This window comes from Solea senegalensis, linkage group LG2 (genome assembly GCF_019176455.1).
Source record: "Solea senegalensis isolate Sse05_10M linkage group LG2, IFAPA_SoseM_1, whole genome shotgun sequence".
NCBI lineage: Eukaryota > Metazoa > Chordata > Actinopteri > Pleuronectiformes > Soleidae > Solea > Solea senegalensis.
Genome location: NC_058022.1, coordinates 4,016,466 through 4,088,027, shown reverse-complemented (window position 1 = coordinate 4,088,027; position 71,562 = coordinate 4,016,466). Strand labels below are relative to the sequence as shown.

Here is a 71,562-nt window from a genome sequence, read left to right as displayed (position 1 = left end):
CATAGACAAAATCCTCTATATGACAGTGCCCCAAAGGGTGTCCTTAGATGAAATGAGGGCTGTAAATGATGTCCCTGTATACCTCAATAATTCAATTCAATTCAATTTTATTTGTATAGCGCCAAATCATAACATACATTATCTCAAGGCACTGTACATAGACAACATCAAAGAGAGCAGAGAACCCCAACAGTTCACACAATGAGCAAGCACTAGGCATCACTGGAGAGAAAAAACTCCCTCTTAACAGGAAGAAATCTCTGACAGAACCAGGCTCAGAGATGTGCGGTCATCTGCCTCGACCGGTTGGGGTGAAAGGAAAAATGGGGGACAGTGGAGAGGTGGGGGACAGAAAATGGGGGGAGAGAAAGGACAAGAGGGAGATGAGGTAGAGACAGAAGAGAGAGAGGGAGACCAGCAGCAGATACACAACAACTGTATCGGGTTACAGGTTTATACAGTTACTGATAATGACTTTTTACTTCTAACATAATAATAATAGTGATGATAAGCGTAGCCTCGAAAACTGGATCTTGATCCTGCAACCTGCATGATGAGAATACAGAGAGAGAGAGAGGGAAGGAAGGAAAGACACAAACTAGGGAGAGAAAGAGACAAGGTTAATGACATATAAAAAGTCATAGTCATATCCTGAGTGTGAGAGAGTGAATATGCGTGTACCACAGGAAAATCCCCCAGCAGTTTAGTTCTATAGCAGCATAACTAAGAGATGGTCCAGGTTTCCCTGAACCAGCTCTAACTATAAGCTTTATCAAAAAGGAAAGTTTTAAGTTTAACTTTAAATACAGAGAGAGTGTCCGCCTCCCGAACTATCATTAGAAGCTGGTTCCACAGGAGAGGAGCCTGGTAACTAAAGGCTCTGCCTCCCATTCTACTTTTACAGACTCTGGGAACCACAAGTAAACCTGTATTTTGTGACCTAAGTGGTCTATTAGGGTGATAGGGTAAGACTAGGTCTTTCAGGTATGAAGGGGCCTGACCATTAAGTGCTTTGTACGTGAGGAGGAGGATTTTAAATTTAATTCTAAACTGTACGGGACTGAACTGTCATCTAAAGTGACAATGTGATGGGAAAGTTTTTCTCTGAGGTGTTTAGGGCCAAATATAATGACCTCAGTTTTTTCTGAGTTAAAAAGTAGAAAGTTACAGGTCATCCAGGACTTAATGTCTGTGAGACATTCCTGGAGTTGAACAACCTGATTTATTTCATCCGGCCTCATTGATAAATATAGCTGTGTGTCATCTCCATAACAATGAAAGTGTATGTTATGCTTTCTAATAATGTTCCCTAGAGGAAGCATATATAAGGTAAAAAGTATAGGCCCAAGCACTGAGCCTTGTGGAACTCCACAATTAACTTTTGTTTGTAGTGAGGCTTTATCATTAACGTGAACAAACTGGAATCTATCAGTATGATTTAAACCAGCAGAGGGAAGCACCTGTGATACCAAGAGTCTGCTCCAATCTCTGCAGTAGAATATCATGATCAATGGTGTCAAAAACATACCAAGGCTTTCTTGCACATCTTCAAAGACACAGCACTTTAAAAGGTGACACACAGTGTGACAAAACACAACTTGATCATGCTCAATTAAGCAATAATATGTTGAAATTGAATTTCAATTCAGTCCCCAGTGTCGGGCTGCCTTTGGACCCCAGGTTGCATTTTGGACATGCCTGCCTTAAAGGTACTAGTAACGCCTACCCCACCAGTGGGAACTAGGTGCCCTTTTCATTTTTGCACCTGCCCTTCCAAATGTCTCTGCACGCCACTGCATTTCATCTCTTTTACAATGATGATGAGGTGGAATTTGCATGAGGAAGAATGAGATAAATTAACTGCATGATGAAGACGTTGGATCAGAAAGCTGCCGGAGCTCTTGGCAGCATCTCCTGTCTCTCTCTGAATATGGAGGCTCCAGAGGAAGCTGAACTCTGCTTTCCCCACATCAACACCTCCTGCAGGAGGACGATGGGTCCTTACGTGGAGACCATGCTCACTTACACTGTGCTGTCCTGCATCATTGTGCTCACTGTGATTCTTAACCTGCTGGTCATCATCTCTATCTCCCACTTCAGGCAGAGTCAAAACTTTTTCACATGGCTACTTTTTTATGGCATAGGTGGCTGTTAATGCAACTTGATGTTTTTCTAGTCCTCCGTTATACTAGTATTATAACTGTTTGTAACACAATTTCTACATACAACATGAATGGTTTCAGTGTTGATTTTCTCTGATTTCAGGCAGCTCCACACCACCACCAACCTCCTCCTCCTCTCTCTGGCTGTCGCTGACTTCCTCGTGGGTCTTCTGCAGATGCCACTCTTTCTCCTCCAAAACCAAGGCTGCTGGTTCTTGGGCGACATCATGTGTGTCGTGCATTATTTCTTGGCTGCCCTCCTTGTTAACGTTTCAGTGGGATGCATGGTGCTAATATCACTTGACCGCTATATAGCAATTTGTAACCCCATGTTTTACACCACCAGAGTCACTCTGACCAGAGTAAAACTCTGTATTTGTCTGTGTTGGACATATCCCGGTGTGCATGGCAGTTGGATATTCAGGGATGTCTTAAAACAGCCTGGCATGTATATCACCTGCTATGGAAGTTGTGTAGTTGTGGTCGGTTATGCTGAAGGACTTGTTTCTATGATTACCACGTTTTTAGGCCCCATTTTAATCATAGTAGTTCTGTATTCGAGAGTGTTTGTGGTGGCTGTTTCTCAGGCTCGGGCCATGCGCTCTCACGTTGCAGTTGTCACAGTGGAGCGTTCCCAGACTGTAAAAGCAATGAAATCTGAGATTAAAGCAGCCAGGACTCTCGGTATTGTAATTATTGTGTTTCTCCTCTGCTCATGTCCATATTATTGTTTTGCTGTTGCAGCTGGGACTACCTCGATTGGGGCATCATCTTCGGTCATTGTGATTTGGTTATTTTACTTAAACTCAACCTTTAACCCTGTGATTTATGTCTTCTTCTACCCATGGGTCAGAAAAACCATTAAACACATTTTTACTCTTCAGATTCTGCAGCCTGGCTCACGTGAAGTGACTGTGATGTAGAAGGAGAGAGACTCTGAAGAAAATATTAAATTCAAATGTGTGAGAGCCTTCTGATGACTGTGTCAACCATGTCTGTTTACTGGATGCAAAGATCTTTGTGTTTCAATCCTATGAATTTTAAAAAGAAAATTAATGGCCACAAATTGTTAGGTAAATTCTTCCTAAAATCAAAGTCACTGGCACTGATGTCACCAGTAGTTCAGTGTAGTATTGCAATTACACAAAGTACATGAGTGATGAGCAATAACACAAATAATTATGAATTAACATTATTATTAAATGTTTTATAGGGGATGTGTATGGACATACATTACAACACTGCATGAACACACAAAATGAGGAATTGCATTAGAGCCACACACAAAGAAGAGTGGCATACAATAAAAATACTGTTATTTTGTTAACTGTCCTTGATTCTAATATTACATAGTTATGTTACAGTATGTATATGTGTATGGATATATATGTTAAGAAATCTGACCACAGTTCTGTGCATTGCTTTTTGAATTTGAACCCATTTTGCTCAAATACAGTACTGTGCAAAAGCCTTAGGCCGCCATTAGTTATAGCAATGCTTTAATGACCATGCAGTATCATTATGTCTCAATCACATTAATTCAATTCAATTCAATTCAATTTTATTTGTATAGCGCCAAATCATAACATACATTATCTCAAGGCACTGTACATAGACAACGTCAAAGAGAGCAGAGAACCCCAACAGTTCACACAATGAGCAAGCACTAGGCATCAGTGGAGAGAAAAAACTCCCTCTTAGCAGGAAGAAATCTCTGACAGAACCAGGCTCAGAGATGTGCGGTCATCTGCCTGGACCGGTTGGGGTGAAAGGAAAAATGGGGGACAGTGGAGAGGTGGGGGACAGAAAATGGGGGGAGAGAAAGGACAAGAGGGAGATGAGGGAGAGACAGAAGAGAGAGAGACATTATTGGAACACATTCAGAAACATGTATGGAGTTTAAGAATAACACACTTTTCAGAAAAAATTACTGAGATGTCAAGTATTTTGAGTGACCTGCCCTTACATTTGAACAATAACACGACTCTGACTCTATATCTGTTATGACAAATGTCTGTTACATCAGGTTTATTTAAGACATGCTTGTGCTTTAGAGTTTATTCAAGACTCATCAATACATGAGATCAACTTTCAGTCAATATTCAAATCCAAAGGCCACTGATTACAGAATTTTTGTACTGCATCCTCCTCCTGAGTCGCCAGATCATTGACCAGAACCTACTCAAAGCCGTCCGGAAATCGTTTTCCATGGTCTCACAAAACTCCTCCACCAAGTTTGCCTTAGGGACAGCCAAAGCTACATCCTGCTTGGCCTGGAGTCCACCCGTTGGACTCCAGTGACAAGGGAGTTTACTGTCACAACAGGCACTGACCACCTTACGGCTACAGCTCAGGTCAGCAGCCTGAAATTTTTAGGCGCAAAAAATGGCCCGTTCGGACTAAATGTCTCCCGCCTCCCTCAGGACGTGGTCGAAGTTCTGCCGGAGGTGAGAGTTGAAACTCTTTCTGACAGGGGACTCCGCCAGATGTTCCCAACAGACCCTCACAACATGATTAGGTCTACCAGGCTGCTTAGATTTTCTGATCAGTCTGACAAACATTTAATGACAGAACACTGGACTTGGACAACTTGGACAAGTAAATAAAAGGGATACTTCAGGTTTTGACACATTATGACTGAAGTGTGCAGTTTGATTGATGCATTCTGATCCAATTAATTTGTTCAGGCCGTTCCATATGATTGGATTGTGTTTTTACAGACCTGTCCCTCCCACGGCTGACTGATATTTTTCATTTTTGTGACAATGCATTAATTCATTGTTTACAATCGGGGTGTGAAGAGGATTTTAAGTAATACAGTATACAATGCTCACGGAAGTGATCTCCCACCCTACCTTGAAATGTGTCATTAGACAGTATTTGCACAAATCCCATAGTCAAAATCCCCGGTATGACAGTGTCCCAGAGGGTGTCCTTAGATGAAATAAGAGCTGTAAATGATGTCCTTGTATACCTCAATAACATACCAAGAATTTCTTGCATATCTCCAAACACAGAGCACTTAAAAAGTTGACAAACATTCCACAAAACGCAACGTGAACTTGCTTAATTAAGCAATAATATGTTGATTCTCAATTCCAATTCAGTCCCCAGTGCTGGGCTGCCTTTAGCCCCAGGCTGCATTTTGGACATGCCTGCCTCAAGCGTACAAGTAACGCCTGCCCCACCAGTGTGCACTAGGTGCCCTTTTCATTTTTGCCCCTGCCCTTCCAAATGTCTCTGCACGCCACTGCATCTCATCTGTTTTAGAATTGAGGTTGCACATTCAGTAAGATGAGGAAGGAAAGAGATAAATTAACTGTATGATGAAGATGTTGGATCAGAAAGCTGTCAGAGCTCTCAGCAGCATCTGCTCGCTCTCTCTCTGTCTCTCTCTGAGCATGGTGGCTCCGGAGGAAGCTGAACTCTGCTTTCCCCACATCAACACCTCCTGTAGGAGGACGACGGCTCCTTACGTGGAGACCATGCTCACTTACATTGTGCTGTCCTGCATCACGATACTCACCGTGATCCTAAACCTGCTGGTCATCATCTCTATCTCACACTTCAAGTAGAGTCACAATTTCTCCACGTGGTTCTTGCATACAATGACATTTAGGTTTCTCATGCAACCAAGATTTGCTATACTGTAGCTATAGATGCACTTAGCTGCTTTTGTAGTTCTCCTAGTATTATATATTGTGGGTTGTAGATAGAACATCAGTGTTGTCAGTGTTGATTTTCTCTGATTTCAGGCAGCTCCACACCACCACCAACCTCCTCCTCCTCTCTCTGGCTGTCGCTGACTTCCTCGTGGGTCTCCTGCAGATGCCACTTGTTCTCCTCCAAAACCAAGGCTGCTGGTTCTTGGGCGACATCATGTGTGTCGTGCATTATTTTCTCGCTGCCCTCGTTGTCAGCGTTTCAGTGGGAAGCATGGTGCTCATATCAGTCGACCGCTATATAGCGATTTGTAACCCCATGTTTTACACCACCAGAGTCACTCTGACCAGAGTTAAACTCTCTGTTTGTCTGTGTTGGATATGTTCCGGTGTGCGTGGCAGTTGGATGTTCAGGGACGTCTTAAAACAGCCTGACATGTATATCACCTGCTATGGAAGTTGTGTAGTTGTGGTCGGTTTCGCTGAAGGACTTGTTGATATGTTTGCCATGTTTTTAGGCCCCATTTTAGTTATTGCAGTTTTGTATTTGAGAGTGTTTGTGGTGGCTGTGTCTCAGGCTCGGGCCATGCGCTCTAACATCGCAGTCGTCACAGTGGAGTGTTCCCAGACTGTAAAAGCAATGAAATCTGAGATTAAAGCTGCCAGGACTCTCGGTATTGTATTGGTAGTTTTTCTTCTCTGCACATGTCCATATTATTGTTTTGCTGCAGCAGCTGAGACTACCTCGCTTGGGGCGTCATCTTCGGTCATTATGATTTGGTTAATCTACTTAAACTCAACCTTTAACCCTGTGATTTATGTCTTTTTCTACCCGTGGGTCAGAAAAACCATTAAACACATTTTTACTCTTCAGATTCTGCAGCCTGGCTCACGTGAAGTGAGTGTGATGTAGAAGGAAAGAGTCTGAAGAAAATATTAAATTGAAATGTGTGAAAGCCTTCTGTTGATTGTGTCAAGCTTTTCTGTTTACTGGATGCTAAGATCTTTATGTGTTTTAATACTTTGAAATAGAAAAAAAAAAAAAGGCCATAACACGTATCGTAAATTCTTCCTAAAATCAAAGCCACTGGCACTGATGTCACCAGTAAATCAGTGGAGTGTATTAATTACACAAAGTACATGAGCAGCCTAAACACTGCAAGAATAAAAAAAAAAAAAAATGAATTGCATTCGAGAAGAAGATTGAAAGCACAGGAGTAACAAACAATAATAATAAAACTGTTAAATATTGTTAACTGTCCCTAATTCTAACATGTTATAGTTTCATTACAGTATTTATAAGTGTATGGTCATATATTAAGACATCTGAACACATTTATGTGCTTTTATAATTTGAACCCATTTTTCTAATATATAGCCATTATTAACAATTAACCATTATTCATTAGGTCTCAACACATCCAGAAAATACAGGAAACATATTTGTAGTTTAAAACTAACAAAATTATCAGGAAAAAATATTGTTAAAGGAGTTTTTAGTGTGACCTGCTCTTACATTTGAACAATAACACAACACTGATTCTCTATATCTGCTGTGATAATGTTCTGTAACATCAGGTTTATTCAAGACATGCTTGTGCTTTACATACACATGATGTACATAAGACCAACTTTCAGTTACATCATTCCAATTCAAATGCCACTGACTACAGAATTTGACTACACAAGTACAACAAAAATGGGCATGGAGCCCTGAGAGTTTAAATGTCTATAACTGTTGATGGTTGACGGGAAACCAATTCTTTTAGTAACATGTTTGTTTCATGGTAAAAAAAATATGGATTTAAATGATTATGTAGTATTTTTTTTTAGAACATTTGAATAAACTGGCATGAACATATTACTCATATATAACAGACTTAAAAGGGTGTAGATAAGTAAACCATTGTCTAAAATGTATATTTCTTCATGTCCTAGTTGGCAGCGTTGTTTGTGAGGAAGTGGCAAAGCAGCAAAGTCAGTGATAATGTGTCAAAACCAGTGGCAAGCATTGTTGCCTCACAGCAAGAAGGGCGCCGTTTCAGATCCTGCATTCCACAGAGGGTCTTTCTCATTGGAGTTTGCATTTTCTCCACATGTATCCAGGTTTTCTAGTTTCCTCCTACAGTCCAAAAACATGCAGATTTGTAGAAGTAAATTGGACACTCTAAATTGATCCTATGTGAAAGAGTGAATGATTGTTTGTCTCAATGTGTCCCTGTGATGGACTGGCAATCTATCCAGGGTGTACCCCGCCTTTCACCCTATGTCAGCTGAGATTGGCACAGCTCCCCCCATGACCCTCATGTGGAGGATAAAGTGGTAGAGGATGTGCAAAGAGTGCATGGGCCTGTGGCAACACATGCTCTAACTGAATGTCCACCGCACCAGTAGTTAGAGTATTATGCCCCGCTGACCAAGCAGAAAAAAAACATTTCGACAACAGAAGAAGTTGTTGCAAAGAATAGTTATCTGAGCCTCTGCCTTGTAACCCTCAAACCAGCTGACACCCTGACTCCCCTGCCCGACTGGCCTTTCAACTGTCAGACGCTCAAAACAGACATGTCTGTGGGACCTGTCGGATTGTTCTCTTTTACTTTGGTAGGAATGCGTCCTATTCCTTGCACCCGGACTTATACTGCCACCCGATGGTGAAGGGAGATACTACAGAACTCTGACATGCTAGCATACCAGGGTCTACAATATGGGACACACAATTTGGTGCATGTGACGTGTACACTCAAGTATAACAGGTCCTTAAGTGGACAAATCAGTTATTCCCACCAATGCGACTCGTATAGCTTTAAAAACATAACTGTAGTGACAAGGGCATGAACCATGACCACGTAATGCCTTTTGACCTGTGTCCCTTCAAGGAAGTGAACTCAAGCCAAGTTGTCATATATTTTATGCCTTTGGGGTGTGGAATTGGAATTTAAAATCTCCAAATAATTTTTAGGTCAGTAGCTTATCCTACCCAAGTGTTAACCAGTGTCAAAGCAGATTTCACATATGAGTCACTTTTGAAAGACAACGTAAGCATGTTGGATAGCACTGTTGCCTCACAGCAAGACAGATTTGAAAGCAAGTTCGACCGAGAGCCTTTCTGTGCGGAGTTTACATGCTATCCCCAAGTTTTTGTCCATTCTCCCCAGGTACTTCAGACAGTATTTTCAGGGTGGAACCTGAAGATTGTCAGTGTCAAATGGCCCACTCTCTTGCACTGAATTCCATAGACAAAATCCAGCATGTTACATGTGCAACGAGAGGTCGTAACGTGCTGGATAAGGTTTATAGCAACATCAAGGCCGCATTCAAAGTCTCCCTCCACCCACATCTTGGACTATCGGATCATCTGTCCCTGTTTCTCACCCCATCATACAGACCTCTAATCCAAAGAACAATGCCTGAGGTGAGATCCATATGGATCCATTTGGATTTGGTCCATATGGATCTCCAAATACCAGACCAAAAACCATCCCACAGCTCCAGGACTGCTTCAACACCACCAACTGGGACATTTTTGCCTAGGACAACCTCACAGACTTCTCATCCACGGTTCTGTTTTACATTAAAACGTGCACGGATAATGTCACAGAGGAAAAGCTCATCAGACATTATCCAAATAAAAAACAGTGGATGAACTGTGAGGGGAAACAGCTGCTGAGGGACAGGGACTCTGCGTTCAGGTCTGGTAACAAGGAGCTGTACAGTTCATGTAGATCCAACCTGAGGAGGGGCATTAAGCGGGCGAAAGCAGCGTACGCCAGGAAAATCGAGGGGCACTTCGCAGAGGGGAACCCCCGACGTGTTTGGCAGGGCATCCAGGACCTTGTAAACATGAACAGCTCCAGTGGTCCCACCACTAGCACCAGCACTGACCTTGCAGAGGAGCTGAATCAGTTTTTCGCAAGGTTCGAGGTCAGAGAGGAGGAGTATGCCCCCACGCTGCTGCCAGCTGACAGCCTGGCCCTCACAGTAACAACGGAGGTGGTAAGGAAGGTGCTCTGGAGTGTGAACCCATCTAAGGCTGCTGGTCCTGATGGCGTCCAGGGGAGGGTACTGAGGGGATGTGCAGACCAGCTAGCGGGGGTTTTTACCACCATTTTTAACCTCTCGCTGGCTGCTTGCACAGTCCCCAGCTGCCTGAAAACCGCCACCATTGTACCCATCGCCAAGGGGCCGTCGGTCAGTGGCCTGAATTACTACAGACCTGTGGCTCTCACTTCAACTGTGATGAAGTGCTTTGAGAGACTGGTTCTGAGGTACATAAAATCCCTGTTGCCTCCCGGCCTCGATCAGCACCAATTCGCGTACAGAACCAACAGGTCCACAGGGGACGCCATCAACACAGCCCTCCACACAGTGTGTAAACACCTTGAAGACTCTGGCAGTTACGCGAGGATGTTGTTTGTGGACTTCAGTTCTGCTTTCAACACACTTGTTCTGAGCAGAATGCTGTCCAAGCTGCACGGTCTGGGAATCGGCGAGCACATCTGCAGATGGATCAGAGACTTTCTCACTGATCGCCTGCAGTCAGTCAGGCTGGGGGACCACCAGTCCTCAATCCTGTCTGTGAGCACCGGGGCTCCCTAGGGCTGTGTGCTCATTCCAATGCTGTACACCCTGTACACCCATGACTGCGCACCAATCCACAGCAGCAACATCCTCGTGAATTTGCGGATGACATCACTGTGGTGGGGCTGATTGAAAACGGTGACGAGACAGCCTACAGGGAGGAGGTCCGGAACCTCGCTGCCTGGTGCTCCCTCAATAACCTGGCACTCAACTCCTCAAAAACAAAGGAGTTGGTGCTGGACTTCAGGAAAGGGAAGGAGGATCTTGCTCCTCTTCTCATTGAGGGAGACCTGGTGGAGAGGGTCAGTGACTTCAGGTTTCTGGGAACGTACATTTCTCAGGACCTCACATGGGGGACTAACACCAATGCCCTTGTGAAAGAGTTCTCTCTGAAGCTACGCCTCCAGGGGCACAGGAATGCACAATAAACACACCAATGTTCCAATGCAAAAACAAACCAAGGCTTTCTTGCACTTCTTCAAAGACACAGCACTTAAAAATGTGACACACATTGTGACAAAATGCAACTTTAACTTGCTTAATTAATCAATAATATGTTGATGTTCAATTCCAATTCAGTCCCCAGCGTCGGGCTGCCTTTGGCCCCAGGTTGCATTTTGGACATGCCTGCCTTAAGCGTACTAGTAAGGCCTGCCCCATCGGTGTGCACCAGGTACCCTTTTCATTTCTGCCCCTGCCCTTTCAAATGTCTCAACATGGCACTGCATTTCATGCGTTTTAGAATTGAGAATGCACATTCAGGCAGAGCAGGGGACTTTTTTTACTCTTGCCTGATGATGAGGTCGAATTTGCATATGTAAGATGAGGAAGGAAAGTGATAAATGAACTGTATGATGAAGACGTTGGATCAGAAAGCTGTCAGAGCTCTCTGCAGCATCTCCGCGCTCTCTCTCTCTCTCTCTCTCTCTCTCTCTTTCTCTCTGAACATGGAGGCTCCGGAGGAAGCTGAACTCTGCTTTCCCCACATCAACACCTCCTGCAGGAGGACGACGGGTCCTTACGTGGAGACCATGCTCACTTACACTGTGCTGTCCTGCATCACCATACTCACCGTGATCCTAAACCTGCTGGTCATCATCTCTATCTCACACTTCAAGTAGAGTCACAATTTCTCCACGTGGTTCCAGCATACGATTAATTTTAGGTCTCTCATGCAAACATATTTGAAAAATCCTTAAAGACTTGCTACTTTAGCTGTAAATGCACTTATCTGCTCTCGTAATACTCCTATATTGTTGTACATAGAACATCAGTGTTGTCAGTGTTGATTTTCTCTTATTTCAGGCAGCTCCACACCACCACCAACCTCCTCCTCCTCTCTCTGGCTGTCGCTGACTTCCTTGTGGGTCTCCTGCAGATGCCACTTCTTCTCCTCCACAACCAAGGCTGTTGGTTCTTGGGCGACATCATGTGTGTTGTGCATTATTTCTTGGCTGCCCTCGTTATCAGTGTTTCACTGGGAAGCATGGTGCTCATATCAGTCGACCGCTATATAGCAATTTGTAACCCGATGTTTTACACCACCAGAGTCACTCTGACCAGAGTTACACTCTGTGTTTGTCTGTGTTGGATATGTTCCAGTGTGCAAAGCAGTTGGATATTTAGGGATGTCTTAAAACAGCCTGACATGTATATCACCTGCTATGGAAGTTGTGTAGTTGTGGTTGGTTTCGCTGAAGGACTTATTGCTATTATTTTCTCGTTTGTAGGCCCCATTTTAGTCATATCAGTTCTGTATTTGAGAGTGTTTGTGGTGGCTGTGTCTCAGGCTCGGGCCATGCGCTCTCACATGGCAGTCGTCACAGTGGAGTGTTCACAGACTGTAAAAGCAATGAAATCTGAGATTAAAGCAGCCAGAACTCTCGGTATTGTATTGGTAGTTTTTCTTCTCTGCTCATGTCCATATTATTGTTTTTCTGCTGCAGCTGGGACTACCTCGCTTGGGGCGTCATCTTCCATAATTATGATTTGGTTAATCTACTTAAACTCAACCTTTAACCCTGTGATTTATGTCTTTTTCTACCCGTGGGTCAGAAAAACCATTAAACACATTTTTACTCTTCAGATTCTGCAGCCTGGCTCCCGTGAAGTGAGTGTGATGTAGTAAGAGAGAGAGACTCTGAAGAAAATATTAAATTCAAATGTGTGAAAGCCTTCTGTTGATTGCATCAAGCCTTTCTGTTTACTGTATATAAAGATCTTTGTGTGTTTTAATCCTGTGAATAAAAAAAAAAAGCACAGAAGTAACATACAATAAAATAAAACTATTATATACTGCTAACTATCCCTAATTGTATTATATTAAAGTTACATTATAGTATTTATATGTGTCTATGGACATACATTAAGACATCTGAACACATTTATGTGCATTTCTTTATGAATTTGAGCCCATTTTGCTCATATACAGTACCGTGCAAAAGAAATTGTTAACCATTGTTTGTTGTTTTCGCAGTGCTGTATTAACCATACAGCATAATTATGTCCCAGCACATCCAGAAAAAAACTGGAAAAATGTATGTAGTTTAAAATAACATTTTCAGAAAAAAAAAAAAAAAATTAAAATGGAGTATTTATCAATTAATCGAGAAAATAATCAACATGTTATCGTTAGTTGCAGCACAACAGAACAAAATACATGAAGGTATTACTCATATATAACAGACTTAAAAGAGTGTAGATAAGTAAACCTTTGTCCAAAAACGTGTTTTTCTTTACGTTCTGGTTGGCAGCCATGTGTTTGTGAGAGGAAGTGGCAAAGCAGCAAAGTCAGTGATAATGTGTCAAAACCTCAAACAACTACATCTAAAAAACCCTGAAATGTCCCTTTTAATAAGTTGTCCAAGTCCAGTGTTGTGTCTTTAAATGTTTATCAGACTGATCAGAAAAACTTTAAGTAGCAGTGAATTATTTCCTCCCCAAAATGGAAAAGTTTTAATCACCACAATTATCAATTTTAATGACGTGTTACGACCAGCTCAAAGGCCACAACAAAAGTGGGAGATGCACAACCAACTTTGTATAAAAAAAAAAAAAAATTATTAAATAAATGTGCAAAAATAGAAACAATAATGTGTGTAAGTCAGAATCAGTGGTGTATGAGGGTGTATGAATGCGATGAAGCATATGTTGTGCATTTTGTCAGTGTCTAACAAAGGAACAGCTAAACAAACAAATCATCGTGGTGCTGGTGAAGGGATTGCATGCTGGTCTCTGGGGAGGCGGGGTTAAATAGGCTGGGAGGCCTGGCCAGGTGTTATCAGTTACTCAATCAGCTCAGCCTGAGACTGCAGGTAAAGGAGCAGAGCACCAGTATACAAGTAACGGGTTCTGGGCAGTCACAAAAGGGACACACGGTGCTGCAGTGGCAAACAGTGTTGCCTGACAGCAAGAAGGGCCCAGTTGAGATCCTGCATTCCACAGAGGGTCTTTCTGAGTGGAGTTTGCATGTTCTCCCCATGTGTGCATGGGTTTTCCCCAGGTTCTTTAGTTTTCAACCACACTCCAAAAACATGCAGATTTGGGAATGAAGCAAATTGGACACTCTAAATTGACCGTAGGTGTGAGAGTGAATGGTTGTTTGTCTCTATGTGTCTCTGTGATGGACTGGCAGTCTGTCCAGGGTGTACTCCACCTTTCATCATACAGTCCCTGACAAAAGTCTTGTCGCCTGGGTACAAGTTGACCTTAAGTGCCCCTTAAATATATGTCTAATCAATTTTTTTTTACAAGAAATGGCTAATTTTAATCCCAACAGTTTTTGAAGTAATGTTTTGGTGCCAAATGAAACTTCTGAAAAGCATTCTAACGTTCACAGCTTGGTAAAGCCCACTGATTCAGTTTTTGCAAAGACAAAAGTCTTGTCGCCTTGTCATATGATGCACCCAATCCTAGATTACAGCCTCTCCTGTGATCAATAATTGATCAATCAATTAGCGGGTGTGTATAAAAAGAACCCCATCACACCAGACATTCACTTCAACTGCAACTTGACCTCTGACAACATGCCTAAGATTCACCCTGAGACCAAAGCGTTGATTATCAAGAGGCTGAAGACCAGATCCACTGCTGAGGTGGCTGACAACTTCAATGTGTCTCAGCATCAAATACAAAGTGTAAGAAAAAGATTAAAAAAGACTGGAGATGTTTTTGACAAGCCCAGGTCCGGCAGACCCTGCAAGACAACTGCTCGAAAATCCAAGGCCAGCCCCTTTTCCACTGCAGCAGAGCTTCACCAGGCCTGGTCACCTCAAGTCCCCATGTCAACCAGAACAGTTCGTAGAATTCTGTCTCGAAATGGCCTCTGTGCCCAGAAACCATCACTTAACAAAAGGCAATTAAAAAAATGTGTGGCATTTGCCAAGGCCCACAGCCTGCTAAAAGGATGGACGCTGGAAAAGTGGCAGAAGGTGGATTTCTCAGATGAATCTTCGGTTGAATTACATCACAGCCGCCGAATATTGCAGGAGAACTACTGGAGCCCGCATAGATCCGAGATTCACCCAGAAAACAGTTAAGTTTGGTGGTGGAAAAATCATGGTCTGGGGTTACATCCAGTAAAGGGGTGTGTGAGAGATTTGCAGGGTGGAAGGCAATATCAATAGCCTAAAATTTCAAGAAGTATTAGCTCCCTCTTACATTCCCAAACATAAAAGAAAAAATTTTGCAGCAGGATGGTGCTCCATCGCATACTTCCACCTCTACATCAAAGTTCCTCAAGGCGATGAAGATCAAGGTGCTCCAGGACTGGCCAGCCCAGTCACCAGACATGAACATCATTGAGCATGTCTGGGGTAGAATGAAAGAGGAAGCATGGAAGACAATACCAAAGAATCTTGATGAACTCTGGGAGGCATGTAAGACTGCTTTCTTTGCTATTCCTGATGACTTGTATGAATCATTATCGAACTGCATGGATGCAGTCCTGCAAGCTCATGGAAGTCATACAAGATATTAAATATGGATCTCACAGCACCACTGCTTAATTTGCTGATGTTATGCAGCATATTTTTGTATTTGAAGTAAATTATTTGTTCAATTTTCACATTACTCTCTGTAGGCGACAAAACTTTTGTCTTACCAAAATCTGACCTTTCTGTGTTCATTAAATGATCAATCTTTCTTCAGTGAAGCAAATTTATTTTAGTATATTGAACATGATTTGGGAGGGTTTTAGCTTTCATATGAGCCATTTCTAAAACCAATGGATTAATTTAAAGGTAGGTTATGAGCTGTTTTTTCTACAAAATGGATAAGTGACAAGACTTTTGTCAGGGACTGTATGTTAGCTAAGATCGGCACAGCTCCCTCCATGACCCTCATGTGGAGGATAAAGCGGTAGAGGATGTGCAAAGAATATGTTGGGTGCATGTGGACAATGCATGGGTGAACTGAATGCCCGCCACATCGGTGAGTGGAGTATTAAGCCCACTCTCCTGCATCAAATTCCATAGACAAAATCCCCCCATGACAGTGTCCCAAAAGGTGTCCCTAGAGGAAATGAGGGCTGTAAATGATGTTCCTTTATACTTCGATAACATACCAACGCTCTCTTGCATATCTTCAAAGACATAGCACTTTAAAAGGTGACAAACTTTGACAAAAAACATCTGCATCAGCCTTTTTCTTGGCAGCAGCTTTTCGCAAAAAAACGTCTGTTGTTGGTTACTTTTCTGCCATATTGTTATCTCAACTGTCTTGGTGCATGCCCATACGGGGTTGGAGTCAATGACAGTTGGAATGATGCATCACAGTCCAGTTCATTTGTCTGGGCCTTTCAATATGATTGGATGATGTTTTTACAGGCCTGTCCGTTCCACCGCTGAAATGTTTTATTTTTATGACAAACGGCCCTCTCTCCTGCACCAAATACCATAGACAAAATCCCCTATATGACTTTGTCCCAAAGGGTGTCCTTAGATGAAATGAGGGCTGCACTAGGTGGCCTTTTCATTTTTGCCCCTGCCCTTCCAAATGCACCACTGCATTTCATTTAGAATTGAGGTTGCACATTCAGGCGTAGCAGGGGACCTTTTTTTAGACTGCCCTTATGATGAGGTGGAATTTGCATATGTAAGATGAGGAAGGAAAGAGATAAAGTAACTGTATGATGAAGATGTTGGATCAGAAAGCTGTCAGATCTCTCTGCAGCATCTGCTCGCTCTCTCTCTCTCTCGCACTCTGAGCATGGAGGCTCCGGAGGAAGCCAAACTCTGCTTTCCCCACATCAACACCTCCTGTAGGAGGACGACGGCTCCTTACGTGGAGACCATGCTCACTTACACTGTACTGTCCTGCGTCACGATACTCACTGTGATCCTAAACCTGCTGGTCATCATCTCTATCTCACACTTCAAGTAGAGTCACAATTTCTCCACGTGGTTCTTGCATACAATTAAATTTAGGTCTCTAATGCAACCAAGATTTGCTATACTGTAGCTATAGATGCACTTATCTGCTTTTGTAGTTCTCCTAGTATTATATATTGTGGGTTGTACATAGAACATCAGTGTTGTCAGTGTTGATTTTCTCTTATTTCAGGCAGCTCCACACCACCACCAACCTCCTCCTCCTCTCTCTGGCTGTCGCTGACTTCCTCGTTGGTCTCCTGCAGATGCCACTTGTTCTCCTCCAAAACCAAGGCTGCTGGTTCTTGGGCGACATCATGTGTGTCGTGCATTATTTTCTCGCTGTCCTCGTTGTCAGCGTTTCAGTGGGAAGCATGGTGCTCATATCAGTCGACCGCTACATAGCAATTTGTAACCCCATGTTTTACACCACCAGAGTCACTCTGACCAGAGTAAAATTCTCTGTTTGTCTGTGTTGGATATGTTCCGGTGTGCATGGCAGTTGGATATTCAGGGACGTCTTAAAACAGCCTGACATGTATATCACCTGCTATGGAAGTTGTGTAGTTGTGGTTGGTTTCGCTGAAGGACTTGTTGATATGTTTGCCCTGTTTTTAGGCCCCATTTTAGTTATCACAGTTTTATATTTGAGAGTGTTCGTGGTGGCTGTGTCTCAGGCTCGGGCCATGAGCTCTCACATCACAGTCGTCACAGTGGAGCGTTCCCATACTGTAAAAGCAATGAAATCTGAGATTAAAGCAGCCAGAACTCTCGGTATTGTATTGCTTGTTTTTCTTTTCTGCTCATGTCCATATTATTGTTTTGCTGCAGCAGCTGAGAGTACCTCGCTTGGGGCGTCATATTCAGTCATTATGCTTTGGTTAATCTACTTAAACTCGACCTTTAACCCTGTGATTTATGTCTTTTTCTACCCGTGGGTCAGAAAAACCATTAAACACATTTTTACTCTTCAGATTCTGCAGCCTGGCTCCCGTGAAGTGAGTGTGATGTAGTAAGAGAGAGAGACTCTGAAGAAAATATTAAATTAAAATGTGTGAAAGCCTTCTGTTGATTGCCTCAAGCCTTTCTGTTTAATGTATATAAAGATATTTGTGTGTTTTAAAAAAAAAGCACAGGAGTAACATACAATAAAAATAAAACTGTTACATACTGCTAACTGTCCCTAATTCTAACATATATAAGTTACATTATAGTATCTATATGTGTGCATGGACAAATATTAAGACATCTGAACACATTTATGTGCATTGCTTTATGAATTTTAGCCCATTTTGCTCATATACAGTGCTATGCAAAAGCAATTATTAACCATGGTTTGTTGTTTTTGCAGTGCTGTATTAACCATACAGCATAATTAAGTCTCAGCACATCCAGAAAAAACTGGAAAGATGTATGTAGTTTAGAAATAACATTTTCAGAAAAAAAAAAAAAAATTAAAAAGGAGTATTTAGTGTGACCTGCCCTTACATTTGAACAATAACACCAAACGATTCATCAATTAATTGAGAAAATAATCAACATATGAGTCGTTAGTTGCAGCACAACAGAACAAAATTACATGAAGGTATTACTCATATATAACAGACTTAAAAGAGTGTAGATAAGTAAACCTTTGTCCAAAAACGTGTTTTTCTTTACGTCCTGGTTGGCAGCCATGTTGTTTGTGAGAGGAAGTGACAAAGCAGCAAGGTCACTGATAAAGTGTCAAAACCTCAAACAACTACATCTTAAAAACCCTGAAATGTCCCTTTTAATAAGTTGTCCAAGTCCAGTGTTCTGTCATTACATGTTTGTCAGACTGATCAGAAAAACTTTAAGTAGCAGTGAATTATTTCCCACCCAAAGTTGAAATGTTTTAATCACCAAAATGATCAATTTTAATGATGTGTTACGACCGGCTCAAAGGCCACAACAAAAGTGGGAGATGCACAACCAACTTTGTATAAACAAAAGTAAAATTTATTAAATAAATGTGCAAGAATAGAAACAATGATGTGTGTAAGTCAGAATCAGTGGTGTATGAGGGTGTATGAATGCGATGAAGCATATGTAGGGCATTTTGTCAGTGTCTAACAAAGGAACAGCTTAACAAACAAATCATCGTGGTGCTGGTGAAGGGATTGCATGCTGGTCTCTGGGGAGGCGGGGTTAAATAGGCTGGTAGGCCTGGCCAGGTGTTATCAGTTACTCAATCATCTCAGCCTGAGACTGCAGGTAAAGGAGCAGAGCACCAGTATACAAGTAACGGGTTCTGGGCAGTCACAAAAGGGACACATGGTGCTGCAGTGGCAAACATTGTTGCCTGACAGCAAGAAGGGCCCAGTTGAGATCCTGCATTCCACAGAGGGTCTTTCTGAGTGGAGTTTGCATGTTTTCCCCATGTGTGCATGGGTTTTCCCCAGGTTCTTTAGTTTTCTACCACACTCCAAAAACATGCAGATTTGGGAATGAAGCAAATTCGACACTCTAAATTGACCGTAGGTGTGAGAGTGAATGGTTCTTTGTCTCTATGTGTCTCTGTGATGGACTGGCAATCTGTCCAGGGTGTACTCCACCTTTCATCATATGTTAGCTAAGATTGGCACAGCTCCCTCCATGACCCTCATGTGGAGGATAAAGCGTTAGAGGATGTGCAAAGAGCATGTTGGGTCCACGTGGACAATGCATGGGCGAACTGAATGCCCGCCACATCGGTGGGTGGAGTATTAAACCCACTCTCCTGCATCAAATTCCATAAACAATATCCCCCTATGACAGTGTCCCAAAAGGTGTCCCTAGAGGAAATGAGGGCTGTAAATGATGTCCCTTTATACTTCGATAACATACCAACGCTCTCTTGCATATCTTCAAAGACATAGCACTTTAAAAGGTGACAAACTTTGACAAAAAACATCTGCATCAGCCTTTTTCTTGGCAACAGCTTTTCGCAAAAAAACGTCTGTTGTTGGTTACTTTTCTGCCATAATGTTACCTCAACTGTCTTGGTGCATGCCCATACGGGGTTGGAGTCAATGACAGTAGGAATAATGTCCAGTTCATTTGTCTGGGCCTTTCAATATGATTGGATGATGTTTTTACAGGCCTGTCCGTTCCACCGCTGAAATGTTTTATTTTTATGACAAACGGCCCTCTCTCCTGCACCAAATACCATAGACAAAATCCCCTATATGACTTTGTCCCAAAGGATGTCCTTAGATGAAATGAGGGCTGCACTAGGTGGCCTTTTCATTTTTGCCCCTGCCCTTCCAAATGCACCACTGCATTTCATTTAGAATTGAGGCTGCACATTCAGGCGTAGCAGGGGACCTTTTTTTAGACTGCCCTTATGATGAGGTGGAATTTGCATATGTAAGATGAGGAAGGAAAGAGATAAAGTAACTGTATGATGAAGATGTTGGATCAGAAAGCTGTCAGATCTCTCTGCAGCATCTGCTCGCTCTCTCTCTCTCTCGCTCTCTGAGCATGGAGGCTCTGGAGGAAGCCAAACTCTGCTTTCCCCACATCAACACCTCCTGTAGGAGGACGACGGCTCCTTACGTGGAGACCATGCTCACTTACACTGTATTGTCCTGCGTCACGATACTCACTGTGATCCTAAACCTGCTGGTCATCATCTCTATCTCACACTTCAAGTTGAGTCACAATTTCTCCATGTGGTTCTTGCATACAATTAAATTTAGGTCTCTAATGCAACCAAGATTTGCTATACTGTAGCTATAGATGCACTTATCTGCTTTTGTAGTTTTCCTAGTATTATATATTGTTGGTTGTACATAGAACATCAGTTGTCAGTGTTGATTTTCTCTTATTTCAGGCAGCTCCACACCACCACCAACCTCCTCCTCCTCTCTCTGGCTGTCGCTGACTTCCTCGTGGGTCTCCTGCAGATGCCACTTGTTCTCCTCCAAAACCAAGGCTGCTGGTTCTTGGGCGACATCATGTGTGTCGTGCATTATTTTCTCGCTGCCCTCGTTGTCAGCGTTTCAGTGGGAAGCATGGTGCTCATATCAGTCGACCGCTACATAGCAATTTGTAACCCCATGTTTTACACCACCAGAGTCACTCTGACCAGAGTAAAATTCTCTGTTTGTCTGTGTTGGATATGTTCCGGTGTGCATGGCAGTTGGATATTCAGGGACGTCTTAAAACAGCCTGACATGTATATCACCTGCTATGGAAGTTGTGTAGTTGTGGTTGGTTTCGCTGAAGGACTTGTTGATATGTTTGCCATGTTTTTAGGCCCCATTTTAGTTATCGCAGTTTTGTATTTGAGAGTGTTCGTGGTGGCTGTGTCTCAGGCTCGGGCCATGCGCTCTCACATCACAGTCGTCACAGTGGAGCGTTCCCAGACTGTAAAAGCAATGAAATCTGAGATTAAAGCAGCCAGGACTCTCGGTATTGTATTGGTAGTTTTTCTTCTCTGCACATGTCCATATTATTGTTTTGCTGCAGCAGCTGAGAGTACCTCGCTTGGGGCGTCATATTCAGTCATTATGCTTTGGTTAATCTACTTAAACTCGACCTTTAACCCTGTGATTTATGTCTTTTTCTACCCGTGGGTCAGAAAAACCATCAAACACATTTTTACTCTTCAGATTCTGCAGCCTGGCTCCCGTGAAGTGAGTGTGATGTAGTAAGAGAGACTCTGAAGAAAATATTAAATTCAAATGTATGAAAGCCTTCTGTTGATTGTGTCAACCCTTTCTGTTTACTGTATATAAAGGTCTTTGTGTGTTTTAAAAAAAAAAGCACAGAAGTAACATACAATAAAAATAAAACTTATCTACTGCTAACTGTCCCTAATTCTAACATATTAAAGTTACATTATAGTATCTATATGTGTGCATGGACAAATATTAAGACATCTGAACACATTTATGTGCATTGCTTTATGAATTTGAGCCCATTTTGCTCATATACAGTGCTATGCAAAAGCAATCATTAACCATTGTTTGTTGTTTTCGCAGTGCTGTATTAACCATACAGCATATTTAAGTCTCAGAACATCCAGAAAAAACTGCAAAGATGTATGTAGTTTAGAAATAACATTTTCAGAAAAAAAACAAATATTGAAAAGGAGTATTTAGTGTGACCTGCCCTTACATTTTAACAACAACACCAAACGATTCATCAATTAATTGAGAAAATAATCAACATATTAATCGTTAGTTGCAGCACAACAGAACAAAATTACATGAAGGTATTACTCATATATAACAGACTTAAAAGGGTGTAGATAAGTAAACCTTTGTCCAAAAATGTGTTTTTCTTTACGTCCTGGTTGGCAGCCATGTTGTTTGTGAGAGGAAGTGGCAAAGCAGCAAAGTCAGTGATAATGTGTCAAAACCTCAAACAACTACATCTAAAAAACCCTGAAATGTCCCTTTTAATAAGTTGTCCAAGTCCAGTGTTCTGTCATTACATGTTTGTCAGACTGATCAGAAAAACTTTAAGTAGCAGTGAATTATTTCCCACCCAAAGTTGAAATGTTTTAATCACCAAAATGATCAATTTTAATGATGTGTTACGACCAGCTCAAAGGCCACAACAAAAGTGGGAGATGCACAACCAACTTTGTATAAACAAAAGTAAAATTTATTAAATAAATGTGCAAGATTAGAAACAATGATGTGTGTAAGTCAGAATCAGTGGTGTAGGAGGGTGTATGAATGCAATGAAGCATATGTTGTGCATTTTGTCAGTGTCTAACAAAGGAACAGCTAAACAAACAAATCATCGTGGTGCTGGTGAAGGGATTGCATGCTGGTCTCTGGGCAGGCAGGGTTGAATAGGCTGGGAGGCCTGGCCAGGTGTTATCAGTTACTCAATGCAAGTAAAAGAGCAGAGGACCAGTATACAAGTAACGGTTCCGGGCAGTCACAAAAGGGACACATGGTGCTGCAGTGGCAAACATTATTGCCTGACAGCAAGAAGGGCCCAGTTGAGATCCTGCATTCCACAGACGGTCTTTCTGAGTGGAGTTTGCATGTTCTCCCCATGTGTGCATGGGTTTTCCCCAGGTTCTTTACTTTTCTACCACACTCCAAAAACATGCAGATTTGGGAATGAAGCAAATTCGACAATCTAAATTGACCGTAGGTGTGAGAGTGAATGGTTCTTTGTCTCTATGTGTCTCTGTGATGGACTGGCAGTCTGTCCAGGGTGTACTCCACCTTTCATCATATGTTAGCTAAGATTGGCACAGCTCCCTCCATGACCCTCATGTGGAGGATAAAGCGGTAGAGGATGTGCAAAGAGTATGTTGGGTGCATGTGGACAATGCATGGGTGAACTGAATGCCCGCCACATCGGTGAGTGGAGTATTAAGCCCACTCTCCTGCATCAAATTCCATAGACAAAATCCCCCTATGACAGTGTCCCAAAAGGTGTCCCTAGAGGAAATGAGGGCTGTAAATGATGTTCCTTTATACTTCGATAACATACCAACGCTCTCTTGCATATCTTCAAAGACATAGCACTTTAAAAGGTGACAAACTTTGACAAAAAACATCTGCATCAGCCTTTTTCTTGGCAGCAGCTTTTCGCAAAAAAACGTCTGTTGTTGGTTACTTTTCTGCCATATTGTTATCTCAACTGTCTTGGTGCATGCCCATACGGGGTTGGAGTCAATGACAGTTGGAATGATGCATCACAGTCCAGTTCATTTGTCTGGGCCTTTCAATATGATTGGATGATGTTTTTACAGGCCTGTCCGTTCCACCGCTGAAATGTTTTATTTTTATGACAAACGGCCCTCTCTCCTGCACCAAATACCATAGACAAAATCCCCTATATGACTTTGTCCCAAAGGGTGTCCTTAGATGAAATGAGGGCTGCACTAGGTGGCCTTTTCATTTTTGCCCCTGCCCTTCCAAATGCACCACTGCATTTCATTTAGAATTGAGGTTGCACATTCAGGCGTAGCAGGGGACCTTTTTTTAGACTGCCCTTATGATGAGGTGGAATTTGCATATGTAAGATGAGGAAGGAAAGAGATAAAGTAACTGTATGATGAAGATGTTGGATCAGAAAGCTGTCAGATCTCTCTGCAGCATCTGCTCGCTCTCTCTCTCTCTCGCACTCTGAGCATGGAGGCTCCGGAGGAAGCCAAACTCTGCTTTCCCCACATCAACACCTCCTGTAGGAGGACGACGGCTCCTTACGTGGAGACCATGCTCACTTACACTGTACTGTCCTGCGTCACGATACTCACTGTGATCCTAAACCTGCTGGTCATCATCTCTATCTCACACTTCAAGTAGAGTCACAATTTCTCCACGTGGTTCTTGCATACAATTAAATTTAGGTCTCTAATGCAACCAAGATTTGCTATACTGTAGCTATAGATGCACTTATCTGCTTTTGTAGTTCTCCTAGTATTATATATTGTGGGTTGTACATAGAACATCAGTGTTGTCAGTGTTGATTTTCTCTTATTTCAGGCAGCTCCACACCACCACCAACCTCCTCCTCCTCTCTCTGGCTGTCGCTGACTTCCTCGTTGGTCTCCTGCAGATGCCACTTGTTCTCCTCCAAAACCAAGGCTGCTGGTTCTTGGGCGACATCATGTGTGTCGTGCATTATTTTCTCGCTGTCCTCGTTGTCAGCGTTTCAGTGGGAAGCATGGTGCTCATATCAGTCGACCGCTACATAGCAATTTGTAACCCCATGTTTTACACCACCAGAGTCACTCTGACCAGAGTAAAATTCTCTGTTTGTCTGTGTTGGATATGTTCCGGTGTGCATGGCAGTTGGATATTCAGGGACGTCTTAAAACAGCCTGACATGTATATCACCTGCTATGGAAGTTGTGTAGTTGTGGTTGGTTTCGCTGAAGGACTTGTTGATATGTTTGCCCTGTTTTTAGGCCCCATTTTAGTTATCACAGTTTTATATTTGAGAGTGTTCGTGGTGGCTGTGTCTCAGGCTCGGGCCATGAGCTCTCACATCACAGTCGTCACAGTGGAGCGTTCCCATACTGTAAAAGCAATGAAATCTGAGATTAAAGCAGCCAGAACTCTCGGTATTGTATTGCTTGTTTTTCTTTTCTGCTCATGTCCATATTATTGTTTTGCTGCAGCAGCTGAGAGTACCTCGCTTGGGGCGTCATATTCAGTCATTATGCTTTGGTTAATCTACTTAAACTCGACCTTTAACCCTGTGATTTATGTCTTTTTCTACCCGTGGGTCAGAAAAACCATTAAACACATTTTTACTCTTCAGATTCTGCAGCCTGGCTCCCGTGAAGTGAGTGTGATGTAGTAAGAGAGAGAGACTCTGAAGAAAATATTAAATTAAAATGTGTGAAAGCCTTCTGTTGATTGCCTCAAGCCTTTCTGTTTAATGTATATAAAGATATTTGTGTGTTTTAAAAAAAAAGCACAGGAGTAACATACAATAAAAATAAAACTGTTACATACTGCTAACTGTCCCTAATTCTAACATATATAAGTTACATTATAGTATCTATATGTGTGCATGGACAAATATTAAGACATCTGAACACATTTATGTGCATTGCTTTATGAATTTTAGCCCATTTTGCTCATATACAGTGCTATGCAAAAGCAATTATTAACCATGGTTTGTTGTTTTTGCAGTGCTGTATTAACCATACAGCATAATTAAGTCTCAGCACATCCAGAAAAAACTGGAAAGATGTATGTAGTTTAGAAATAACATTTTCAGAAAAAAAAAAAAAAATTAAAAAGGAGTATTTAGTGTGACCTGCCCTTACATTTTAACAACAACACCAAACGATTCATCAATTAATTGAGAAAATAATCAACATATGAGTCGTTAGTTGCAGCACAACAGAACAAAATTACATGAAGGTATTACTCATATATAACAGACTTAAAAGAGTGTAGATAAGTAAACCTTTGTCCAAAAACGTGTTTTTCTTTACGTCCTGGTTGGCAGCCATGTTGTTTGTGAGAGGAAGTGACAAAGCAGCAAGGTCAGTGATAATGTGTCAAAACCTCAAACAACTACATCTAAAAAACCCTGAAATGTCCCTTTTAATAAGTTGTCCAAGTCCAGTGTTCTGTCATTACATGTTTGTCAGACTGATCAGAAAAACTTTAAGTAGCAGTGAATTATTTCCCACCCAAAGTTGAAATGTTTTAATCACCAAAATGATCAATTTTAATGATGTGTTACGACCAGCTCAAAGGCCACAACAAAAGTGGGAGATGCACAACCAACTTTGTATAAACAAAAGTAAAATTTATTAAATAAATGTGCAAGAATAGAAACAATGATGTGTGTAAGTCAGAATCAGTGGTGTATGAGGGTGTATGAATGCGATGAAGCATATGTAGGGCATTTTGTCAGTGTCTAACAAAGGAACAGCTAAACAAACAAATCATCGTGGTGCTGGTGAAGGGATTGCATGCTGGTCTCTGGGGAGGCGGGGTTAAATAGGCTGGGAGGCCTGGCCAGGTGTTATCAGTTACACAATCAGCTCAGCCTGAGACTGTAAGTAAAAGAGCAGAGCACCAGTTTACAAGTAACGGGTTCTGGGCAGTCACAAAAGGGACACACGGTGCTGCAGTGGCAAACATTGTTGCCTGACAGCAAGAAGGGCCCAGTTGAGATCCTGCATTCCATAGAGGGTCTTTCTGAGTGGAGTTTGCATGTTTTCCCCATGTGTGCATGGGTTTTCCCCAGGTTCTTTAGTTTTCTACCACACTCCAAAAACATGCAGATTTGGGAATGAAGCAAATTCGACACTCTAAATTGACCGTAGGTGTGAGAGTGAATGGTTCTTTGTCTCTATGTGTCTCTGTGATGGACTGGCAATCTGTCCAGGGTGTACTCCACCTTTCATCATATGTTAGCTAAGATTGGCACAGCTCCCTCCATGACCCTCATGTGGAGGATAAAGCGGTAGAGGATGTGCAAAGAGCATGTTGGGTCCACGTGGATAATGCATGGGCGAACTGAATGCCCGCCACATCGGTGGGTGGAGTATTAAACCCACTCTCCTGCATCAAATTCCATAGACAAAATCCCCCTATGACAGTGTCCCAAAAGGTTTCCCTAGAGGAAATGAGGGCTGTAAATGATGTCCCTTTATACTTCGATAACATACCAACGCTCTCTTGCATATCTTCAAAGACATAGCACTTTAAAAGGTGACAAACTTTGACAAAAAACATCTGCATCAGCCTTTTTCTTGGCAGCAGCTTTTCGCAAAAAAACGTCTGTTGTTGGTTACTTTTCTGCCATATTGTTATCTCAACTGTCTTGGTGCATGCCCATACGGGGTTGGAGTCAATGACAGTTGGAATGATGCATCACAGTCCAGTTCATTTGTCTGGGCCTTTCAATATGATTGGATGATGTTTTTACAGGCCTGTCCGTTCCACCGCTGAAATGTTTTATTTTTATGACAAACGGCCCTCTCTCCTGCACCAAATACCATAGACAAAATCCCCTATATGACTTTGTCCCAAAGGGTGTCCTTAGATGAAATGAGGGCTGCACTAGGTGGCCTTTTCATTTTTGCCCCTGCCCTTCCAAATGCACCACTGCATTTCATTTAGAATTGAGGCTGCACATTCAGGCGTAGCAGGGGACCTTTTTTTAGACTGCCCTTATGATGAGGTGGAATTTGCATATGTAAGATGAGGAAGGAAAGAGATAAAGTAACTGTATGATGAAGATGTTGGATCAGAAAGCTGTCAGATCTCTCTGCAGCATCTGCTCGCTCTCTCTCTCTCTCGCACTCTGAGCATGGAGGCTCTGGAGGAAGCCAAACTCTGCTTTCCCCACATCAACACCTCCTGTAGGAGGACGACGGCTCCTTACGTGGAGACCATGCTCACTTACACTGTATTGTCCTGCGTCACGATACTCACTGTGATCCTAAACCTGCTGGTCATCATCTCTATCTCACACTTCAAGTAGAGTCACAATTTCTCCACGTGGTTCTTGCATACAATTAAATTTAGGTCTCTAATGCAACCAAGATTTGCTATACTGTAGCTATAGATGCACTTATCTGCTTTTGTAGTTCTCCTAGTATTATATATTGTGGGTTGTACATAGAACATCAGTGTTGTCAGTGTTGATTTTCTCTTATTTCAGGCAGCTCCACACCACCACCAACCTCCTCCTCCTCTCTCTGGCTGTCGCTGACTTCCTCGTTGGTCTCCTGCAGATGCCACTTGTTCTCCTCCAAAACCAAGGCTGCTGGTTCTTGGGCGACATCATGTGTGTCGTGCATTATTTTCTCGCTGCCCTCGTTGTCAGCGTTTCAGTGGGAAGCATGGTGCTCATATCAGTCGACCGCTACATAGCAATTTGTAACCCCATGTTTTACACCACCAGAGTCACTCTGACCAGAGTAAAATTCTCTGTTTGTCTGTGTTGGATATGTTCCGGTGTGCATGGCAGTTGGATATTCAGGGACGTCTTAAAACAGCCTGACATGTATATCACCTGCTATGGAAGTTGTGTATTTGTGGTCGGTTTTGCTGAAGGACTTGTTGATATGTTTGCCATGTTTTTAGGCCCCATTTTAGTTATCGCAGTTTTGTATTTGAGAGTGTTCGTGGTGGCTGTGTCTCAGGCTCGGGCCATGCGCTCTCACATCACAGTCGTCACAGTGGAGCGTTCCCAGACTGTAAAAGCAATGAAATCTGAGATTAAAGCAGCCAGGACTCTCGGTATTGTATTGGTAGTTTTTTTTCTCTGCACATGTCCATATTATTGTTTTGCTGCAGCAGCTGAGAGTACCTCGCTTGGGGCATCATATTCAGTAATTATGCTTTGGTTAATCTACTTGAACTCGACCTTTAACCCTGTGATATATGTCTTTTTCTACCCGTGGGTCAGAAAAACCATTAAACACATTTTTACTCTTCAGATTCTGCAGCCTGGCTCCCGTGAAGTGAGTGTGATGTAGAAGGAGAGAGACTCTGAAGAAAATATTAAATTCAAATGTATGAAAGCCTTCTGTTGATTGTGTCAAGCCTTTCTGTTTACTTTATATAAAGGTCTTTGTGTGTTTTTAAAAAAAAGCACAGGAGTAACATACAATAAAACTAAAACTGTTATATACTGCTAACTGTCCCTAATTCTAACATATTAAAGTTACATTATAGTATCTATATGTGTGCATGGACAAATATTAAGACATCTGAATACATTTATGTGCATCGCTTTATGAATTTGAGCCCATTTTGCTCATATACAGTGCTATGCAAAAGCAATTATTAACCATTGTTTGTTGTTTTCGCAGTGCTGTATTAACCATACAGCATAATTAAGTCTCAGCACATCCAGAAAAAACTGGAAAGATGTATGTACTTTAAAAATAACATTTTCAGAAAAAAAATTATTAAAAAGGAGTATTTATCAATTAATCGAGAAAATAATCAACATATTATCGTTAGTTGCAGCACAACAGAACAAAATTACATGAAGGTATTACTTATATATAACAGACTTAAAAGAGTGTAGATAAGTAAATCTTTGTCCAAAAACTTATTTTTCTTTACGTCCTGGTTGGCAGCCATGTTGTTTGTGAGAGGAAGTGGCAAAGCAGCAAAGTCAGTGATAATGTGTCAAAACCTCAAACAACTACATCTAAAAAACCCTGAAATGTCCCTTTTAATAAGTTGTCCAAGTCCAGTGTTCTGTCATTACATGTTTGTCAGACTGATCAGAAAAACTTTAAGTAGCAGTGAATTATTTCCCACCCAAAGTTGAAATGTTTTAATCACCAAAATGATCAATTTTAATGACGTGTTACGACCGGCTCAAAGGCCACAACAAAAGTGGGAGATGCACAACCAACTTTGTATAAACAAAAGTAAAATCTATTAAATAAATGTGCAAGAATAGAAACAATGATGTGTGTAAGTCAGAATCAGTGGTGTATGAGGGTGTATGAATGCAATGAAGCATATATTGTGCATTTTGTCAGTGTCTAACAAAGGAATAGCTAAACAAACAAATCATCGTGGTGCTGGTGAAGGGATTGCATGCTGGTCTCTGGGGAGGCGGGGTTAAATAGACTGGGAGGCCTGGCCAGGTGCTATCAGTTACTCAATCAGCTCAGCCTGAGACTGCAAGTAAAAGAGCAGAGGACCAGTATACAAGTAACGGGTTCCGGGCAGTCACAAAAGGGACACATGGTGCTGCAGTGGCAAACATTATTGCCTGACAGCAAGAAGGGCCCAGTTGAGATCCTGCATTCCACAGACGGTCTTTCTGAGTGGAGTTTGCATGTTCTCCCCATGTGTGCATGGGTTTTCCCCAGGTTCTTTACTTTTCTACCACACTCCAAAAACATGCAGATTTGGGAATGAAGCAAATTGGACACTCTAAATTGACCGTAGGTGTGAGAGTGAATGGTTGTTTGTCTCTATGTGTCCCTGTGATGGACTGGCAGTCTGTCCAGGTTGTACCCCACCTTTCATCATATGTTAGCTGAGATTGGCACAGCTTCCTCCATGACCCTCATGTGGAGGATAAAGCGGTAGAGGATGTGCAAAGAGTATGTTGGGTGCACGTGGATAATGCATGGGCGAACTGAATGCCTGCCACATCGGTGGGTGGAGTATTAAACCCACTCTCCTGCATCAAATTCCATAGACAAAATCCCCCTATGACAGTGTCCCAAAAGGTGTCCCTAGAGGAAATGAGGGCTGTAAATGATGTCCCTGTATACTTCAATAACATACCAACGCTCTCTTGCATATCTTCAAAGACATAGCACTTTAAAAGGTGACAAACTTTGACAAAGCCTTTTTCTTGGCAGCAGCTTTTCGCAAAAAAACGCCTGTTGTTGGTTACTTTTCTGCCATAATGTTACCTCAACTGTTTTGTTGCATGCGCGATTAGTGCACAAAGAGGTGCATGCCCATACGGGGTTGGAGTCAATGACAGTTGGAATGATGCATCACAGTCCAGTTCATTTGTCTGGGCCTTTCAATATGATTGGATGATGTTTTTACAGGCCTGTCCGTTCCACCGCTGAAATGTTTTATTTTTATGACAAACCGCCCACTCCCCTGCACCAAATACCATAGACAAAATCCCCTATATGACTTTGTCCCAAAGGGTGTCCTTAGATGAAATGAGGGCTGCACTAGGTGGCCTTTTCATTTTTGCCCCTGCCCTTCCAAATGCACCACTGCATTTCATTTAGAATTGAGGTTACACATTCAGGCGTAGCAGGGGACCTTTTTTTAGACTGACCTTATGATGAGGTGGAATTTGCATATGTAAGATGAGGAAAGAACGAGATAAAGTAACTGTATGATGAAGATGTTGGATCAGAAAGCTGTCAGAGCTCTCTGCAGCATCTGCTCGCTCTCTCTCTCTCTCTCGCTCTCTGAGCATGGAGGCTCCGGAGGAAGCGGAACTCTGCTTTCCCCACATCAACACCTCCTGTAGGAGGACGACGGCTCCTTACATGGAGACCATGCTCACTTACACTGTACTGTCCTGCATCACGATACTCACTGTGATCCTAAACCTGCTGGTCATCATCTCTATCTCACACTTCAAGTAGAGTCACAATTTCTACACATTTTCTACTATTGTTATAAATGCACTTGTCTGCTCTTGATGTTCTTGTAGTATTATATATTGTGGGTTGTACATAGAAAATCAGTGTTGTCAGTGTTGATTTTCTCTGATTTCAGGCAGCTCCACACCACCACCAACCTCCTCCTCCTCTCTCTGGCTGTCGCTGACTTCCTCGTGGGTCTCCTGCAGATGCCACTTCTTCTCCTCCAGAACCAAGGCTGCTGGTTCTTGGGTGATGTCATGTGTGTCGTGTATTACTGTTTAGGTTTCCTTGTTGTCAGCGTTTCAGTGGGAAGCATGGTGCTCATATCAGTCGACCGCTATATAGCAATTTGTAACCCCATGTTTTACACCACCAGAGTCACTCTGACCAGAGTTAAACTCTGTGTTTGTCTGTGTTGGATATTTTCCAGTGTACACAGCAGTTGGATTTTGAGGGGTGTCTTAAAACAGCCTGAAATGTATAACACATGCTATGGAAGTTGTGTTGTTGTGGTCGGTTTTGCTGAAGGACTTGTTGATATTATTGCCACATTTTTATGCCCTATTTTAGTCATAGCAGTTCTGTATTTGAGAGTGTTTGTGGTGGCTGTGTCTCAGGCTCGGGCCATGCGCTCTCACGTCGCAGTCATCACAGTGGAGCGTTCCCAGACTGTAAAAGCAATGAAATCTGAGATTAAAGCAGCCAGGACTCTTGGTATTGTATTGGTAGTTTTTCTTCTCTGCTCATGTCCATATGCTTGTTTTGCTGTTGCAGCTGAGAGTGCCTTGCTTGGGGCATCATATTCATTAATTATGGTTTGGTTAGTCTACTTAAACTCAACGTTTAACCCTGTGATATATGTCTTTTTCTACCCGTGGGTCAGAAAAACCATTAAACACATTTTTACTCTTCAGATTCTGCAGCCTGGCTCCCGTAAAGTGAGTGTGATGTAGAAGAAGAGAGAGACTCTGAAGAAAATATTAAATTCAAATGTATGAAAGCTATCTGTTGATTGTGTCAAGCCTTTCTTTTTACTGTATATAAAGATCTTTGTGTGTTTTTTAAAAAAAGCACAGGAGTAACATACAATAAAACTAAAACTGTTATATACTGCTAACTGTCCCTAATTCTATCATATTAAAGTTACATTATAGTATCTATATGTGTGTATAGACATATATTAAGACATCTGAACACATTTATGTGCATTGCTTTATGAGTTTGAGCCCATTTCGCTCATATACAGTACTGTGCAAAAGCAATTATTAACCATTGCTTGTTGTTTTCGCAGTGCTGTATTAAGCATACAGCATAATTAAGTCTCAGCACATCCAGAAAAAACTGGAAAAATTTATGTATTTTAAAAATAACATTTTCAGAATTTTTTTTTATTAAAAAGGAGTATTTAGTGTGACTTGCCCTTACATTTGAACAATATCACCAAATGATTCCTCAATTAATTGAGAAAATAATCGACATATTAATCGATTATGAAAATAATCGTTAGTTGCAGCACAACAGAACAAAATTACATGAACGTATTACTCATAACAGACTTAAAAGGGTGTAGATAAGTAAACCTTTGTCTAAAATGTGCTTTTCTTTACGTCCTGGTTGGCAGCCATGTTGTTTGTGAGAGGAAGTGGCAAAGCAGCAAAGTCAGTGATAATGTGTCAAAATCTCAAACAACTACATCTAAAAAAAAAAACTGAAATGTCCCTTTTAATAAGTTGTCCAAGTCCAGTGTTCTGTCATTACATGTTTGTTAGACTGATCAGAAAAACTTTAAGTAGCAGTGAATTATTTCCTCCCCAAAATTGATAAGTTTTAATCACCTAAATTATCAATTTTAATGACGTGTTACGACCAGCTCAAAGGCCACAACAAAAGTGGGAGATGCACAACCAACTTTGTATAAAAAAAAAAAAAATTATTAAATAAATGTGCAAGATTAGAAACAATGATCTGTGTAAGTCAGAATCAGTTGTGTATGAGGGTGTATGAATGCGATGAAGCATGTGTAGTGCATTTTGTCAGTGTCTAACAAAGGAACAGCTAAACAAACAAATCATCCTGGTGCTGGTGAAGGGATGGCATGATGGTCTCTGGGGGAGGCGGGGTTAAATAGGCTGGGAGGCCTGGCCAGGTGTTATCAGTTACACAATCAGCTCAGCCTGAGACTGCAAGTAAAAGAGCAGAGCACCAGTATACAAGTAACGGGTTCTGGGCAGTCACAAAAGGGACACACAGTGCTGCAGTGGCAAACATTGTTGCCCGACAGCAAGAAAGACTCAGTTGAGATCCTGCATTCCAAACAGGGTCATTTTGAGTGGAGTTTGCATGTTCTCCCCATGTGTGCATGGGTTTTCCCCAGGTTCTTTAGTTTTCTACCACACTCCAAAAACATGCAGATTTGGGAATGAAGTAAATTGGACACTCTAAATTGACCGTAGGTGTGAGAGTGAATGGTTGTTTGTCTCTATGTGTCCCTGTGATGGACTGGCAGTCTGTCCAGGGTGTACCGCACCTTTCATCATATGTTAGCTGAGATTGGCACAGCTCCCCCCATGACCCTCATGTGGAGAATAAAGCGGTAGAGGATGTGCAAAGAGCATGTTGGGTGCACGTGGATAATGCATGGTCAAACTGAATGCCCGCTACATCGGTGGGTGGAGTATTAAGACCTGTTAATCAAGCAGAAAAAATATTTCGACAAAAGACTAAGTAGTTGCCAAGGATAGTTATCTTCTCTCATCTTGACCAGCTGACACCCCGACTCCCCTGCCCGACTGACCTTTCAACTGTGAGACACTCGAACCAAAAAAGTTTGAGGGATAATTTTCTTCTTCTTTATTAGGAAAGCATCCCATTTCCTGCGTCCAGACTTGTACCGCCACCCGATGGTGAAGTGAGATACTACAGGACTCTGAGACACGAGTATACCGGGGTCCGTGATATGTACTTCGATGTGCACAGCATGTGTGCAGAAGTATACCAAAGCCTTAAGTGGACAGATCAGATATTCCCACCAATGCGACTCATACATCCTTAAAAACCCATGATCACATAATCACTATTGAACTGTGTCCCTTCAAGGAATTGGACTCATGCCGAGGTATCATATCTTTTAAGCCTTTGGAACATGTGATCGGAATTTAAAATCTCAAAATAACTTTTAATTCCATTTTGGCCTAACAATTTTTAGGTCAGTAGCTTATCCCACCCAAGTGTTAACCAGTGTGAATGCAGATTTCACATACAAGTCATTTTTGAAAGACAACATAAGGACGTTGGATAGCGTTGTTGCCTAACAGCAAGAAGGTTACAGGTTTGAATCCAAGTTTGACCAAGAGCCTTTCTGTGAGGAGTTTGCATGCTATCCCCAAGTACATGTCAATTCTCCCCAGGTACTCCAGACAGTATTTTCTGGCTAGAACCTGAAGATAGTCAGTGTCAAATGTCCGGCTCTCCTGGACCAAATTCCATAGACAAAATCCCCCTATGACAGTGTCCCAAAAGGTGTCCCTAGAGGAAATGAGGGCTGTAAATTATGTCCCTGTATACTTCAAAAACATACCAACGCTCTCTTGCATATTTTCAAAGACATAGCACTTTAAAAGCTGACAAACTTTGACAAAACACATCGCATAATGTTACCGCAACTGTTTTGTTGCATGCGTGGTTAGTGCACAAAGAGGTGTATGCCCAAACGGGGTTGGAGTCAATGACAGTTGGAATGATGCATCACAATCCAATTCATGAAATTTTTTATTTTTATGACTAACGGCCCTCTCTCCTGCACCAAATTCCATCGACAAAATCCCAAAGGGTGTCCTTAGATGAAATGAGGGCTGCACTAGGTGGCCTTTTCATTTTTGCCCCTGCCCTTCCAAATGCACCACTACGTTTCATTGCACATTCAGGCGTAGCAGGGAATCTTTTTTTTAGACTGCCCTCATGATGAGGTACAATTTGCATATGTAAGATGAGGAAGGAAAGAGATAAATTAACTGTATGATGAAGATATTGGATCAGAAAGCTGTCAGAGCTCTCTGCAGCATCTGCTCTCTCTCTATCTCTGTCTCTGAGCATGGAGGCTCCAGAGGAAGGTGAACTCTGCTTTCCCCACATCAACACCTCCTGCAGAAGGATGACGGGTCCCTACGTGGAGGCCATGCTGACTTACACTGTGCTGTCCTGCATCACGATACTCACTGTGATCCTAAACCTGCTGGTCATCATCTCTATCTCACACTTCAAGTAGAGTCACAATTTCTCCACATGGTTCCAGCATACAATTAAATTTAGGTCTCTCATGCCACCATGTTTGAAAAAAACTTAAAGATTTGCTAAATTACTTGTAGTTCTAGTGTTGGTTGTACATAGAACATCAGTGTTGTCAGTGTTGATTTTCTCTGATTTCAGGCAGCTCCACACCACCACCAACCTCCTCCTCCTCTCTCTGGCTGTCGCTGACTTCCTTGTGGGTCTCCTGCAAATGCCACTTCTTCTCATCCACAACCAAGGCTGCTGGTTCTTGGGCGACATCATGTGTGTCGTCCATTATTTTTTTGCTGCCCTCGTTGTCAGTGTTTCAGTGGGAAGCATGGTGCTCATATCAGTAGACCGCTACATAGCAATTTGTAACCCCATGTTTTACACCACCAGAGTCACTCTGACCAGAGTTAAACTCTGTGTTTGTCTGTGTTGGACATTTTCCGGTGTGCATGGCAGTTGGATATTCAGGGATGTCTTAAAACAGCCTGACATGTATATCACCTGCTATGGAAGTTGTGTAGTTGTGGTCGGTTTTGCTGAAGGACTTGTTGACATTATTGCCACGTTTTTAGGCCCCATTTTAATCATAGCAGTTCTGTATTTGAGAGTGTTTGTGGTGGCTGTGTCTCAGGCTCGGGCCATGCGCTCTCACGTCGCAGTCGTCACAGTGGAGCGTTCCCAGACTGTAAAAGCAATGAAATCTGAGATTAAAGCAGCCAGGACTCTTGGTATTGTATTGTTAGTTTTTCTTCTCTGCTCATGTCCATATTATTGTTTTGCTGTTGCGGCTGAGACTGCCTCGCTTGGGGCGACATCATCGGTCATTATGCTTTGGTTAGTCTACTTAAACTCGACCTTTAACCCTGTGATTTATGTCTTTTTCTACCCATGGGTCAGAAAAACCATCAAATACATTTTTACTCTTCAGATTATGCAGCCTGGCTCCCGTGAAGTGAGTGTGATGTAGAAGGAGAGAGACTCTGAAGAAAATATTAAATTCAAATGTGTGAAAGCCTTCTGTTTATTGTGTCCAGCATGTCTGTTTACTGGATGCAAATATCTTTATGTGTTTTAATCCTGTGAATTTTAAAAAGAAAAAAATGGCCAAAAAACATTGGGTAAATTCTTCCTAAAATCAAAGCCACTGGCACTGATGTCAGCAGTAGTTCAGGTCAGTGAATTAATTGAACAAAGTACATGAGTACATGAGTGATGAATTATAACAAAATAATTATGAATTCAATGATTATTAAATGCTTTATAGGGGATGTGTATGGACATACATTAGCAGCCTAAAGACTGCAAGAAAGAAAAAAAATGAATTGCATTAGAGCCACAAGCAAAGAAGACTGTTAACTGTCCCTGATTTTAACATATTACACAGTTATATTACAGTATTTATATGTGTGTATGGATTAAGAAATCTGAACACATTTCTGTGCATTGCTTTTTGAATTTCAACCCATTTTTCTCATATACCATACTGTGCAAAAGCCTTCGGCCACCACTGTTTTAGCAATGCTTTAATGACCATACAGTGTAATTATGTCTCAATCACATAATTGGAACATACCAGACATACATAAAGCATGTATATAGATTAGAAATAACACCATTTTCAGAAAAAAAGATTAAAATGTCAAGTTTTTAGTGTGACCTGCCCTGATATTTGAACAAGACCCTGATTCTTGATAAGCAGATCTTATTTGAAAAAGGTCTGTTACCCCAAGGTTTATTTAAGACCAGCTTGTGCTTTACAGTTTATTGAAGACTCATCAATACATGAGATCAACTTTCAGTCTTTATTCAAATCCAAAGGCCACTGATTACAGAATGTGATAAGTACAAGAAAAATAGTCTTGGAGTCCTGAGACTTGTCAGTCACAGTTCATCATTGATGGGAAACCCGTTTTTTTAGTTATACATTTATTTCATTGTGAGAAAATCATGGATGTAAATGATTATGCAGTATTGTAAATTACATATTATATTACATACAGAAAAGGCTGTGTAACAGCAAGAAAATAAATGAATGAACATATTACTCATATATAACAGACTGAAAATGGTGTAGATAAGTAAACCTTTGTTAAAATGCTTTATGTCAAGGTTGGCAGCCATGTTGTTTGTGAGAGGGAGTGGCAAAGCTGCAAAGTTTTCAGTCAGCTGCAAAGTTTTCAGAACATATGAGTAATATGTTCATGCATTTATTTTCTTGCTGTTATACAGCCTTTTCTGTATGCATTGTCACAAAATTAAAAAAAGTCAGTCAGCTGTGGAACGGACAGGCCTGTAAAAACATCATCCAATCATATAATTTGGCTTACTTGAAGCACTTACTTTCTTCTAGCTCTTGCTTGTACCCAAATGTGGAAATGCACTTATTGTCGCTTTGGTTAAAAACATCTGCTAAATGACATGTAATGTAATGTAATGTAATATTGAATGGTCCGAACAAATTAATTGGATCGGGATGCATCAACCAAACTGCACACTTTTACCTTGAGTGATACCAGTGATCCATCAATTCATCCATTTTTTTACCACTTATCTGAGGTCGGGAGAAGTCCAGACTTCTCTCTCCCCCCGGCCACTTTGCCCAGCACTTTTGGGGAATCCCAAGGCGTTCCTAGGCCAACCAAGAGACAGACTCTCTTCAGTGAGTCCTGGGTCTTTCCCGGGGGATGTGTCTGGAATACCTCACCAGGGAGGCGTCCATGGGGCATCCTAACCAAGTGCCTGAGCCCCCTCATCTGGCTCCTCTCAATGCGGAGGAGTAGCAGCTCTACTCTGGGCCTCTCCCAGATGACAGACCTTCTCACCCTACAGTATCTCTATGGAATAGCCCAGACTCCCTGTAGAGGAAACCCATTTCAGCCACTTGTATCTGTGATCTCATTCTTTCAGTCGCTTAAGTCCATAGGTGAGGATAGGAACTTAGATCGATGGGTCTTCACCATGACAGACCAATGCAGAGCCCGCATTACTACAGACACCACACTGATCCGTCTGTCAATCTCCCTCTCCATTATTCCCTCACTCGTGAACAAGACCCCGAGATACTTAAACTCCTCTACTTGGGGCAGGATCTCACCCCAACCCAAAGAGGGCTTTTGGGTTTTCTGGTTTAGGACCATGGTCTCTGATTTCGAGGTGCTGATTGTCATCCCAGTCACTTCACACCCGGCTGCGAACCGCTCCAGTGAGAGTTGAAGATCAGGGCCCGATATAGCAAAGAGGACTACATCATTTGCAAAAAGCAGAAACCCAATCCTGAGCCCACCAAACCAGAATCCCTCGATGTCCTGGCTGCATCTAGAAATTCTATCTATGACGGTTATGAACAGAACCGGTGACGAAGGGCAGCCCTGGTGGAGTCCAACCCCCACTAGAAATGGATCCGACTTACTGCCGGCAATGCGGACCAAGCTTTGACACTGGTCATACAGGGACCGAATGGCCCTTATTAAGGGTTCCTGTACCCTATACCCCTGGAGCATCTCCCCGAGGGACACGATGGAACACCTTCTCCAAGTCCACAAAGAACATGTAGACTGGTTGGGCAAACTCCCATGCACCCTCCAGGACCCTGCCGAGAGTGTAGAGCTGGTCCACCATTCCACAACCAGGACAAAAACCACATTGCTCCTCCTGAAACTGTGTCTCGATTGTTCGACGGACCTCTGTAGTTGAAACACACCCATCGTCAATTGACAGTGCCAATCCAAAGGCACTGTCCCCACTGTCTACACGATGTTGGAAAGGCGTGTTAACGAAGAGAGTCCTACAAAATTCAGAACATTAAGAAACGCTGGGCGGATCTCATCCACCCCTGGGGCACTGCTACCGAGGAGCTTTTTAACCCCCTCGGTAACCTCATGTTACACTCTCTAATAAGAGTGGTTTAACTACTTAGAGGACCCAACAATGCAGAGGAGACAGATCACAATTTAACATGGTTTATTGCGGAAATGTATATAGTTGACGATGCAAGGGGAATGAGAAGTGGGGGGAGGCTTGGAGAGATAGCCAATGCAGCTGTGCCAGGAAATGGTGAGAGTCAGTGAGCAGAGGAATGCTGAATGGAACAGACTCACAATGGTGACTAGAAACAGGGGAAGTTCCAACGGCCAAGATGGGTTGTGGTGAATCCACAGCTCTCGGGGAAGTAGGAGACGTGGCGACCTGAGGCAGAACAACACCAGTGAGTATTCCGGAAGTCAGAGTTTCAGATATCACAACTGAAATCAAGTTACCACTGGAGAACAAAAACAACTTGACGCTGGTGACTGGGACGGCAACGGCAACTGCTTAAGAAGCCTCCTGATCGCTCATCAGGAGCAGGTGAGGTGGAGCCGCCGCAGGTGTTGCAGATCACCAGCGTCATCAGTGGAAGTAGGTCAGCCACGCCTCCTGCAGATAGGGGGGAGAGAAAGAGAGAGCAGCACAGAGGAAAACTACAAGAATAATAACGGTGGAGGAGAGTGGGATGGTGACACCTCAGCCCCATAGATGGGAGAGCCCACTCCAGAGTCCCCAGACCCTGCTTCCTCATTGGAAGGCATGTCAGTGGGATTGAGGAGGTCTTTGAAATATTCCCACCACCGACTCACAAAATCTCGTGTTGAGTTCAGCAGCACCCCATCGCCACTGTACAGTGTTGATGGTGCTCGACATCCCCCTCCTGAGTCACCGGATTATTGACCAGAACTTACTCAAAGCGGTAATCGTTTTCCATGGTCTCACCAAACTCCTCCCCCAAGTTTGCCTTAGCGACCACCAAAGCTACATTCTGCTTGGCCTGCCAGTACCACTAGGCACTGACACCAGGCACTGACCACCTTATGGCCACATCTCTGGTCAGCCGCCTGAACAATGTTAACAATAATCATTAATCATGACAATGATTGATGGTCAGAAAATTATGGATTTAAAAGTCAAAAGTTAAAAATGTCTTTTTCTTTATGTTCTTTGTTGCATGCGCGATTAGTGCACCAAGAGGGGTATGCCCATAGGGGATTGGAGTCAATGACAGTTGGATTGATACATCATAATCCAATTCATTGGTTTGGCCCTTTCAATATGATTGGATGGTGTTTTTACAGGCCTGCCCATCCACAGTTGACTGAAATTTTGATTGATTGATTTTTACGACAAACACCCCGCTCCCCTGCACCAAATTCCATAGTCAAAATCCCCAATATGACTTTGTCCCAAAGGGTGTCCTTAGATGAAATGTGGGCTGTAAATGATGTCCCTGTATACTTAAGAACTGTATACCGAAGAACATACCAAGGCTTTCTTCAAAGAAACAGCACTTTAAAGGGTGACAAACAGTGCGACAAAACGCAACTAGAAATTGCTAAATCATTTTGGATATGCCTGCCATAAGTTTACTAGTAAAGCCTGCTCTACCGGTGTGCACTAGGTGGCCTTTTAATTTTTGCCCCTGCCCTTCGAAATGTCTCTACACGCCACAGCATCTCATCTGTTTTAGAATTGAGGTTGCACATTCAGGCGTACCAGGGGACCTTTTTTTTAGACTGGCCTTATGATGAGGTGGAATTTGCATCTGTAAGTTGAGGAAGGAAAGAGATATAACTGTATGATGAAGATGTTGGATCAGAAAGCTGTCAGAGCTCTCGGCAGCATCTGCTCTCTCTATCTCTGTCTCTGAGCATGGAGGCTCCAGAGGAAGCTGAACTCTGCTTTCCCCGCATCAACACCTCCTGCAGGAGGACAACGGGTCCTTACGTGGAGACCATGCTCACTTACACTGTGCTGTCCTGCATCACGATACTCACTGTGATCCTAAACCTGCTGGTCATCATCTCTATCTCACACTTCAAGTAGAGTCACAACTTCTGCACATGGTTCCAGCATACGATTAAATTTAGGTCTCTCATGCAACCATGTTTGAAGAATCCTAAAAGATTTGCTAATATAGCTATAAATGCACTTATCTGCTCTTGTAGTTCTCCTAGTATTATATATTGTTGGTTGTACATATAACATCAGTTGTTAATGTTGATTTTCTCTGATTTCAGGCAGCTCCACACCACCACCAACCTCCTCCTCCTCTCTCTGGCTGTCGCTGACTTCCTCGTGGGTCTTCTGCAGATGCCACTTCTTCTCCTCCACAACCAAGGCTGCTGGTTCTTGGGCGACGTGATGTGTGTTGTGCATTATTTCTTTGCTGCCCTCCTTGTCAACGTTTCAGTGGGAAGCATGGTGCTCATATCAGTCGATCGCTATATAGCAATTTGTAACCCCATGTTTTACACCACCAGAGTCACTCTGACCAGAGTTAAACTCTGTGTTTGTCTGTGTTGGATATATCCCGGTGTATATGGCATTTGGATAAACAGGGATGTCTTAAAACAGCCTGACATATATAACACCTGCTATGGAAGTTGTGTAGTTGTGGTCGGTTTTGTTGAAGGACTTGTTGCTATGATTGCCACCTTTTTAGGCCCCATTTTAGTCATATCAGTTTTGTATTTGAGAGTGTTTGTGGTGGCTGTGTCTCAGGCTCGGGCCATGCGCTCTCACGTTGCAGTCGTCACAGTGGAGCGTTCCCAGACTGTAAAAGCAATGAAATCTGAGATTAAAGCAGCCAGGACTCTCGGTATTGTTATTATTGTGTTTCTTCTCTGCTCATGTCCATATTATTGTTTTGCTGCAGCAGCTGAGACTACCTCGCTAGGGGCGTCATCTTCGGTCATTATGCTTTGGTTAGTCTACTTAAACTCGACCTTTAACCCTGTGATTTATGTCTTTTTCTACCCGTGGGTCAGAAAAACCATGAAACACATTTTTACTCTTCAGATTCTGCAGCCTGGCTCCAGTGAAGTGAGTGTGATGTAGAAGGAGAGAGAGACTCTGAAGAAAATATTAAATTGAAATGTTTGAAAGCCTTCTGTTGATTGTGTCAAGCATTTCTGTTTACTGGATGCAAAGATCTTTGTGTTTTAATCCTGTGAATTAAAAAACATTGGGTAAATTCTTCCTTAAATCAAAGTCACTGGTACTGATGTCACCAGTAGTTCAGTGGAGTGTAGTAATTACACATGAGTGATGAGCAATAACACAAATAATTATGAATTAAAATGATAAGAAATGCTTTATTGGGGATGTGTATGGACATACATTAGCAGTTTAAACACTGCAAGAATAAAAACATAATGAATTGCATTAGAGCCACAATCAAAGAAGACTGAAAGCACAGGAGTAACATCCAATAAAAATAAAATTGTTATATATTAACTGTCCCTAATTTTAACATATTACAGTAACATTATAGTATTTATATGTGTGCACGGACATATTTTAAGAAATCTGAACACATTTATCCGCATTGCTTTTTGAATTTGAATCAAATTTTCTCATATACAGTTATATCCAAAAGCCCTTATTAACAATTGTTTGTTGTTTGACCAGTGCTGTATTAACCATACAGTAAAATTAAGTATCAACACATCCAGAAAATACAGGAACACCTGTTAGAACACCAGAACAAAATTAAATGAACACATTACTCATATACAACAGACCTAAAAGGGTGTTGATAAGCAGTGATTGGGTACGTTACTTTTTTGGATTTTTTTGTGTAGTTTTAACAAGTCAGTAGAAATGAGAAGAACAGACAGATGTTTGTACATAACTTTCTATATTTATTGCACATCGACAGACGGCAAGATGTTTACCCTGCACTTCAAATATTATCTTTTTTAAAAAAGTAAACAGTTACACCATATAAAGTGCATTTAACTCTAGCAAATTAAATCAAACTCTCTCAACCTGAGACAACAAAAGTAAACTTTTAAACAACAAAAAAGTGTGTTTAGCTCTGTAGTCTTATTCTTAATTAAATAAATCAAACTCTCAATAAATCGGTGTTTTTGGTTTTAACTTTGTAGATGTGTGTATTGTGAGATGCTTCATTATCAAATTGAAAAGCAACGCGTGTGTGTGTGTGTGTGTGTGGCGCATATGCTGGAATGCGTGAAACGTGACTCTGCCTTGGTCAATCATAATCGCTTACCTCGTTATTAACCCGCCTCCTCACTAGCTGTGAGCCAGGGGTGCGTTTGGATTACACAGTTTATTCAATCAATGCATAGTAACGCACCGCATTTTACATCCAGTAACGTTAATGGCGCTGTAACGACGGGAAAAGTAATTAGTTAGATTACCCCGTTACTAAAAAAATAACACCGTTACCTAACGCAGTTCTTTGAAACGGCATTATTCCAAACCCTGTTGATAAGTAAACCTCTGTCTAAAATGTGTTTTTCTTTACGTCCTAGTTGGCAGTCATGTTCTCCGCCCCAATGTTAGGTGGAATATTAAGCCCAGTTCACCAAGCAGAAAAAACATTTTAACAACGGAAAAAGTAGTCACCAAGGATAGTTATCAGAAGCTTGACCTGGCGACCCTTGAACTGACTGACACCTAAGGGTAGATTGGCTATCGGGAGTACCGGGAGTTTTCCCGGTGCGCCGATCGATTTTGGGCCGGCCGAGGGACTTATTTTGCTGCGCCTTGTCTTGAAAACTACGATAACTCTCCCAGGCCTGGGCCGGGAGAGTTACCGTAGTTACCCAGACGAGGCCCAGGCGCCGCACCGCAAAACAAAGATAAACAGCGGCCGTCTAACACGGTGCTCAGCTGCAGACACAACGCAATGGAGAGGTGAGGTGACGATTGATTGGCCCAGTGGCCTGTGAAAAGGCGGTGCTGAGAAGCAGGGGCCAGCCTGGCGGGGACCAGCAGCACCGACGCAGCTGCGTTAGCTAGCCCTCCCACAGGAGCAGGTGTGGAGTGACACTGGCCTGCCGACACAAGTGCAGGAAGAGAGAGAAAAACTAGACTCTCCACCCTCCACCAACTTTACTTGACATAGGAAATAGCACACTGGTGTGGTGTTATAACTAAATCTAGTTATCTCAAGTATTGAAAAACAATAACCATATTCATATGCTATTTTAATTATAATAATAATTTATTTAATCCCTGTTTTATATTTTAATCTCATACTTTCACACTAAATTGCAGATCTTCATGCTTACAACTCACATGTTGTTCAATGTGATGTGTTTTGAGTATGTACGTCTGTTATGTTCACAGTTGATCATTTCAACCTATTATGAAATCTCCCAAATTAGGTCACAACAGTTAAAGTGTTTAAAGTGTCAACATGCATCTTTTTTAGTGCCAACAGTCCAATTTTGTTCATGAAGGACAACTTGAATAATACAGTATATGCTACATATGTATGATTTACATATATTTTTCCAGTCAGTTTTTAAGGTTTATTGTCCTTTCAGCAGTTTCACATTAAATACAATAGTTAAAATTAATAAAACACTGATTAACTACTGTTACAATAATATGCAGCTATATTTTAATAGGTACATTATGTTGAGTGTTTGTCCATTTATTAACATCATTATACTATTTGTTTATTCTATTATACTACTGTTTTCCATACTTTAGTCAACTAGCCAACATTCTGATTGCATGCAGACTCATTTTTTTGCATGTAATCTTGTTCAAAAGTAACCTTTTCCACACTACTGTACTCCTCTACTTTTCATGTCCAGATTTGTGATAGGCAGCAGGCAGCTGTGTGATAATGAGTGATAAACACTCTTGAATCTTACATCCTTTCTCCAGTATCCTTCTTAAGTGCTAGTACATTAAGCAACGCACTGTATATTTATCATTTATTTATTCAAGGCTCCAGAATATAAAGGGATATTGCTCAGAACAGTGGTGTTATTAAGGGCTTGCGTGTTTGTATATACTGTACATCAGTGGGGCGAGTTGGCACAGTATCTACGCGTGGATTATAGTGGGCCAGTCTGGACCAAAAAGTCCAGGGCCAAATTTGTTGTTTGTTCCAGTCCACCCCTGCTGACACCCCGACTCTCCTGCCAGACTGGTCTTTTAGCTGTGAAACGCTTGAACCGGACATGTCCGAGGGAGCTGTAGCATCGTTCTCTTATTTGGTAGGAATGCGTCCTATTCCCTGCGTACAGTGATATACGACAGATATATACGACAGACGTGCAAGCATACCAGAGTCCACAATATGAGACACACAATTTGCCAGGACCTTAAGTGGACAGATCAGATATTCCCACCAATGCAACTCGTACGCCCTTAAATACATGACTGTAGTGAATGACGTAATTACACAAGGTCTTGACCCGTGATTACATATTCCCTTTTGAACTGTGTCCCTTCAAGGAAGTCGACTCATGCGTGGAATTGTAATTTAAAATCTCAAAATAACTTTTGCTTCTATTTTGGCCTAACGTCAGTGTCAAATGGCCCACTCTCCTGCACCGAATTCCATAGACAAAATCCCCCATATGAAAGTTTCCCAAAAGGTATCCATAGCGGAAATGAGGACTGTAAATGAAATGATGTCCCTGTATATTTCACAGCACTTCAAAAGGTGACAAAACACAACTTGAACTTGCTTGAAGGTAAGGTTTAGAGATACTGGAAAAACTGTTGAAGAAGGCTACATTTTCAGTTCAAAGGTCCTGGCCCGCTTCTTCAGAGTTCTTTCCAAAGCAACGCCTCCAGAGCACAGGAATTCACAACAAATACGGCACTGTTCAAATGCAGCATCAATGTTCACTCTGGTCGTTGGATCGCTCTGCATCAGCTTTTTTCTTGGCAGTAACTTTCCCAAAAAACGTTCATTTGCAACCAACACCTGTTGTAGGCAACTTTTCTGCCATAACGTTGCCTCAGCTGTTTTGTTGCATGCGTGATTAGTGCACAAAGAGGGGTACACCCATAGAGTTGGAGTAGATGGCAGTTTGATTGATGAATCACAATCCAATTCATTTGTTTGGGGCTTTCAATATGGTTTGGATGTTTTTTTTTTGACCATTCCACAGCTGACTGACATTTTCATTTTTGTGACCTACATTTCATCTGTTTCATCTTCAGGCGTAGCAGGGGACTGTTTTTTTTTACTCTAGCCTTATGATGAGGTGGAATTTGCATATGTAAGATGAGGAAGGAAAGAGATAAATTAACTGTATGATAAAGACGTTGGATCAGAAAGCTGTCAAAGCTCTCAGCAGCATCTCCTCTCTCTCTTTCAGAACATGGAGGCTCCAGAAGAAGCTGAATTCTGCTTTCCCCACATCAACACCTCCTGCAGGAGGACAACGGGTCCTTACGTGGAGACCATGCTCACTTACATTGTGCTGTCATGCATCGCGATACTCACCGTAATCCTAAACCTGCTGGTCATCATCTCGATCTCACACTTCAAGTAGAGTCACAATTTCTCCATGGTTCCAGCATATGATTAAATTTTGGTCTCTCTTGCAACCATGAAAAATCCTTAAAGATATGCTACTGTAGCTATAAATGCACTTATCTGCTTTTGTAGTTCTTCTAGTATTATATATTGTTGGTTGAACATAGAGCATCAGTGTTGTCAGTGTTGATTTTCTCTGATTTCAGGCAGCTCCACACCACCACCAACCTCCTCCTCCTCTCTCTGGCTGTCGCTGACTTCCTTGTGGGTCTCCTGCAGATGCCACTTGTTCTCCTCCAAAATCAAGGCTGCTGGTTCTTGGGTGACATCATGTGCGTTGTCCATTATTTCTTTGCTGCCCTTGTTGTCAGCGTTTCAGTGGGAAGCATGGTGCTCATATCAGTCGACCGCTACATAGCAATTTGTAACCCCATGTTTTACACCACCAGAGTCACTTTGACCAGAGTTAAACTCTGTGTTTGTCTGTGTTGGACATTTTCCAGTGTGCATGGCAGTTGGATATTCAGGGATGTCTTAAAACAGCCTGGCATGTATAACACCTGCTATGGAAGTTGTGTAGTTGTGGTCGGTTTCGCTGAAGGACTTGTTTATTTTATTGCCACCTTTTTAGGCCCCATTTTAATAATAGTAGTTCTGTATTCGAGAGTGTTTGTGGTGGCTGTTTCTCAGGCTCGGGCCATGCGCTCTCACATCGCAGTCGTCACAGTGGAGCGTTCCCAGACTGTAAAAGCAATGAAATCTGAGATTAAAGCAGCCAGAACCCTTGGTATCGTATTGATAGTTTTTCTTCTCTGCTCATGTCCATATTATTGTTTTGCTGTTGCAGCTGAGACTACCTTGGCCGGGGCATCATCTGCGATGATTATGATTTGGTTAGTCTACTTAAACTCAACCTTTAACCCTGTGATCTATGTCTTTTTCTACCCGTGGGTCAGAAAAACCATCAAACACATTTTTACTCTTCAGATTCTGCAGCCTGGCTCCCGTGAAGTGAGTGTGATGTAGATGGAGAGAGAGACAATATTAAATTCAAATGTGTGAAACCCTTCTGTTGATTATGTCAAGCATTTCTGTTTAATGGATGCAAAGATCTTTGTGTATTTTAATACTGTGAATTTTAAAAAGAAAAAAAGGCCACAAAACATTAGGTTTTTGTTGCCTTTTTCCTTAGCTTTAGGCCACCACTGTTTGTTTTAGCAATGCTTTAATGATCATACAGTGTAATTATGTCTCAATCACATTATTGGAACACATCCAAAAAGCATGTATGTAGTTAAGGAATAACACAATTTTCAGAAAAAAGATTAAAGATTAAAATGTCAAGTTTTTAATGTGAATTGCCCTTACATTTGAACAATAACACAACCCTTATTCTCATATCTGTTTTGAAAAAGGTCTGTTACACCAGGTTTATTCAAGACCAGCTTGTGCTTTACAGTTTAATCAAGACTCATCAATACATGAGATCAACTTTCAGTCATTATTTACATCCAAAGGCCACTGACTACAGAATTTGAAATGTGCAAGAAAAATGGACATAGAGCCCTGAGTCTTTAAATGTCAGTAACAGTTCATGGTTGTTTTTAGTAACACGTTTGTTTCATGGTGAGAAAATTATGGGTTGAAATGATTATGCAGCATTTTTTAGTACACCTGTACAAAATTATATACAGAAAAGGCTGTGTAACAGCAAGAAAATAAATGCATGAACATATTACTCATATATAACAGACTGAAAAGTGTGTAGATAAGTAAACCTTTGTTAAAATGTATTTTTCTTTATGTCCTATTTGGCAGCCATATTGTTTGTGAGAGGGAGTGGCAAAGAGGCAACGTTTTCAGTCTTTTCTGTATGCATTGTTACAAAAATAAAAAAAGTCAGTCAGCTGTGGAACGGACAGGCCTGTAAAAACATCCTCCAATCATATAGATGGCTTACTTGAAGCACTTACTTCCTTCTAGCTCTTGCTTGTACCCAAATGTGGAAATGCACAAGTCGCTTTGGATAAAAATGTCTGCTAAATGACATGTAATGTAATGTAATGTAATATTGGATGGCCCAAACAAATTAATTGGATCAGGATGCATCAATCAAACTGCACACTTTTACCCTCAGTGATGCCAGTAATCCATCAATTCATCTATTTTTTACCACTTATCCGAGGTCAAGTCAAGAGGGTAGCAGCTTGAGCAGAGAAGCCCAAACTTCCCCCAGCGTCCTACCCAAGTGCCTGAGCCATCTCATCTGGAGTAGGCGCTCTACTCTGGGCCTCTCCCAGATGACAGAGCTTCTCAACTTAGAGTATCTCTAAGGGAGAGCCCAAACACCCTGTGGAGGAAACCCATTTCAGCTACTTGTATCTGTGATCTCGTTCATTCAGTCACTATCCACAGGTCATGACCATGGGTGAGGATAGGAACTTAGATCTACAGATAAATGTCTTCACCATGACAGACTGATGCAGAGTCTGCATTACTGCAGACGCCACACCGATCCATCTCTCAATCTCCTGCTTAGTTTTTCCCTCACTCCACTACTTGGGGGAGGATCTCACCCCTGACCCGATGAGGGCATTCCACCGTTTTCTGGTTTAGGACCATGGGCTCTGATTTGGAGGTGCAGATTGATATCCCAGTCACTTCACACCGGCTGCGAACCGCTCCAGTAAGAGTTTAAGATCATGGCCCGATATAGCAAAGAGGACTACATCATCTGCAAAAAGCAGAAACCCAATCCTGAGCCCACCAAACCAGACTCCCTCAATGCGCTGGCTGCATCTAGAAATTCTGTTCATAAAGGTTATGAACAGAACCTGTGACAAAGGGCGGCCCTGGTGGAGTCCAACCCCCACTGGAAACAGATCCGACTTACTACCTGCAATGTGGACCAAGCTTTGACACCTGTCATACAGGGACCGAATGGCCCTTATTAAGGGTTCTGGTACCCTATACTCCCGGAGCACTCCCCGAGGGACACGATGGAATGCCTTCTGCAAGTCCACAAAGACTGGTTGGGCGAACTCCCCTGCATCCTCCAGGACCCTGCCGAGAGTGTAGAGCTTGCCCACCGTTCGGCGACCAGGACAAAAACCACACTGCTCCTCATGAATCTGTGGTTTGATTGTCCAACGGACCCTCCTCTCCAGGACCCCTGTATAGATCTTACACAGGAGGCTGAGGAGTGTGATACCACTGTGGTTGGAACACACCCTCCAGTCCCCCTTCTTAAAGAGGGCGACCACCACCCCAGTTTGTCAATCCAGAGGAACTGTCCCCCCCTGTCCACGCGATGTTACACAGGCGTGTCAACCAAGAAAGTCCTACAACAAAGCCTTAAGAAACTTTGGGTGTATCTCATCCACCCCTGGGGCCCTGCTACTGAGGAGCTTTTTAACCACTTCAGTAACCTCAGCCCCATTCATGGGAGAGCCCATTCCAGAGTCCCCAGACCCTGCTTCCTCATTGGAAGACTTGTCAGTGGGATTGAGGAGGTCTTTGAAATATTCTCTCCTGACTCGCCGGATCCTGACCAGAACTTACTCAAAGCCGTCCAGAAATCGTTTGGTCCCACCAAACTCCTCCTCTGAGTTTGCCTTAGTGACAGCTGAAGCTACATTCTGCTTGGCCTACAAAAAGGCCAGATTGGACTTCTTCAAAAAAAGTTGAAAAAAAATGGCCCATTCAGACTCAATGTCTCCTGCCTCCCTCTGGACGTGGTCAAAGTTCTGCCGGAGGTGGGAGTTGAAACTCTTTCTGACGGGACTCCACTAGACATTCCCTACAGAGCCTCACAATATAATTAGGTCTGCCAGGCTGCTTAGTTTTTCTGAACGGTCTGACAAACATTTAATGATGGAACACTGGACTTGGACAACTAAATAAAATGGATACTTTAGGTTTTAACACATCACTGAATGTTAAAGTGTGCAGTTTTATTGATGCATCCTAATCTAACTAATTTGTTTGGGCCCTTCAAAAATGATCGGCCTGTCTGACATTTTTCATTTTAGTGACAATGCATTAATTCATTGGTTACATTTGGAGTGTAAAGAGGATTTTAATCAATACAGTATAAAATGCTCCAGCTCCCTACCTTGAAATGTGTCATTAGAAAGTATTTGCATGGAATTCCGTAGTTGAAATCCCTGGTACGACAGTGTCCCAAAGGATGCAATAGATGAAATAAGGCCTGTACATTATGTCCCTGTATACAACAATAACATGCCAAGGCTTTCTTGCATATCTTCAAAGACAGAGCACTTTAAAAAGTGACAAACATTGCGACAAAACGTAACTTGAACTTACTTAATTCAGCAATAATTTGTTGATGTTCAATTTCAATTGCACATTCAGGCTTGGACTGTTTTTTACTCTAGCCTTATGATGATGTGGAATTTGCATATGTAAGACAAGGGAGGAAAGAGATAAAAACTCTTTGATGAAGATGATGGATCAGAAAGCTGTCAGAGCTCTCGGCAGCATCTCCTCTCTCTCTCTCTCCCTCTCTTTCTCTCAACATGGAGGTTCCGGAGGATGCTGAACTCTGCTTTCCCCACATCAACACCTCCTGCAGGAAGACGACGGGTCCTTACGTGGAGACCATGCTCACTTACACTGTGCTGTCCTGCATCACGATACTCACCGTAATCCTAAACCTGCTGGTCATCATCTCTATCTCGCACTTCAAGTAGAGTCAGAATTTCTCCACATGGTTCCAGCATATGATTAAATTTAGGTCTCTCATGCAACCATGTTTGAAAAATCCTCAAAGATTTGCTACTGTAGTTATAATTCCACTTATCTGCTCTTGTAGTTCTCCTAGTATTAAATATTGTTGGTTGTACATAGAACATCAGTGTTGTCAGTGTTGATTTTCTCTGATTTCAGGCAGCTCCACACCACCACCAACCTCCTCCTCCTCTCTCTGGCTGTCGCTGACTTCCTTGTGGGTCTCCTGACGATGCCACTTCTTCTCCTAAACAACGAAGGCTGCTGGTTCTTGGGCGACATCATGTGTGTTGTGCATTATTTCTCCTCTGGCCTGGCTATCAGCGTTTCAGTGGGATGCATGGTGCTCATATCAGTCGACCGCTATATAGCAATTTGTAACCCCATGTTTTACACCACCAGAGTCACTCTGACCAGAGTTAAACTCTGTGTTTGTCTGTGTTGGACATTTTCTGGTGTGCATGGCAGTTGGATATTCAGGGATGTCTTAAAACAGCCTGACATGTATATCACCTGCTATGGAGGTTGTGTAGTTGTGGTCGGTTTTGCTGAAGGACTTGTTGATATTATTGCCACGTTTTTAGGCCCCATTTTAATCATAGCAGTTCTGTATTTGAGAGTGTTTGTGGTGGCTGTGTCTCAGGCTCGGGCCATGCGCTCTCACGTCGCAGTCGTCACAGTGGAGCGTTCCCAGACTGTAAAAGCAATGAAATCTGAGATTAAAGCAGCCAGGACTCTTGGTATTGTATTGGTAGTTTTTCTTCTCTGCTCATGTCCATATTATTGTTTTTCTTTTGCAGCTGAGACTGCCTCACTTGGGGCGGCATCTTCAGTCATTATGCTTTGGTTAGTCTACTTAAACTCGACCTTTAACCCTGTGATTTATGTCTTTTTCTACCCGTGGGTCAGAAAAACCATCAAACACATTTTTACTCTTCAGATTCTGCAGCCTGGCTCGAGTGAAGTGAGTGTAATGTAGGAGGAGAGAGACTGTGAAGAAAATATTAAATTGAAACGTGTGAAAGCCTTCTGTTGATTGTGTCAAGCATTTCTGTTTACTGGATGCAAAGATCTTTATGTGTTTTGATCCTGTGAATTTTAAAAAGAAAAAAAATGGCCACAAAATGTTAGGTAAATTCTTTCTATACTCAAAGCCACTGGCACTGATGTCACCAGTAGTTTGGAGGAGTGTAGTAATTACACAAAGTAGATGAGTGATGAGCAATAACATAAATAATTACGAATGAAATGATTATTAAATGCTTTATAGGGGATGTGTATGGGCATACATTAGCAGTCTAATAAAAGCAAGAAGAAAAATATAAGGAATTGCATTAGAGCCACAGACAAAGCAGACTGAAAGCACAGGAGTAACATACAATACAAATAAAACTGTTATATATTGTTTACCCTTCACCCTAACATATTACAGTTATATTATTATATTCATATGTGTGTATGGATATATGTTAAGAAATCTGAACACATTTCTGTGCGTTGCTTTTTGAATTTGAACCCATTTTTGTCATATACAGTACTGTACAAAAGCCTAAGGCCACCACTGTTTGTTTTAGCAACACTGACAATACAGTGTAATTATGTTTCAGTCACATTATTGGAACACATCCAGTCATCCAGAAAGCATGTATGTAGTTAAGAAATAACACAATTTTCAGAGAAAAGGATTAAAATGTCAAGTTTTTAGTGTGATCTGCCTTTACATTTGAACAATAACACAACCCTGATTCTGTATGACAGTTGTGGAAAAAGGTCTGTTACACCAGGTTTATTCAAAACCAGCTTGTGCTTTACAGTTTATTCAAGACTCAATACATGAGATCATCTTTCAGGCATTATTTAAATCCAAAGGCCACTGATTACAGAGCCCTGAGTCTGTCACAGTTTGTGGTTGACGGGAAACCTATTTTTTTTAGTTAGTTTGTTTCATGGTGAGAAAATCATGGATGTAAATGATCATGCAGTATTGTTTAGTACACCTGAACAAAATTACATATAGAAAAGGCTGTGTAACAGCAAGAAAATAAATGAATGAGCATATTATTCATGTATAACAGACTTACAAGGGTGTAGATAAGTAAACCTTTGTTAAAATGTATTTTTCTTTATGTCCAGGTTGGCAGCCATGTTGTTTGTGAGAGGGAGTGGAAAAGCGGCAAAGTTTTCTGTCTGTTATATATGAGTAATATAATCATGCATTTATTTTCTTGCTGTTAAACAGCCTTTTCTGTATGCATATGCAAAAAAACTTTAAAAAGTCAGTCAGCTGTGGAATGGAGAGGTCTGTAAAAACATCATCCAATCATACAGTTTGGCTTATTTGAAGCACTTACTTCTAGCTCTTGCTTGTACCCAAATGTTGAATTCCACTTATTATAAGTCGCTTTGGATAAAAACTGCTAAATCACATGTAATGTAATGTAATGTAATATTGTATGGGTTCAAACAAATTAAATGGATCGGGATGCATCAATCAAACTGCACACTTTCACCTTGAGTGATACCAGTGATCCATCAATTCATCCATTTTTTACCGCTTATCCGAGGTCGGGTCTCGGGGTTAGCAGAATGAGCAGAGATACCCAGACTTCCCATTAGCTGTACCCATGGGCCAGCTAATCTTCCTGGGGTCCTTCTTTAAAAAAAAAGTCCTTCTTCAGTTCATTTTGTTTCATATCTGAACACAGTTACATCACAGTATTCACAACATTCCAAAATTACAAACAGCCAATCATCAAAATCATCAATTAACATAAATACCTTCTGAACAAGCATAGAAGGTAACATTGCCATACTTTAAAAAGTGACACACATTGCAACACACATACATATGTTGATGTTCAATTCAGTCCCCAATGCCGGGCAACCTTTGGCCCCAGGTTGCATTTTGGACATACCTGCCTTAAGCGTACTACCAATGCCTACCCCACTGGTGCGCACTTTTCATTTTTGCCCCTGCCCTTCCAAATGTCTCTGCACGCCACTGCATCTAATCTGTGTTAGAATTGAGGTTGCACATTCAAACATAGCAGGGAACTGTTTTTTTACTCTGGCCTTATGATAAGGTGGAATTTGCACATGTAATATAAGGAAGGAAAGAAATAAATGAACTGCATGATGAAGACGTTGCAAATAGCTGTCAGAGCTCTCGGCCCACTCTCCTGCACCAAATTCCTTGGACACAATCCACAATATGACAGTGTCCCAAAGGGTGTCCTTAGATGAAATGAGGGCAGTAAATTATATCCCTGTATACCTCAATACCATACCAAGGCTTTCCTGCATATCTTCAAAGCCATAGCACTTCAAAGGCTGACAAACAGTGGGAAAAAACACAACTTGAACTTGCTCAATTAAGCAATGATATGTTGAAATTGAATTTCAATTCAGTCCCCAGTGTCAGGCTGCCTTTGGACCCCAGGTTGCATTTTGGACATGCCTGCCTTAAGCATACTAGTAACGCCTAACCCACCAGTGGGAACTAGGTGTCCTTTTAATTTTTGCACCCGCCCTTCCAAATGTCTCTGCACGCCACTGCATTTCATCTGTTTTAGAATGATGATGAGGTGGAATTTGCATACGTAAGATGAGGAAGAATGAGATTAATTAACTGCATGACAAAGACGTTGAATCAGAAAGCTGTAGGAGCTCTGGGCAGCATCTCCTGTCTCTCTCTGAATATGGAGGCTCCAGAGGAAGCAGAACTCTGCTTTCCCCACATCAACACCTCCTGCAGGAGGACGATGGGTCCTTACGTGGAGACCATGTTCACTTACACTGTGCTGTCCTGCATCATTGTACTCACTGTGATTCTTAACCTGCTGGTCATCATCTCTATCTCCCACTTCAGGCAGAGTCAAACTTTTTCACATGGCTACATAGGCAGCATCACTTTTTTATGGCATATGTGGCTGTAAATGCAACTTGATGTTTTTCTAGTCCTCTGTAATGTTAGTATTATAACTGTTTGTAACACAATTTTTACATACAACATGAATGGTTTCAGTGTTGATTTTCTCTGATTTCAGGCAGCTCCACACCACCACCAACCTCCTCCTCCTTTCTCTGGCTGTCGCTGACTTCCTCGTGGGTCTCCTGCAGATGCCACTCGTTCTCCTCCAAAACCAAGGCTGCTGGTTCTTGGGCGACATCTTGTGTGTTGTGCATTATTTTTTTGCTGCCCTCCTTGTCAACGTTTCAGTGGGATGCATGGTGCTCATATCAGTCGACCGCTATATAGCAATTTGTAACCCCATGTTTTACACCACCAGAGTCACTCTGACCAGAGTTAAACTCTGTATTTGTCTGTGTTGGATATATCCCGGTGTGCATAGCAGTTGGATATTCAGGAATGTCTTAAAACAGCCTGACATGTATAACACCTGCTATGGAAGTTGTATAGTTGTGGTCGGTTTTGCTGAAGGACTTGTTTCTATGATTGCCACATTTTTAGGCCCCATTTTAATCATAGTAGTTCTGTATTTGAGAGTATTTGTGGTGGCTGTGTCTCAGGCTCGGGCCATGCGCGCTCATGTTGCAGTCGTCACAGTGGAGCGTTCCCAGACTGTAAAAGCAATGAAATCTGAGATTAAAGCAGCCAGGACTCTCGGTATTGTAATTATTGTGTTTCTTCTCTGCTCATGTCCATATTATTGTTTTTCTGTTGCAGCTGAGACTACCTCGCTTGGGGCATCATCTTCGATCATTATGATTTGGTTAATCTACTTAAACTCAACCTTTAACCCTGTGATCTATGTCTTTTTCTACCCGTGGATCAGAAAAACCATTAAACACATTTTTACTCTTCAGATTCTGCAGCCTGGCTCCCGTGAAGTGAGTGTGATGTAGAAGAAGAGAGAGACTCTGAAGAAAATATTGAATTCAAATGTGTGAAAACCTCCTGTTTTTTGTTTACTGGATGCAAGGATCTTTGTGTGTTGTAATCCTGTGAATTTTAAAAAGAAGAAAAAGGCCACAAAACACTGGCACTGAAAAAAAAAAAAAGCACTTCATACTTTGGCTTACTTGAAGCACTTACTTCTAGCTCTTGTTTTTACCTAAATGTTTAAATGCACTTATTGTCGCTTTGGATAAAAGTGTCTGCTAAATTACATGTAATTTAATCTAATGATGTCACCAGTAATTCAGTGAAGTGTAGTAATTACACATGAGTGATGAGCAATTACATGCATAACTATGAATTAAAATGCTTGATAGAGGATGTGTATGGGCATACATGAGCAGCTTAAACACTGCAAGAACAAACAAATAATGAATTGCATTAGAGCCACAGGCAAAGCAGACTGAAAGCACAGGAGTAACATATTACATTACATCACATGTCATTTAGCAGACGCTTTTATCCAAAAGACTAAAAATGGAATCGAGTACAATCAGCCAGGGTTGGAATCGAACTTGCGACCATGATGTCTTTCGCACACAGGGTACCGGTCTTAACCACTGATCCACTCCACCCCACACAATAAGAATAAAACTGTTATATTGTTAACTGTCCTTGATTCTAACATATTACACAGTGATATTATAGTATTCATATGTGTCCAGATTTCTGCTGGCTGGTCTTTCCAGCTCAATGTTCCCTTCTGGAAAGGGTGACCAGAACAAGTACGGCGGGCACAACTCGACTGTCTTTCTGAAGGTTTATTCCACATACACAGTTAAGCAGACATCAGTTAGCAGTTAGCAGTTAGACAGTTAGAAGTTAGGTTGTAAAACCGACAAGTCGTACAGGTTCTGATGATAGATAGATTTACAAAGCTGTATACGAAGGCAATATATAACAAAACATGGCTTTGACAATGCACCTTAAAGGCTCTTTAAAGGCAACGGTGCTTTGATACCAATTACAACAATGAACAAATAAATAGAATGAAAGACAAATAGCTTTGCCTGCTAGAAAGTTCTACAATATGTGTCTATGGATATATATTAATGGTGACATTGAATGCTTGTATCACACATATATGTTAGTTACGGAGGTCTACTTACATATATTAACTTGTTTTCATGGTTAAAAACCTCCTAGTCACTGCAAACGAGCCGATCAAAATATCTCCTCACTGACGCTCTCGTCAGCCGCGCTGTTTCAGACCAAAATCACACCCCCAGAACGTGGACTGTGTTGTGATTGGCCAGCCAACGAGAGCTTTCCCACTGTCTTGTGATTGGCCAGGTACCTGGAAGTGACGTAATTGGTAGGCCAACTCTCAGATACACAGCTCCCCCTCTGGCACGGTGGATGCTCTGCATCTCAGCAGCTACAACGAGAGTAGTTCTTTTTCTTCTGCGGTTGAATGTACGCAACCGGATGTGTCCGGACTAGTGCCCGCACCAGGAGGCACTACAGTGGTGAGAGGAGTGGTGAGGTTTACTGATGACAACATCAACATACGGAAGGGCCGATCCGCTTCGCAGAGCCCAGGAAAACAATAAAACCCCATTTTCTCAGCAGTGGCTGAACTGTTTATTCTGAAACTTTAGGGTTTCATAAACGATATTCATAAAATGACGCAGATACACACACAAATGCAGCGTTAAGTGGAGCTTCCGGTCTATGTCGCCTTTAAGAAATCTGAACACAGTTCTGTGCATTGCTTTATGAATTTGAACCCATTTCGCTCATATACAGTACTGTGCAAAAGCCTTAGGCCACTACTGTTTGTTTTAGCAATGCTTTAATGACCATGTAATATAATTTTATTTCAATCATATTATTGAGACAGATCCAGTCATCCAGAAAGCATGACTGTATTTTCTAAATAACACAATTTTCAGAAAAAAGGATTCAAATGTTTTTCGTGTGACCTGCCCTTACATTTGAACAATAGCACAACCCTGATTCGCTATATCTGTTGGGAAAAAAGTCAAGTTTATTCAAGACTTATTAATACATTAGACCGACTTTCAGTCATTATTCAAATCCAAATGCCATAGGAGCGTTGAATTGTAATTTAAAATCTCAAAATAACTTTTGCTTCCATTTGGCCGAACAATTTTTAGGTCAGTAGCTTATTCATCCCAAATGTTAACCAGTGTAAATGCAGATTTCACACATGAGTCACTTTTGAAAGACAACATAAGGACGTTAGATAGCATTGTTGCCTCACAGCAAGAAGATTACAGGTTTGAATCCCAGTTCAACCAAGAGCCTTTCTGTGTGGAGTTTGCTTGCTATCCCCAAGTGCACGTCCATTCTCCCCAGGTACTCCAGACAGTATTTTCTGGCTAGAACCTAAGGATTGTCAGTGTCAAATGGCCCACTCTCCTGCACCGAATTCCATAGACAAAATCCCCCATATGACAGTGTCCCAAAAGGTGTCCCTAGAGGAAATGAGGGCTGTAAATGATGTCCCTCTATACTTCAATAACATACCAATGCTCTCTTGCATATCTTCAAAGACATAGCACTTTAAATGGTGACAAACTTTGACAAAACACAACGTAAACACACTTAAGGTAGGGTTAGATATACAGGAAAAAACTGTTCAAGCAGGCTATATTTTGAATTCATAGGTCCTTCCCCCTTTTTCGGAGTTTCCCTCCAAGGCTACGCCTCCGGAACACAGGATTTCACAACGAATATGCGACTGTTCAAATGCAGCACCAATGTTCACTCTGGTCGTTGAATTGCTCTGCATCAGTCTTTTTCTTGGCAGCAGCTTTCCCAAAAAAACTTTCATTTGCAACCAACGCCTATTGTTCTGCCATAACGTTGCCTCAACTATCTTCTTGCATGCGCAATTAGTGCACGAATAGGGGGTTGGATTAGATTAGATGCATTACAATCCAATTCATTTGTTTGGGCCTTTCAATATGATTGGAAGTTTTTGTTTACAGGCCTATCTGTTCCACAGCTGACTGACATTTTTGTGACCACGGCTTGCTCTCCTGCACCAAATTCCATGGACAAAATCCACAATGACAGTGTCCCACAGGATGTCCTTAGATGAAATGAGGGAAGTAAAAGATGTCCCTGTATACCTTATTACCGTACCAAGGCTTTCTTGCTTATCTTCAAAGACAGCACTTTAAAGGGTGACAAACGGTGCAAAAAAACACAACTTGAACTTGCTCAATTAAGCAATAATATGCTGATATTGTCTTTGAATTCAGTCCCCAGTGTCAGGCTGCCTTTGGACCCCAGGTTTCATTTTGGACATGCCTGCCTTAAGCGTACTAGAAACGTCTACCCCACCAGTGCAAACTAGGTTCCCTTTTCATTTTTGCCCCTGCCCTTCCAAATGTCTCTGCACGCCACTGCATTTCATCTGTTTTAGAATGATGATGAGGTAGAATTTGCATATTTAAGATGAGAAATAAAGAGATAAATTAACTTAATGATGAAAACATTGGATCAGAAAGCTGTCAGAGCTCCCGGCAGCATCTCCTCTCTCTCTCTGAACATGGAAGCTGAACTCTGCTTTCCCCACATCAACACCTCCTGCAGGAAGACGACGGGTCCTTACGTGGAGACCATGGTCACTTACACTGTGCTGTCCTGCATCATTGTGCTCACTGTGATTCTTAACCTGCTGGTCATCATCTCTATCTCCCACTTCAGGCAGAGTCAAAACTTTTTCACATGGCTACATAGGCAGCATCACTTTTTTTTATGGCATATGTGGCTGTAAATGCAACTTGCTGTTTTTCGAGTCCTCCGTAATATTAGTATGATAACTGTTTGTAACACAATTTCTACATACAACATGAATGGTTTCAGTGTTGATTTTCTCTGATTTCAGGCAGCTCCACACCACCACCAACCTCCTCCTCCTCTCTCTGGCTGTCGCTGACTTCCTCGTTGGTCTCCTGCAGATGCCACTCGTTCTCCTCCAAAACCAAGGCTGCTGGTTTCTGGGCGATTTCATGTGTGTTGTGCATTATTTCTTCGCTGCCCTCCTTGTCAACGTTTCAGTGGGATGCATGGTGCTCATATCAGTCGACCGCTATATAGCAATTTGTAACCCCATGTTTTACACCACCAGAGTCACTCTGACCAGAGTTAAACTCTGTATTTGTCTGTGTTGGATATATCCCGGTGTGCATGGCAGTTGGATATACAGGGATGTCTTTAAACAGCCTGACATGTATAACACCTGCTATGGAAGTTGTGTAATTGTGGTTGGTTTTGCTGAAGGACTTGTTTCTATGATTGCCACATTTTTAGGCCCCATTTTAATCATAGTAGTTCTGTATTTGAGAGTGTTTGTGGTGGCTGTGTCTCAGGCTCGGGCCATGCGCTCTCACGTCGCAGTCATCACAGTGGAGCGTTCCCAGACTGTAAAAGCAATGAAATCCGAGATTAAAGCAGCCAGGACTCTTGGTATTGTTATTATTGTATTTCTTCTCTGCTCATGTCCATATTATTGTTTTGCTGCTGCAGCTGAGACTACCTCACTTGGGGCATCCTCTTCAATCATCATTATGATTTGGTTAATCTATTTAAACTCGACTTTTAACCCTGTGATTTATGTCTTTTTCTACCCGTGGGTCAGAAAAACCATTAAACACATTTTTACTCTTCAGATTCTACAGCCTGGCTCCCGTGAAGTGAGTGTGATGTAGAAGGAGAGAGACTCTGGAGAAAATATTGAATTCAAATGTGTAAAAACCTCCTGTTTTTTATTGTTTTTTTGTTTACTGGATGCAAAGATCTTTGTGTGTTGTAATCCTGTGCATTTTAAAAAGAAGAAAAAGGCCACAAAACACTGGCACTGAAAAAAAAAAGAAGCACTTTATACTTTGGCTTACTTGAAGCACTTCTAGCTCTTGTTTTTACCTAAATGTTTAAATGCATTTATTGTCGCTTTGGATAAAAGCGTCCTGTTTTGTATTGTTTTTGTTTACTGGATGCAAACATTGTTGTGTGTTTTAATCCTGCGAATTTGAAAAAGGCCACAAAACACTGGCACTGATGTCACCAGTAGTTTAGTGGAGTGTAGTAATCCCACATGAGTGATGAGCAATAACATAAATAAATATGAATTAAAATGGATGAATTTACTGGATGCAAAGATCTTTATGTGTTTTAATTATTGTGATTTTAAAAGATAAAAAATGGCCACAAATCGTTAGGTAAAATCTTCCTAAAATCAAAGTGGTGACAACACTGATGTCACCAGTAGATCAGTAGAGTGTAGCAATTACACAAAGTACATGAGTGATGAGCAATAACAAAAATAATTATGAATTAACATATTTAATTAACATTATTTAATGCTTTATAGGGGATGTGCAATGACATACATAAAAGACATAAAAGACAAAAAAAAAATTGCATTAGAGCCACAGGTAAAGAAGACTGAAAGCACAGGAGTAACATACAATAAAAATAAAACCGTTATATATTGTTAACTGATTCTAACATATTACACAGTGATATTATAGAATTCATGTGTTTATGGATATATATTAAGAAATCTGAACACATTCCTGTCCATTGCTTTTTGAATTTAAACCCATATTCTTCATATACATTACTGTGCAAAAGCCTTAGCCCACTATTGTTTGTTTTAGCAATGCTTTAATGACCTTTTTGAAATAACATTTTCAGAAAAAAGGATTAAAATGTTTTTGGTGTGACCTGCCCTTACATTTGAACAATAACAATACTAATTGGCTATATCTGTTGTGAAAAAGTTCAAGTTTATTCAAGACTCTTTAATAGATTAGACCAACTTTCAGTCATTATTCAAATCCAAATGCCACTGACTACACTTATTGTATTATGTATTGTAGTACAATACAAATGGACATGGAGCCCTGAGACTTTAAATGGCGGTAACATTTCATGATTGATGGGAAAACAGTTTTTTTTTTAATAACACATTGGTTTCATGGTAAGAAAATTATGGATTTAAATGACTATGTAGTATTTTTTAGAACATCTGAGCAAAATTACTTACAGAAAAGGCTGTATAACAGCAAGAAAATAAATGCATAAACATATTACTCATATAACAGACTTAAAAGGGTGTAGATAATTATACATTTGTCTAAAATGTGTTTTTCTTTACGTCCTGGTTCGCAGCCATGTTGTTTGTGAGAGGAAGTGGCAAAGCAGCAAAGTCAGTGATAATGTGTCAAAACCTCATACAACTACACCTCATGAAATCTGAAATATCTCTTTTATTAAGTTGTCCAAGTCCAGTGTTCTGTCATTAAATGTTTGTGATCAGAAAAACTTTAAGTAGCAGTGAATTATTTCCCCCCAAAGTGGAAAAGCTGTGATTGAATCACCAAAAGTATCAATATTAATGACAAGGTGCCACGACCGGCTCAAAGGCCACAACAAAAGTGGGAGATGCACAACTAAATAGGTATAAACAAAAGTCAAATTTATTAAATAAATGTGCAAACAGAAATAAAGAGGTGTGTAAGTCAGAATAAGTGGAGTATGAATGCGATTAAGCACGTGTAGTGCATTATGTCAGTGTCTAACAAAGGAACAGCTAAACAAACAAATCATCCTGGTGCTGGTGAAGGGATTGCATGCTGGTTTCTGGTGAGGCGGGGTTATATAGGCTGGGAGGCCTGGCCAGGTGCTATCAGTTACTCAATCAGCTCAGCTTGAGACCTGCAGGTAAAGGAGCAGAACACCAGTAAGTAGACCTCCATAACTAACATATATGTGTGATACAAGCATTCTATGTCACCTTTAACAAAGTGCCTGGCCTGTAGAAACCGGAAAAAATGAGATTGAGGTAGTTCAAACCTGGCTGCAAGCTCTGTAAAATTAGTAAATATGTTATCTTTGTAAAGGTGCTTGACATGCAATAACCCTTTGTTACGCCACATAGTGAAGGTGGAGTCTGACAGGGAGGGCGGGAATAAATGGTTTTTAACAACCGGTGCTAAAGTTGAGGGATCATTCAAGCCATAGTGTTTACGAAATTGGATCCAAATTTTTAGTGAGTTGGTAACAACAGGGTTCTGTGAGATATTATGCATCTTGAGGGGGAGTCGCGCAGTAAGGAGGGACTATAAGGAAAACTTTGAGGACCGTAGCTCTAACTGAACCCAAGAGGGGCCTATATCAGCACCTCTGTCAATCCAATTAATGAGTTTGTTAATATTGCATGCCCAATAGTATTGAATAGGATTGGGTAGAGCAAGACCGCCCAGCTTTTTGGGGAGTTGTAATACAGCTTTTCTAATACGGGGGGGCTTATTCAACCACAGAAAGGATGATATTGTCTGATCTAGCTGCTGAAAAAAGGATCGTCTGATGAAAATCAGAATATGTTGGAACAGGTAGAGAAATTTAGGTAGAATCACCATCTTTACCAGATTAACTCTGCCAAATAGGGAGAGATCACCAACGAGCCAGGTCAAGCTTGCACTTATCAATGAGAGGGCGAACATTTTTGTTGAAAAGGTCATTAAAAGAAGCAGTGATGAATATGCCTAAATATCGAAACCCCTCTGCAACAACTCTGAATGGAAAAGAAGACTGTAGCATCTTTTTAGACAGGGGATTGATAGGGAGAAGTTCAGTTTTATTAAAATTCAATTTGTAACCAGAATATTTGCCGAATTGTGTTAGAATGTCTGTAATAACAGGGATGGATGACGCAGGGTTTGACACATATAATAACAAATCATCCGCATACAGGGACAGTTTATGGGTGACCTCATTCCTGGTGATGCCCTCGACTCTCCCCTCCCCCCGAAGCCAGATGGCCAGTGGTTCGTTAGCTAGAGCAAACAGGAGGGGGGAGAGGGGGCATCCCTGTCTGGTACCCCGACGGAGGGCGAAAGGGGGCGACCCTGCTCCATTTGTAAGGATATGGGTGGTTGGAGATTCATAAAGCAGTCTAATCCATGCGATAAAGTCAGAGCTAAAACCAAATTTAGACAGGACATAGTACAAATACTCCCACTCAACCCTGTCGAACGCTTTCTCAGCATCTAAAGAAATTACCACCTCAGGTGAGACAGGGTAGACACTAGGAGACTTCTCAACATCATTGGCTCCCCCAGCCAATGATGTTGAGAAGTCTCCTAGTGTTAGATGAGGAGTTCCTTCCAGCCATGAACCCAGTCTGGTCCGTGGAAATTAGGGCTGGTAGGGCTTGTTGCAAGCGAGAGGCCAGGACCTTGGCAAGAATCTTTTGGTCCACATTTAGAATGTGAAATGGGCCTATAGTTGCTAAATTCAAGGGGTCTTTGTCTTTTTTTTAATAAAAGAGAAATGTTAGCTTCCGATAGGGTTGGTGGCAAACTGCTGCTATCAAAGGATTCATTATAAACGTTAACCAAATGTGGGGTTATTAGGATTGAATATGCTTTGTAAAATTCTACCACAAACCCGTCAGGGCCCATGGATTTTCCACTTTGTAGCTGTCCAATCGCTTCCTGTACCTCAGCCGTAGTGATTGGTGTGCCTAATTTGTCAGACAGACTACTATCAACTTTAGGATACGAGAACATCTCCAGGGGGTTATGGCTCTTCCAAACCTCAGGTGAGTACTCAGATGTGTACAAGTCAGAGTAGAAATTCAAAAACGCATCATTTAGCAATTTGGGGTCAGTGACCACTGTTCCCGATGACAATTTTATCCTGGGGATTAGTCTCGAGAGAGCTGCAGTTCTAGCCTGATGGGCAAGGAGTTTGCCCGCCTTATCTCCCATTTCAAAAAAATTTTGTTTCAACCTTAGATGTTGACAAGAGATAAACTCAGCCTGAAATTTGAGACGTTGGTCATAAAGAGAGGGAGTAGGTGCGGCGGCATATTGTGTGTCAATACTAACTATTTGATCTAAGAGCCACACCATCCTCTCCGTGTCCACTTTTTTCACAGTAACTTGCACCGTGTCAAGTTTAGCTTCGAGAGAGATAAACGCCGCCCCAAGCTCGGTGGACAGCGCCGCCGATATAGAGCGGCGGTGTTCTAGCAAGCTAGTCAGAGCGGGCATGCTAATCTGGCTATCCATGGTGGTCGAGTCGTCTCTCACGGTTTCTCTTTCCTTAGCCAACCTGGTTCCGGTGGCCATGAGGCATGTGCAAAATATTACTTCTTCTTACATAGAAGTCGAGTCGGGTTTGGGTTGCAAAAAGGTATGTTTTTACAGGTCAGCGCGGGAGAGCACGATGCATGCATCTACTCCATTCCCCTCTCCACCGGAAGTCCAAGGGCAAGTCATTTCTAAAAATTAGAATATATTAAAGGGTCCAGACAGCTTCCTTGTGGAATACCGCATTCCACCTCTAGACTGTCTGAGAGGCTCCCATTAAAGAAAACCCTTTGTGTTATTTTTGACAAGTAACTACTAACCCAGGCAACTGCATGCAGAGAAAACCCATAACACTTAAGCTTTTGGAGTAGGAGGTCGTGATCAATCACATCGAATGCTGTGGAAAAGTTCTGCCATAGGTGGGTGTTAAAACTCTTTCTGACAGGGGAAATTCCATAGTCGATATCCCCAGTATGACATTGTTCCAACAGTGTCCTTAGATGAAATGAGGGCTGTAAATGATGTCCCTGTATACTTCAATAACATACCAAGGCTTTCTTGCATATCTCCAAAGACAGAGCACTTTAAAAAGTGACACACATTGCGACAAAACACAACTTGAACTTGCTTAATTAAGCAATACTATGTTGATGTTCAATTCAGTCCCCAGTGCCGGGCAACCTTTGGCCCCAGGTTGCATTTTGGACATGCCTGCCTTAAGCGTACTACCAATGCCTACCCCACTGGTGCGCACTTTTCATTTTTGCCCCTGCCCTTCCAAGTGTCTTTGCACGCCACTGCATCTAATCTGCGTTAGAATTGAGGTTACACATTCAGACATAGCAGGGAACTGTTTTTTTACTCTGGCCTTATGATGAGGTGGAATTTGCACATGTAATATAAGGAAGGAAAGAAATAAATGAACTGCATGATGAAGACGTTGGATCAAATAGCTGTCAGAGCTCTCGGCCTGCTCTCCTGCACCAAATTCCATAGACAAAATCCACAATATGACAGTGTCCCATAGGATGTCCTTGTAAATGATGCCCCTGTATACCTTAATACCGTACCATGGCTTTCTTGCTTATCTTCAAAGACAGCACTTTAAAGGGTGACAAACGGTGCGAAAAAACACAACTTGAACTTGCTCAATTAAGCAATAATATGCTGATATTGTCTTTGAATTCAGTCCCCAGTGTCAGGCTGCCTTTGGACCCCAGGTTTCATTTTGGACATGCCTGCCTTAAGCGTACTAGTAACGTCTACCCCGCCAGTGCAAACTAGGTTCCCTTTTCATTTTTGCCCCTGCCCTTCCAAATGTCTCTGCACGCCACTGCATTTCATCTGTTTTAGAATGATGATGAGGTAGAATTTGCATATGTAAGATGAGAAATAAAGAGATAAATTAACTTTATGATGAAGACATTGGATCAGAAAGCTGTCAGAGCTCTCGGCAGCATCTCCTCTCTCTCTCTGAATATGGAAGCTGAACTCTGCTTTCCCCACATCAACACCTCCTGCAGGAGGACGATGGGTCCTTACGTGGAGACCATGGTCACTTACACTGTGCTGTCCTGCATCATTGTGCTCACTGTGATTCTTAACCTGCTGGTCATCATCTCTATCTCCCACTTCAGGCAGAGTCAAAACTTTTTCACATGGCTACATAGGCAGCATCACTTTCTTTTATGGCATATGTGGCTGTAAATGCAACTTGCTGTTTTTCTAGTCCTCTGTAATGTTAGTATTATAACTGTTTGTAACACAATTTTTCAATACAACATGAATGGTTTCAGTGTTGATTTTCTCTGATTCCAGGCAGCTCCACACCACCACCAACCTCCTCCTCCTCTCTCTGGCTGTTGCTGACTTCCTCGTTGGTCTCCTGCAGATGCCACTCGTTCTCCTCCAAAACCAAGGCTGCTGGTTCTTGGGCGACATCTTGTGTGTCGTGCATTATTTCTTATCTGCCATCCTTGTCAACGTCTCAGTGGGAAGCATGGTGCTCATATCAGTCGACCGCTATATAGCAATTTGTAACCCCATGTTTTACACCACCAGAGTCACTCTGACCAGAGTTAAAGTCTGTATTTGTCTGTGTTGGATATATCCCGGTGTGCATGGCAGTTGGATATTCAGGGATGTCTTAAAACAGCCTGACATGTATAACACCTGCTATGGAAGTTGTATAGTTGTGGTCGGTTTTGCTGAAGGACTTGTTTCTATGATTGCCACATTTTTAGGCCCCATTTTAATCATTGTAGTTCTGTATTTGAGAGTATTTGTGGTGGCTGTGTCTCAGGCTCGGGCCATGCGCGCTCATGTTGCAGTCGTCACAGTGGAGCGTTCCCAGACTGTAAAAGCAATGAAATCTGAGATTAAAGCAGCCAGGACTCTCGGTATTGTAATTATTGTGTTTCTTCTCTGCTCATGTCCATATTATTGTTTTTCTGTTGCAGCTGAGACCTCTCTTGGGGCAACATCTTCGATCATTATGATTTGGTTAATCTACTTAAACTCAACCTTTAACCCTGTGATCTATGTCTTTTTCTACCCGTGGATCAGAAAAACCATTAAACACATTTTTACTCTTCAGATTCTGCAGCCTGGCTCCCGTGAAGTGAGTGTGATGTAGAAGAAGAGAGAGACTCTGAAGAAAATATTGAATTCAAATGTGTGAAAACCTCCTGTTTTTTATTGTTTTTTTGTTTACTGGATGCAAAGATCTTTGTGTGTTGTAATCCTGTGAATTTTAAAAAGAAACAAAAGGCCACAAAACACTGGCACTGAAAAAAAAAAAAACACTTCATACTTTGGCTTCCTTGAAGCACTTACTTCTAGCTCTTGTTTTTACCCAAATGTTTAAATGCACTTATTGTCGCTTTGGATACAAGCGTCTGCTAAATTACATGTAATTTAATGTAATGATGTCACCAGTAATTCAGTGAAGTGTCGTAATAACACGTGAGTGATGAGTAATTACATGCATAACTATGAATTAAAATGCTTGATAGAGGATGTGTATGGGCATACATGAGCAGCTTAAACACTGCAAGAACAAAAAATAATGAATTGCATTAGAGCCACAGGCAAAGCAGACTGAAAGCACAGGAGTAACATATTACATTACATCACATGTCATTTAGCAGACGCTTTTATCCAAAACGACTAAAAATGGAATCGAGTACAATCAGCCAGGGTTGGAATCGAACTTGCGACCATGATGTCTTTCGCACACAGGGTACCGGTCTTAACCACTAATCCACTCCATCTCACACAATAAGAATAAAACTGTTATATTGTTAACTGTCCTTGATTTTAACATATTACACAGTGATATTATAGTATTCATATGTGTCTATGGATATATATTAATGGTGACATTGAATGCTTGTATCACACATATATGTTAGTTATGGAGGTCTACTTACATATATTAACTTGTTTTCATGGTTAAAAACCTCCTAGTCGCTGCAAACGAGCCGATAAAAATATCTCCTCACTGAGGCTTTCGTCAGCCGCGCTGTTTCAGACCAAAATCACACCCCCAGAACGTGGACTGTGTTGTGATTGGCCAGCCAACGAGAGCTTTCCCACTGTCTTGTGATTGGCCAGGTACCTGGAAGTGACGTAATTGGTAGGCCAACTCTCAGATACACAGCTCCCCCTCTGGCATGGTGGATGGTCTGCATCTCAGCAGCTACAACGAGAGTAGTTCTTGTTCTTCTGCGGTTGAATGTACGCAACCGGATGTGCCCGGACTAGTGCCCGCACCAGGAGGCGCTACAGTGGTGAGAGGAGTGGTGAGGTTTACTGATGACAACATCAACATACGGAAGGGCCGATCCGCTTCGCAGAGCCCAGGAAAACAATAAAACCCTATTTTCTCAGCAGTGGCTGAACTGTTTATTCTGAAACTTTAGGGTTTCATAAACGATATTCATAAAATGACGCAGATACACACAAATGCAGCGTTAATTGGAGCTTCCGGTCTATGTCGCCTTTAAGAAATCTGAACACAGTTCTGTGCATTGCTTTTTGAATTTGAACCCATTTTGCTCATATACAGTACTGTGCAAAAGCCTTAGGCCACTACTGTTTGTTTTAGCAATGCTTTAATGACCATACAATATAATTATATTTCAATCATATTATTGAAACACATCCAGTCATCCAGAAAGCATGACTGTATTTTCTAAATAACACAATTTTCAGAAAAAAGGATTCAAATGTTTTTCGTGTGACCTGCCCTTACATTTGAACAATAGCACAACCCTGATTCGCTATATCTGTTGGGAAAAAAGTCAAGTTTATTCAAGACTTATTAATACATTAGACCAACTTTCAGTCATTATTCAAATCCAAATGCCATAGGAGCGTTGAATTGTAATTTAAAATCTCAAAATAACTTTTGCTTCCATTTGGCCGAACAATTTTTAGGTCAGTAGCTTATTCATCCCAAATGTTAACCAGTGTAAATGCAGATTTCACACATGAGTCACTTTTGAAAGACAACGTAAGGCAGTTAGATAGCATTGTTGCCTCACAGCAAGAAGATTACAGGTTTGAATCCCAGTTCAACCAAGAGCCTTTCTGTGTGGAGTTTGCTTGCTATCCCCAAGTGCACGTCCATTCTCCCCAGGTACTCCAGACAGTATTTTCTGGCTAGAACCTAAGGATTGTCAGTGTCAAATGGCCCACTCTCCTGCACCGAATTCCATAGACAAAATCCCCCATATGACAGTGTCCCAAAAGGTGTCCCTAGAGGAAATGAGGGCTGTAAATGATGTCCCTCTATACTTCAATAACATACCAATGCTCTCTTGCATATCTTCAAAGACATAGCACTTTAAATGGTGACAAACTTTGACAAAACACAACGTAAACACACTTAAGGTAGGGTTAGATATACAGGAAAAAACTGTTCAAGCAGGCTATATTTTGAATTCATAGGTCCTTCCCCCTTTTTCGGAGTTTCCCTCCAAGGCTACGCCTCCGGAACACAGGATTTCACAACAAATATGCGACTGTTCAAATGCAGCACCAATGTTCACTCTGGTCGTTGAATTGCTCTGCATCAGTCTTTTTCTTGGCAGCAGCTTTCCCAAAAAAACTTTCATTTGCAACCAACGCCTATTGTTCTGCCATAACGTTGCCTCAACTATCTTCTTGCATGCGCAATTAGTGCACGAATAGGGGGTTGGATTAGATTAGATGCATTACAATCCAATTCATTTGTTTGGGCCTTTCAATATGATTGGAAGTTTTTGTTTACAGGCCTATCTGTTCCACAGCTGACTGACATTTTTGTGACCACGGCCTGCTCTCCTGCACCAAATTCCATGGACAAAATCCACAATGACAGTGTCCCACAGGATGTCCTTAGATGAAATGAGGGAAGTAAAAGATGTCCCTGTATACCTTATTACCGTACCAAGGCTTTCTTGCTTATCTTCAAAGACAGCACTTTAAAGGGTGACAAACGGTGCAAAAAAACACAACTTGAACTTGCTCAATTAAGCAATAATATGCTGATATTGTCTTTGAATTCAGTCCCCAGTGTCAGGCTGCCTTTGGACCCCAGGTTTCATTTTGGACATGCCTGCCTTAAGCGTACTACTAACGTCTACCCCACCAGTGCAAACTAGGTTCCCTTTTCATTTTTGCCCCTGCCCTTCCAAATGTCTCTGCACGCCACTGCATTTCATCTGTTTTAGAATGATGATGAGGTAGAATTTGCATATTTAAGATGAGAAATAAAGAGATAAATTAACTTAATGATGAAAACATTGGATCAGAAAGCTGTCAGAGCTCCCGGCAGCATCTCCTCTCTCTCTCTGAACATGGAAGCTGAACTCTGCTTTCCCCACATCAACACCTCCTGCAGGAAGACGACGGGTCCTTACGTGGAGACCATGGTCACTTACAC

At 41.8% G+C, this 71,562-nt stretch overlaps 7 protein-coding genes across 7 annotated transcripts; all 7 read left to right on the top strand.

The window, feature by feature from the left end:
- Positions 1 to 1,901: 1,901 nt before the first annotated feature.
- On the top strand, positions 1,902 to 3,128 carry LOC122784205 (trace amine-associated receptor 1-like). Its single transcript, XM_044049364.1, has one exon. It carries the CDS (start codon positions 2,234 to 2,236, stop codon positions 3,083 to 3,085), a length of 852 nt encoding a protein of 283 aa, XP_043905299.1. The 5' UTR covers positions 1,902 to 2,233; the 3' UTR covers positions 3,086 to 3,128.
- A 27,917-nt stretch (positions 3,129 to 31,045) lies between these two features.
- LOC122784458 (trace amine-associated receptor 13c-like) lies at positions 31,046 to 32,229 on the top strand (the record flags this gene model as incomplete). Its single annotated transcript, XM_044049753.1, has 2 exons — positions 31,046 to 31,317; positions 31,455 to 32,229. Coding segments are annotated over exons 1-2 (945 nt in total), but the record flags the coding sequence as incomplete, so codon positions are not given.
- Positions 32,230 to 35,368: 3,139 nt separating this feature from the next.
- LOC122784450 (trace amine-associated receptor 13c-like) lies at positions 35,369 to 36,566 on the top strand. Its single transcript, XM_044049741.1, has 2 exons — positions 35,369 to 35,581; positions 35,747 to 36,566. The coding sequence occupies exons 1-2, from the start codon at positions 35,412 to 35,414 to the stop codon at positions 36,564 to 36,566; spliced, it is 990 nt and encodes a 329-aa protein (XP_043905676.1). The 5' UTR covers positions 35,369 to 35,411.
- A 14,814-nt stretch (positions 36,567 to 51,380) lies between these two features.
- LOC122764791 (trace amine-associated receptor 13c-like) lies at positions 51,381 to 52,129 on the top strand. Its single transcript, XM_044018735.1, has 3 exons — positions 51,381 to 51,597; positions 51,798 to 52,030; positions 52,107 to 52,129. Exons 1-3 carry the CDS (start codon positions 51,428 to 51,430, stop codon positions 52,127 to 52,129), a joined length of 426 nt encoding a protein of 141 aa, XP_043874670.1. The 5' UTR covers positions 51,381 to 51,427.
- A 3,180-nt stretch (positions 52,130 to 55,309) lies between these two features.
- On the top strand, positions 55,310 to 56,504 carry LOC122765421 (trace amine-associated receptor 13c-like). The gene is made up of 2 exons (XM_044019670.1): positions 55,310 to 55,569; positions 55,685 to 56,504. The coding sequence occupies exons 1-2, from the start codon at positions 55,337 to 55,339 to the stop codon at positions 56,502 to 56,504; spliced, it is 1,053 nt and encodes a 350-aa protein (XP_043875605.1). The 5' UTR covers positions 55,310 to 55,336.
- Positions 56,505 to 60,079: 3,575 nt separating this feature from the next.
- On the top strand, positions 60,080 to 61,241 carry LOC122765452 (trace amine-associated receptor 2-like). The gene has a single exon (XM_044019702.1). It carries the CDS (start codon positions 60,387 to 60,389, stop codon positions 61,239 to 61,241), a length of 855 nt encoding a protein of 284 aa, XP_043875637.1. The 5' UTR covers positions 60,080 to 60,386.
- Positions 61,242 to 67,118: 5,877 nt separating this feature from the next.
- LOC122785742 (trace amine-associated receptor 1-like) lies at positions 67,119 to 68,268 on the top strand. Its single transcript, XM_044051671.1, has one exon. The coding sequence runs from the start codon at positions 67,420 to 67,422 to the stop codon at positions 68,266 to 68,268; it is 849 nt and encodes a 282-aa protein (XP_043907606.1). The 5' UTR covers positions 67,119 to 67,419.
- Positions 68,269 to 71,562: the final 3,294 nt, after the last annotated feature.

Bases quoted from the DNA above. Each gene is read 5' to 3' on its own strand.
- LOC122764791 (XM_044018735.1), top strand. From the start codon at position 51,428: ATGGAGGTTCCGGAGGATGCTGAACTCTGCTTTCCCCACATCAACACC. The intron at 51,598-51,797 runs GTAGAGTCAGAA...CTCTGATTTCAG, and splicing joins ATCTCTATCTCGCACTTCAA to GCAGCTCCACACCACCACCA. The intron at 52,031-52,106 runs ACACCACCAGAG...TGTGCATGGCAG, and splicing joins AATTTGTAACCCCATGTTTT to TTGGATATTCAGGGATGTCT.
- LOC122765421 (XM_044019670.1), top strand. From the start codon at position 55,337: ATGGAGGCTCCAGAGGAAGCAGAACTCTGCTTTCCCCACATCAACACC. The intron at 55,570-55,684 runs GTAAATGCAACT...CTCTGATTTCAG, and splicing joins TTTTTATGGCATATGTGGCT to GCAGCTCCACACCACCACCA.
- LOC122784205 (XM_044049364.1), top strand. From the start codon at position 2,234: ATGGTTTCAGTGTTGATTTTCTCTGATTTCAGGCAGCTCCACACCACC.
- LOC122765452 (XM_044019702.1), top strand. From the start codon at position 60,387: ATGGTTTCAGTGTTGATTTTCTCTGATTTCAGGCAGCTCCACACCACC.
- LOC122784450 (XM_044049741.1), top strand. From the start codon at position 35,412: ATGGAGGCTCCAGAGGAAGGTGAACTCTGCTTTCCCCACATCAACACC. The intron at 35,582-35,746 runs GTAGAGTCACAA...CTCTGATTTCAG, and splicing joins ATCTCTATCTCACACTTCAA to GCAGCTCCACACCACCACCA.
- LOC122785742 (XM_044051671.1), top strand. From the start codon at position 67,420: ATGGTTTCAGTGTTGATTTTCTCTGATTCCAGGCAGCTCCACACCACC.